This window comes from Peromyscus leucopus, chromosome X (genome assembly GCF_004664715.2).
Source record: "Peromyscus leucopus breed LL Stock chromosome X, UCI_PerLeu_2.1, whole genome shotgun sequence".
Lineage (NCBI taxonomy): Eukaryota > Metazoa > Chordata > Mammalia > Rodentia > Cricetidae > Peromyscus > Peromyscus leucopus.
Genome location: NC_051083.1, coordinates 103,376,027 through 103,448,115, shown reverse-complemented (window position 1 = coordinate 103,448,115; position 72,089 = coordinate 103,376,027). Strand labels below are relative to the sequence as shown.

The following is a 72,089-nucleotide window of genomic DNA, read 5'->3' as shown; positions in this document are numbered from 1 at the left end:
ATTATATTATATAATTATTACAATATAATAATATAATATTATTGTTTTGTTTTTCCAGACAGAGTTTCTCTGCATAGTCCTGGCTGTCCTAGAATTCACTCTGTAGACTAGGCTGGCCTTGAACTCACAGAGATTCACTTGCTTCTGCCTCCTGAGTACCTGGATTAAATGTGTGCACCACCACTACCCAACTATAAAATATTATTTTTTTTAAAAAACAATAAATTCACTTTACAAACATCTTTGAAATATTGGCTTTTATGTTCCAAGAATGTAGTATTCCTCTCCATGTCTTCATTCCTCTCCATGATCTCACATATATTTCTGACAGCTTTTGTGGTTTTGATATTTTTGTACATTTATTTCTAGTATGAATAAAATCTTAATTTTATAGTTTTTAAAGTTGGAGTTGAAAAACAGAGTTTTGCAAATCCGACTTTATCTCAAAGTATGTGTTAAAACATAAATTAAGGCCTATTTGAATTCCCATACAAATTATTTGTCACTCAATAATTAAATTGGTGATTAGTTTTTCTGTACTTTTAAAAATATTACATAATATTTTTATTAATTATTTGGGAAGTTCATACAGCATATCTTGATCATACTCATCCCACACTCCCCTCCCTACTCTTCCCAGCCACCCCTAATCCCTACCCCCACCCTACTTTCATCCTTTTTTTTTAAGACTGTCTTGGTCATGAGTCTTACAACATTTGTGTCCATCTCCCCTTTTGCTGTGGAATATTCCTTTATACTGTGTGAATATATATCACTGTGATTAGCTTAATAAAGAAACTGATGACTGGCCAATAGCTGAACAGGATAAGGTTAAGCCAGAGAGCCAAACTGAAAATGTGGGGAGGAAGAAGGGCAGAGTCTGAAGAGTCACCAGGAGATGCAGAGAGAGCAAGACATTCTGGAGGACAGGTAAAGCCATGAGCCATGTGGCAGCACATAGATGAATAGAAATGGGTTAATTTAAGTTGTAAGAGCTAGTTAGTAACAAGCCTGAGCTACTCACCAAACATTTACAATTAATAGTCTCTGTCAGTTATTTGGGTATAGGAGGGCAGGAATGGAAAACTCCAACTACACCCTTCTTAGATACTCCCTGAGCCTTAAGTGTAGGGGCTGTGTTGTAAATGTATTCATTGGGAGCAGACACTCCATGGTCAGTTGCTCTCTGCATTTTTACTGGTTGTGACTTTACATAATGATCGCCATCTGCTGAAAAACAAGAAAGCTTTTTTGGATGGGGGAATGAAAGCTACATTTATCTGTGGACATGAGGATGAGTACTTGTATCCAGTTGCAGATTACACTGGTTTAGGAAAATGACAGTAGTAGGTTCTCCTCTCAGTTTCATGGCCTCACCAGATAACTAATATTGAGTGCCAGACATGAATTCCTTCCCATTGAGTGGGTCTGAAGTCTAATTAGGTAGGATATAAGTGCCACTATTGCACCTTTCAGAATATCTTGCCATGCTGTTTATTTTTGTAGTTCATAGACAATACAGATGAATAGGACTATTGATAGCTTTTTGCCCTTAGCAGCTTGCACGGATCTATATTGATTCTTTCAAATCCTGTATTCAAAATGTGTTGTATTTTCAGCAACAGGGCCTTGTCTTCTTTTTTTTGAAGACATTAAGGGCAAGGGCAATAGCCTATATTTTAGGAGTCTCTTGGACTGCACTGACCAGCAACTCTAAAGGAGGTTTGCCATGCATGGCACTGAGATTTTTGTTGGATAATTTAGGGATTTTTGAGGAGAGATTGTCACCCCAACTGGTGTAACTTCAATTAAACTACATATATATGATATTGATGATATATATGTATAAGTGTCGTATAAACTACATATATGCATATATTATATATAATTTTAACTAAAAATAAAATACCTCCTTATGGTATTTGTACATCCTTAATTATTTTTTTTTTCAATTTTTATTAGCTCTTTGAGAATTTCAAGTTTCATACAATATGTTTTGATCATATTCACCCTCCCCCAATACATTCAAATCTACCCCCTTTTCTTGCCCACCTACCTTGGTGTCCTGTAGCTGGAGAATTCTCTCCAGCTCCTGCCAAGTTCCACCAGTCCTGAAGCCCACTTATAAAATAAACACACAGATGTTTATATTATTTAAACTGTTTGGCCTAATGGCTCAGGCTTCTATCTATCTAGTTCTTACATCTTAAATTAATCCATTTTTATAAATCTATACCTTGCCACATGGCTCATGGCTTACTGGCATCTTCACATGCTGCTTGTCATGCGGTGGCTTGCAGTGTCTCCTTCCGCCTTCCTGTTCTCTCAATTCTCCTCTCTGTTAGTCCTGCCTATACTTCCTGCCTGGCCACTGGCCGATCAGTGTTTTATTTATTGACCAATCAGAGCAACAGATTTGACATACAGACCATCCCACACCAGTGTCCTTTTATTTTTTTAAACCCTTCAAGACCCACTTGTGTTGCCCAAATGTTCTTGGATGTGTGATCTTCCACTGGTCGGCTTACCAGGGTCTACATATATTGTTAGAGAAAACTGTCTCTTCCTTACCCAGCAGCTAGCCATTTCCAAACTCTCCATGACTAATGGTAGAACTGTTTGCTCAATTTCACTCTTGTGCTGGAAATTGGTCTGGCCTGGGTTTGAGTAGGTTCTGTGCACATTGTCACAACCACTGTGAGTTTTGTATGCAGCTGCCCTGCTGTATCCAGGAGATGATTCCTTTCACTGAATGTGTTGTTTTACATGGTCCTCTGTTAAAGGACACACAATTATTTATTATATCTAAAGAATACTCCCGCTGGGCGGCGGTGGCGCACGCCTTTAATCCCAGCACTCGGGAGGCAGAGCCAGGCGGATCTCTGTGAGTTCGAGGCCAGCCTGGGCTACCAAGTGAGTTCCAGGAAAGGCACAAAGCTACACAGAGAAACCCTGTCTCGAAAAACCAAAAAAAAAAAAAAAAAAAAAAAAAAAAGAATACTCCCTTCAGTCAGGCAGTGGTGGTGCATGCTTTTAATCTTAACATTAGCTCTCGGGAGGCAGAGTCAGGTGATCTCCATGAGTTTGTGACCAGCCTAGGCTACAAAACAAGTTCTAATCCAGCCAGGACCATTACACAGAGAAAGCCTATCTAAGAGAGAGAGAGAGAGAGAGAGAGAGAGAGAGAGAGAGAGAGAGAGAGGAGAGAGAGAGAGAGAGAGAGAGAGAGAGAGAGAGAGAGAGTAAATACTCCCTTCAGACCATTCTGTACTTCTGTTCCTCATCCCCTCCCTGCTGTCAATCCTCTTTGCTCCCCTACACAGTTTCATTTCTACTCTCATGCCGCATGTTTGTCATACATACAGTTTTACACCTCTGTATAAAAATCAAAGAAATGAATATATTGTGAGTGACTGCCCTTGAAGCCAAGTAACTGTCATCTTGGGGCATTTATCTGTGTCCCTCCTGGGAAGTATTATCCTAGCTGGGCTTGTTGACATTATACAACCCCCAACTGCTCCCTACCAACAGGCCTACTCATGGCCTAAGAGAGGGACATGTGGGTGCATGCGCTCATGCCTGCATGTGTGTGTGTGCCCACACATGCATATTGTGCATGGTGGAGAGGGCTAAAGTGGGGGATTCCATCCATGTGGTTACTGGGAAGTCCTTATCCCGTCTGGGTAGGGCTTTTCATCTAGGCTCTGTGAGGAAGCTTAATCATCTCACTGGTTCCCTAGAATAAACTTTGAATTATGGTTTGTATCTATAGGGTTTGTAGCATAGTGCCCAGGCCATGGAAAGTGCAGAGAGCAGTGAGGCATGTGAGTAAGTTGCACCCACTAGGGCAGGAGCTGTCAGTGGGGGAAATCCCAGGAAGGCATCTTCCTTCAGATATTATGAAATGATATGCCGCTTGACAGGTGTGGTCTGCTCTGGGAGTATGGCGATATTTTGAGAACTGCCAAAGGTCTACAGTAGACATTGTAAGTCCTGGGTATAACACATCATGGGTGGAGGTGTCAGCAAGCAGCTACAGAGGTACCCTGGCCGCTAATATGGCAAAGAAGAGATCTCTCCTCTATCCAAGGTGGAAGAGACAGCCTTGAGGAAGACTGCAGGAGTAAGAGGGGGATTGTAGTCAGAAAGAGATGTGAGGCTGGGGACTTTTGCATTGGCTTCTTAATTAGTGGGTAAATTGGATAAAAGAGATGGAGAAATGGAGGTACTGGCCTGCTATTTTTTATGGCTAGGTGGCCAAAATGGGAAAAGGGCCCATATTAAACCAGTAATACAAAGCCCCTCCTGGAACCCCAAACCTAGAACCCATGGTGGGGGGGGCTGGGTAGCAAAGAGGGACTTACCTCCAAGCAACAAAAGATACCCCTCAAGTCTGACCTTTGATACAGAGAAAGGGAAAACCCAGGAGGCAAGCAGGGGTCTTAACAATGGTCCTGCGTGAGGGACCACAGTCATCAAATCATACTCAACACAAACTTCTGGAATTATGGGAAAGTTTTAAACAAACAATGCAATAATCTCTCATAGCCTGTTTGTGAAGCTATGGGGTACAGAACAGATGCAATCAGGGTGAGTATTGTGACAGCAGAGAAACTGAGCAATATAACTACACATCCCTCCTTGAGACACAATCTGCAGAGCCTGAGGCAGTACAAGGGGATCAGCCCTTGATGCACTAGCTCATACAAGCCATCAGAAATGGATTCAAGGAGAAAGATTTATACGATCTGAAGAGAAACCAAAGGCTGAGGGGCCCCCAACTGGATCAGGCCCTCTGAATAGGTGAGACAGTCGATTGGCTTGATCTGTTTGGGAGGCATCTAGGCAGTGGTACCAGGTCCTGGGCTCGTTGCATGAGTTGGATGTTTGAAACCTGGGACTTATGCAGGGACGCTTGGCTCAGTCTGGGAGGAGGGGACTGGACCTGCCTGGACTGAGTCTATCAGGTCGATCCCAGTCCTCGGGGGAGACCTTGATCTGGAGGAGGTGGGAATGGGGGTAGGCTGGAGGGAAGGGGAGGGGGGCAGGAAGGGAGAGAACAAGGGAATCTGTGGCTATTATGTAGAACTGAATAGTATTGTAAAATTAAAAAAAAAAGAAATGGATTCAAAGAGAACCCAGACATGCCATAGAGCTTTAGCAGTTTTGCTGAGCCCTATGGTGGGGCAGGATCTTTACGAACAGCTCTGGAGGATCTAAATGGCTTAGACCAGCAAGCAAAAGTATCCATAATGTGGAAGAGCAGCCGAGAGTAAGAAAAAGTTAAATTTGATAAAGAGATCTGTCTGGGTTACTGGAAGGCAAATGTGGCAAGATTTGTGTTGGGCCCAAATTCCTAAGGAGAGGGAGATGACAGTAAGCCAAATTTGGAGCTAAAGAACTTCTAATCAATTGGATTCCCAGAGCTCAGCCTGGTGCCTGGCCATGGATCTCTGCATCTGCCTCCATCAGTCACTGGACAAAGGCTCTATGATGACAGTTAGGGTATTTTCTAGACCAGTCATCAGAGTAGACCAGTCCAGGTACCCTCCGGACCACCGCCAGCAGACCAAGGTGGGGTCATCCTTGTGGATTCCTGAGAGCCTCCCCAGCACCCTGCCTCTTCCTATTCCCATGATGTCCTCATCTATCATGGTATCTCCCTCCCTGCCCTCCCACTCTGTCCCTGTTCCAGCTTGACCCTCCCATTTCCCTATGTTCTCATTCCCCACTCCTCGCCCTCTGCCACACCCCCACACCCAGTCCACTCATATAGATCTCATCCACTTCTCCTTCACAGGATCATCCATGTGTCCCTCCTAGGGTCTTTTCCTGTTAGGTATAGCCTCTCTGGAGCTGTGGGTTGCAGTCTGACCATCCCTTCCCCTCACATCTAGTATCCACTTATGAGTGAATGGGGGGTGGGAGGAGGGGGGATCTGTGGGTGGTATGTGGAGTGAGTAGAAAATTTATTGATAAAGAAAAATGAAGAAAAAAAAAGAACTTCTGGAAGGCTTTAAAGCCCTAGAAGCAGTTTTCAGAAGGCCTTCATGATTAGAAAGAAGAAGAAAAAGAACTAACATAGGTGTCGAAGGTCAAGCTTGTACAGGGGGTGGGCAGTTATTCCTCCAGACTAAGTGGAGTATCTTACCCTCTTGAATGTTGCCCAAGTGTATACTAGGGGTGGACACGGTTTGCCCAGCATAGGCCTCTCCCAGAAGCCAGGTGTGGTGGCTGGAGAGGCTGAAGCTGCAGCTACAGCCACAGTGTTAGCCCAGAGCCTTTCCGACCCAGGGAACCAGCCTGAGCAGTACAAGCAGCAGTGGGAGAACAGGACCTCACTCATCACTAGCCCCGAGCAAGCCTGAGCCACGTGAGGCAGCCTCAGCAAGCCCATCAGGACTGGGGAGATGCAGGGAGGCTCCATGGAAGATCTCCAGGGTATGGATGGAGTGGCTCAGGATGACTGACGGTTGTGAAGAGCTAACTCAGTGCCTCTTATGCTCCTGTACCCAACGTGGCTCTGTGGAGGGAACAATTGATACTAATGGCTCGACTCTTCTCTTGTTGTGTTAGACCTTGCTTATGTTTGACTTCAGTATCTCCTGAGTTGTGGCCTTCTGTGACTACGGACTTTCAAAGTGCTTTACCAAGGTTATCTCTACAACTCCACCACTCATTGTGGGATGGTGGCTCAGGGTTTTGCATCGCTATTTTTGCATCACTATACAGAGAATTCGTCTATTCTCTGTATAAAGGCATTGTTACATATGCATACCATAACTCTAACCCCGAGTGTTTTGCAGTTTTAGAGACTCATTTAAGATACTCGAGAGTGTACCTAAAGAAGCAAGCACAGGGGAATAGCTCACAAAGGTGCAAAGGGCAGGTGTTGCCCTGGAATTTCTGCAAGTGTTACGACTGAGTAAGACTCAAGTGATAACCAACCACAAAGCGATTGGGGAAAGTTTACAATAGCCCGGGCCTGTAAATGTTGAAGTGTAGCTACAAGGTATGCACGGCTGCTCCTAGAAGCTGTGGGTGCTTAATTGGAAATCTCAGCCCTCAAAGTGGGTTACTTCCTTAGCAATTGTTGGCCCCAGAGGCCCCAGTAACAATAAAGGCTATTGCCACTGTTGTTGGTTGGGGGTTCAGAACCAAATGGTAAGACCCTATTGCTGAAGAGGCTGCGTGCTTTGGCTGCTGTACACTTTAAGAAATAAAGCTAGAACTGAGCCTGAAGTGCCCTGTCCCTGTGAGCACTAAGGGAAGTTGCTACTAAGGATGCTGGAGAGAATTAAGCCTCAGAATCCCACTAACCATTGATCCTTCATGCTTCTTTTTCTTTTTCAGACAAGGTCTCTCTATGTAGTCCTAGAACTTACTCTGTAGACTAGGCTGGCCTTGAACTCACAGAGATCCCCCTGGTGCTGCTTTCGGAGTGCTGGGATTAAAAGAGCATGTGCCACCACATCTGCATGACATCTGCATGTGATACCTACATGATCTGTGATAGAAGAACCGGGAAAGAGGCACCAACTCATACAATAGTGGCTCCAACCACTATGTCTTGGAGACAGAGGAATGACTAGAAAGGAATGGAGGGAGACACAGTTCCCCTTGGAGCACAAGAAATATAATCACACATCAAATATAGCCACACATTCCCTCCATGGCTCAGGGACCCTTGGAAAAGAAGGAAATGGAAAGAATGTAAGAGCTGGAAGAAGAGATAGAGTGTGTTGTGAGTGAGTGATTGTCCTCTGAGCCAAGCAACTGCTTTCTTGGAACATTCAGCTATGCCCTTCTTGTGAAAGGTTATCCCAGCTAGCCTTGTTGACAGTTTACAACCACTCCTGGAGTATCCAACTGCCCTTTACCAAATGGCAACTCTGTACATGGCCTAGGGGAGGGACTAGGTTGCATTTGTAGTCTATAGAATATATATGTATACATACATGTATGTATGTATGTATGTATGTATGTATGTATGTATGTATATCCCTCATTCCTGCTGGGTTAGCCTTTCAAGGCAGTGTCAGATAGGGATGACATGCCCACATCCTTGTAAGTAACCCCTTAACTATGCTCTGTAGGGAACCCCGATAAACTCATTGATTCTCCAGAGAGAATTTTGTTGGAATCACACTTCAGTTTGTGGTCGAGACACTAGGAGAAGGAATAAACCTTACTCACACCTCCCTTTGGGAAGGAATTTTAGCAACAATATATGATAGAAAATATGTATTTGTCTTTCTGAGACTGACTTAATTAACTTAACATGACTATCTCCAGTTGCATCCATTTTCCTGTAAATGGCACTACTTATCTTCTTTATGGATAAAAAAATCTTTCTATAGGCAAACCACATTTTCTTTCAAATTTCCTCTGTCATGGGGCCCTTAGGTTGGTCCCACAACTCAACTATTGTTAAAGGTGCTGAAATAAACATTAGTGTGTATCTCTCTAATATGTTGACTCAGAGCCTTTGGGTAAATACCCAAGAATGGGATAGCTGGGTCAAACAATAGATCTGTATTGTTTTTAGAAACCGTGATACTGATTTCCATAGTTTCTGGACTAGTTTACATCCTCAAAACAGTGTACACAGATTCTCTTTTGTCTCCATCCTTAGCAACATTCGTTATTTGTTTTCTTAATGACTGCTATTCTGACAGGTGTGACATGGGACCTCGGAGTAGTTTTCATTTACATTTTCTTGAAGGATAAGGACATTGATCAGTTAAAAAAATGGCCATATATATTCTTCATTTCACTGTTATTTTAATTTATATTTTTATTTTTGAAATTCAAACATAATTTTATCATTCTTCCCTTCCCTTTCCTCCCTTAAAATCCCTCCATGTGTCCCCTTGTTCTCTCTCTCAAATTCATGACCTCTTTTTAATTGTTATTTTACACACACACATACACTACTAGACATATACATTTTAGTGATTGGAGTCCTATTTCAAAACTCCATGCCAATGCCTTTATCTTGGACATTTTTCTTTTTCCTCTAGCAGTTTCAAAGTTTTGGGTCTTTTATACTAAAGTGCATTTAGATTTCAGTTTCGTACAGGGTAAGGGATACAGATCTGGTTTCATTCTTGTACATGGAGATATCCGGATTTCACAACATCACTTGTTTAAAAGGCTTTTCTTCCTCCCACATATACTTCTTACATCTTTGTTTGTCAAAAAGCAAATGACTAGGGTTGCATGGGATTATGTCTGGGTCCTCTGCTCTGTCTGATTTTCCATCAGTGCCACGTTGTTTTGTTACTATGGCTCTGTAGTATACCTTGAAATCAAGTATTGTGATACCTGTAGTGAGAATCATTTTTGCTTATGATTGCCTTTGGATAATTGTGTTTCCATATAAATTTTGAGGTCTCTTTAACATATTTTGCAAAGGATGACATTGACTATTCTTTAGTTCTCACAGGAAGGTCCATTACAACAGGACCTTGTTCATATTGTGCATCACTGTGTCCCAAGCACCTAATCTACAAACATGAAGTGATCACTGAGACAAAGAATAGCCCTCCTGAGCAAAGGTGGGTTGAAGTTCCTGACTTGTCCAGGGGCACTCTGCATTAGTGACTGGCATCACAAAGTCTCCATGTCATAGGTATTATACAAGATTATTAAACATTTTTTAATGTAGCAGCACATCAGGACCTCACTGTCCTTTAAAAAATAACATAATGCCGCTGTATTTCAAGCTTCCCATTCAGTACAGGCTGTAGCACATTCTTAGTGAACTTTCTAAAGATTGCCACTAGATGGAGCACTATGGCCCTATATCAGAATAGATAGATGTCTGGCTTTGCTTCAACAGAAAAGAAAAATGAAAGGAGTGTGAGTGTGTGTGTGTGTGTGTGTGTGTGTGTGTGTGTCTGTGTGTTGTCTGTGTCTGTGTGTGTGTCTGTGTGTGTCTGTGTGTGTGTGTGTCTGTGTGTGTCTGTGTCTGTGTGTCTGTGTGTTGTTTTTCTTGACTATGCTGACCAAATCCTCCCATTTCAAGATGGGGACCTGAGCAGCTCCTCCAGGAAAGTCTTCGTTTATTTTTCTTCTCCTGGGTTCATAACAAAAGTGCATCTGTTTTGAAATTTTCCCCGCCTCCTAACCTAACTCCACCAAGCTCCACCAGACCCTCTTAGTTCCTGCTCAATACTTCCCTGACCTTTCCCTCTTGTCTTTTACCATTCTATCCTTTCTTCTTCTGCTTTTTCTGGTAATTATACTTCCTCAGTTTTCTTACATGTAAATGAGGACAAGGGTAGCACCATTGGGAGGGTGCTGAAAAAAATGACACAGCACATTTTACTGATCTGATTTGGTATGTAGTGTCTTCTTATAGTCTCACAACATTCTACTCCAATCCACACTGAAATGGAAGCTGCTTCCTTCAAGCAAACATCGTCACAAGATTACCTATTTTCAGAAATGTGTTATATAAAGGGAACTATGCTCAGATACCATTTGGGGAAGACCCACATGCACAGACGCTCTGCCTTATGCTATGCATCACTCACAAGCCTGAGTAGAGCTGAGGGGGACGGTATAAGAGAAGCAGTACAAAGAACTAGGAAAATGAGTTTTCAAGGGCCTCCACTAGCTTGCAGTGTTTGGGAGCCAATCAGCCTGCTAAGTCTTCAGAAACTCTCAGTGCATTGGTGCCTCTCAAATCCACACAGGACCAAGAAGCAAGCAGAGAAAGACTGGAAAAGAACAAGGCAGGGCTATATATCATCAATCCCAGCTCACATAAATGAGAACAAAATTCAGGTCAGGGGAGAGAGAGAGAGAGAGAGAGAGAGAGACAGAGAGACAGAGAGAGACAGAGAGAGACAGAGAGACAGAGAGAGACAGAGAGACAGAGAGAGAGAGAGAGAGAGAGAGAGAGACAGAGAGAGAGCAATCAGATTTTCCTTCTCTCTCGTTTCCAATGACTACCAGAAGGGGCTATCTTTATTTTATTCTATTAGCTTATTTTAATTTGAATATTTATTTTCATTTTGAGACAGGATTTCCGTAGCTTGCCTAACACTCTCTATACAAACCAGGATGGCCTTCAACTCACAGAGATCTGCCTGCTTCTGCTTCCTGAGTGCCGGCATTCCAAGTTTATCTTTTTATTTTTTGAAGTCTCATTATCTAACTCAGAATTGCCTCAAACTCATCATCTTCCTGCCTCAGTCTCCCTAGCGTGGGGAGAGCAGGTATGCATCCCCAAGCCTGGCCAGGAGGGGCTCCTGACTCCCTTGAGTGGACCATTGAAAGAGTCAAATGACTCTAGCTAAAGTAAATGACTGTCACATGTCTAACTAGCTCAGGAAACCCTGTGCCAGCAATCAAACAACTTGCTTTGCTGTGCAGCCCACTGGCCAATGCTCTGGGCTAATTCACCTTCAAAAGGCCATTTGGTACTGCTTAGCCAAATACTGGCTCATCACACCACTGACCTACGAAGCCTTCTGGGATTTAAACGAGGGTGCATATATATTGTTATGAGACAGGTAGCTGGACATGAGTTTGGGAGCAAGCTAGTAAGCAGTGTTCCTCCATAGACTCTGCTTCAGTTCCTGCCCCCATGTTCCTGCCTTGACCTTCCGCTCAGGCTTCCCTTGATGATGGGCTGTAATCTGTAAACCGAAATGTACCCTTTCCCCAAGTGACTTGGGTCGTGGTGTGTATTACAGCAACAGGAACATGAACCAGGATAGGGTGTTAGCTCAGAAATTTCCAGAGGCTGGGTAGATGGTGATACATCGATTTGGTCAGGACAAGAGAACAAAGGCTTGGAGGTAGACATACCTATGTGGTGAGAGCAACCAGGAACCTACTTAAACAGCACACTTAAAGTCCCCTGCACATGGCCTTCTGGGAAAATGGTGACCTGAGTAAGAGAAAAGCAATTTTTTTTTTTTACCATTCAGGAGTGGAAGCAGAGCTATCAGCGAGGCCATGGGGTTGCTAGGAGCTGGTCTGGCAATGGTTGCAACACTAAAGTAGGTCTTGGTGTTCTGCTGAACATAATGACACAGGATGCCAGCACCAGACAAGGCAGCTCTGTGGCTATGATGGATCCAGACAAAAGCAAGATCACTCTGTAATGTCTGAATTCAGACAGACTGTGAACACAGCCCAAACCACAGCAGTGACAAAAAAAAAAAAAATCCCTCACCCAGCTACCGTGAGTGCCTGCTGGGTCTTGTCCAACTAGACCTTTAGCCCCAATCCAGTCTCCCAGATACTCCACTGCAGAACGGCTGTGCCTTCTGACAGGGCCAATCTAGAGCAAACCTCAGCCCCTTCCTCCAAAGCACCCAACCAAAGTCCAGATCCCACGGTATCCTGGGGTGGAGCTGCCTCACCGTTCATGTTGTTTGTCCTCCCTCACTGCAATCAGCAAGAAACTCACTCTGATGGAATACACCACATGACCGAGGGCTACAGAGACAATCCTCTTGCACAGGTTCATTTGAAAAATTCCCAGAAATGACAGAGGCAATCACAGGGCACTGTAGGGACAGAAGAAGGATTTCTTTGCACACTTTTTTTTTTTAAAGAACAGTTATTGTCTGTGAGAAACAGGGAATGAAACAAAGACAGACAGGCACAGAGACAGAGAGTCCCTGCGCTCTTCTGAGAGGTTGTCTAGTCTGGGAGTTGAGAACACAGCTTGTAGAGCCAGCTGCCTGGGTTCTTATTCCAGCTCTGCCACTCACCAGCTGCCAACAAAGCACAATCCCACAATCCACTGTGCATAGTAATTTCCTACTTTCCTGGTCACCCTCCAGTGAGGGAGATGACTCAGCTGTCCTCCACTGCTGTTCCCACACCAACACTAGGGACGCGTCTTTCCACCTCCCAGCAGACATTCATCCAAGGCTGGGTTTTCTCTGTGACTATGGCAAAGGGCCCAGGAGAAAATGTCCAGATTGTAGTCTGGTTAAATATGGAGCTCAGGGTAATTTACTTATGGTCTTAGCGCCTGCAGAAAAATCACAGCTGACGTTCATGAAAGGAACTCCCTTCTGGCTGATTCGTTATTTCTTTTTTCATCTGTCAGGTTTAACATCTCTTTCTTTCTTTCTGTAAATGTTTGTGGGTATATGCTACAGTGCCTGTGCGGAGGTCATAGGACAATCTGCAGAGCTGGTTCTCTCTTTCCACTGTATGGGTGCCAGGGATCAAGCTCCAGTCCTCAGTATTGGCAGCAATCCCCTATAGCCACTTATCTGTTTTGCCACCCCTTACTCCTGGCAGTTTCTTAAATGCTTGATAAGGATGTGGATTTTATGTCATCTTTCTTCAGCCCATTCTCAGCTGTATGTTGGAACACTCATTTAGGTGCAGAAAGCCTTATTGTCAAGAAGTGACTGCCCTGATAGAGAAGCAGCAGATTGCTAACGCATAGAGCAAGAACCCAACCCCAGAAGAACAGGCTAAATTCCATGGTCCTTTGACAGGCCACCTGACCCCTAAATCCAGGAGGTGGAGGCGTTCTCACAGGAAGAGTTCCCTGTTGACCAGGTGAGACCAGGAAAGCTTTGTGGAGAAAGAAGGGTAGAATTAAATAAAATTTAGGGCAAAGATGTTTCCTCTGCCCTAACAGCATTTCAGAGTGTAATTTGTCTTTCATTAGAAGTGAATTAGGATTGTTAATTTCGAGACCTCTAGAGCCACACAAGGGTGTTTCCCCCAAATGGTGCTTCAGCCAGTCACGTTTGACTGCAACCTCAGCTCCCCTGATGAAAATATTGCCAAGCAGCCAACTGCAGTGGCTTCATTATAAATTTTCCTATGCTGAGAAGCACATAGAACCAACACACGTGTGTGAAGACCTGCTAACTCTGATTTGAAGAGTATGCGGGGCATGATTCCTATGCTTCTCCCACTCTCAAGCGCTCACTCTGCCCTGAACTTCTATGAGACTAGAGGTTTTTGTCTATTACTATTTTAGTCTCCAGTTCCTGTAAAGCCATTCTTTATTCCGACCTATACACATTCATTACCGCTCCTAAACATAGTGGCAAATATCGATGAGAGCATTCAGAAACTGGAAGAGTCTCCCAGAAATAGACCTGTAAGTGCTAATGCAATTATCTTTTCGGGACAAAAATAAACAAATGTACATTCTGGTGTTCGGCTTTGTACACTCTGCTGTATATAAATATCTCACTTAGTCTAAACAGTTTTCCTCCTGGATCGAATTAGTTAGATCAACTAAATCTGAATGAGTTCTGTGGCGCAATGTATGACCTTGGTTCAGTTACTTGACCAAGTTCAGTTCCACCTCATCATGTCTAAGCAGAGAAAATAAAATTTGCTACCACGTAGCCTTGTCTTGGGGAGCAGGTATGGTAATGTGTTTAATTGCTCAGTGTAGAGGAAGTGATCACTAAGCATTATAAGATGTCATTATTTAAGATAAAATAAATGTCATTACAGTGGAAAGTAGCATGCTGTCCTTGAAGATGCCAGGAAATTGGTGTCGGGACTCTTAGATTCTACTTCAGGTTTGGGGCACTAAATAGACAACAGAATCTCTCTGAGCCTGTTTATTCTTGTATGTAAAATGAAAATATTGGACTGAGGAGTTTCTAGAGCCCTTCCAAGTTTAAATATTACCCCCAAACCATTCTGTAAATCCCTTATTGCAGAAAAGTCTACTTTTAAGGCAAGGAAAAAAAATGTGTTCACTGGATTTCACGAATTCAATAACTTAGGTGATAGAACAGGCAGACTTCTCAACTGTAATGCACATCTGTAATCTGTTGTTGGCATGTAGAACAGCAGAAATTCTGCACAAACCTGTGGGTAAAGATGTCACAGACCCGAGTATGTCATCAGTGAGCTCCATGGGGCCCACTGAACCCACACCCTACCCTAGATGGTGTTTACCAGCCTCTACTCGGCACCTACATGATGGCTCTTTGTCTAGAAAAATTATGACATTTGCACTGATCTTGCCTTTGGCTTTGTGCATACAAACCACTACCAAAGCTTTGATTCTACTGGTGTGTGTGTGTGTGTGTGTGTGTGTGTGTGTGTGTGTGTGCGCGTGCGAGCGCACACATTCATGCATGCATGCATACATGCACATGCTCTGGAGTCTGGCAGCCTTCTCATTTTCTCTAACTACAATCTGGAAAGGAATGACTGTGGCAAAGCGGCCCTTATCAACTTCCAGAGATATTGAAAGCACACGCCGTGCTAAAGGCAGTTCTCTGAGTCTATTGTGGGAAACTTTGGAACACGGCATAGAAGCTCACTAGAGACGTTGCTTTCTTAGGAGGAAAAAGAAAGAAATTAATCATAAAGCAATAGAGAAAACTTGATGAATGTGCTGTTCCTAGAGAAAAAGAAGATAGCAAATTAGTCTTTATTTTGAGAGCTACAGGATAAAGTATGTCAGGCACCCAGGAGACATTCAGTGTCCAAAGGTCAGGTTCTACTGGCAATGAGAAGCAACTTCATCTTTTTACATCGGCTGAACAAGCCATTCCACCAGCAGTAATACAGGAAGCCCAAAATCCCTCCAGCCCCTAACAGAAGCCCAGCAAGCTGAAACGTTCATGGATCCATCATCTAGGTTCTACCCACCACCAGCAAGGGATCTTGAGAAGTCCATCTACTGTCTCCCACAGAGCCTGTGAGGACATGTACTTCCATAGGTGCTGAGTCCTTTGCCTTTACCTTTGAGAATTCAGAAACTAGCTCAAGATCTGCCTCTTCCTGTAGGGTGATGAGGTCTGGGAATAAAGATCCTCATTAACCAAACTTCTGGTAAATGAATTTTTAAGTCCTGAAGTCTAAGTTAGTAATTTATAATGGAGGATAATCTTCCACTGATTTCTATACAGTAATTATTTCTAGATGTTGAGATTTCACCAACCAATTAAATTTCTGTAATAATTTAGTAATGATTCATATTCTCTGAGTTTTTCTTATATGATAGCAACTCAGATATTCTTTCCTTTGCACTTGTATGTAAGTGTGTGGAGTACATATGCATGTTCATGTGTGTGGGCACACATTATGAGTATGTGTAAAAGTGTGTGTGTGTGTGTGTGTGTGTGTGTGTGTGTGTGTGTGTGTGTACGAGCGCATGTGCCAAAGATTGATGTTGCATGTCTTTCTCAGTTGTTCTCCACTTTATATATTGAGTCAGGGTCTCTCACTTTGACCCAGAGCTCACTGAATTGGATGGTCTGTCTAGGAATCTTGTCCCAGGACTGCCTAGTCTCTGCCTACAGAGCACTTGATTTACAGGTGGGACACCACATCAACCTGGCATTTGTGCAGGTGATGGAGATCTGAACTCAGATCTTCAAACTTACACAAGCAAGTGCTTGCCCACTGAACCATCTTCCAGCCTGCACAAAATGTTTATATGACTTATTCCATTCAAATGCCACAATGCTTTTTGTGATGTACTGTGCAGTATTATTTTACCTCATTTGTAGGTGAGGAATTAAGCCTTAGACAGAAGCAATCTACATATGGTAAATGGCAAAGCCGTGACTCTAAATCCATAGAAGGCACTAATAATAATAGAAATCTAGTTCCTTCCTCAATTAACTAGGAAGAATATGGGAAGGAGTCCCACGAGTAGAAAACAGCCTCTTCTACTGCCTGTGACTCAGCTGAAGCTGTGACTCATGGAGCACTGAAGGTCACCCAGCGAGACAGAATCACTCTGAACTTTCGTATTAGAGCTAGTGAATGAGCACTGCAGCTTGGCTGCTGCCCCCAGCTGACCCCTTCCTCACCAGTCCCCGAAAGCCACAGTCTTCAGTCCTTCACGCCTACTCCCTCTCCCATATGTGATCAAAGGTGGCAAGCAAGGTGGGCTGTTTGGAGAGGGGGGAGGAAAGACAGCAAAGAGTTTACCAAATGCGTCATTTCCAGCATCCAAGAATTGAGCATCATCCTAGACCTGCCTCACAGCATTTGCGTAATTTATGGGGGTAGGGATTCTAGTCTCTGTGACAGGGTTGAAGACTGACTTCCCTCCCATTCGATTCTGAGAAAACAGACTACATCTCTGTCTCTCCTCTACTGTATGATCCATCCCGAAAACAAAGTTTCCTGAGTCAAATGCTGCTCTCCTCAGAAGGCACAAAATAAAATAGTTGCTTTATATCATGCTCTGAAATTCCCATAGTGGGGGCAACTGGACTGATTAATCTATTTGCATTTGGTTGGCAGAGGTACTGGCAAAGTAAAGCCACCAATTTTCTACTTGTAGGCATAATGAGAATGTCTAGTTGCTGCAATGGGTTACAGGATGGGAAGAATGAGGACCCAAAGGGATGTATCTCCTGATCGCAGAGGGTTAGTCTCTTAATCTGGGTAAACCTTCAGTTCCCTAAACTGTGTTAATAACTTTCCTCGTCACTTAGGCAGAATACCCAACACAAACAACTTAAGGGAAGGAGGATTTCCTTTGAACCATAGAGTCAGGAATATTTCATCCAGGCCAGGAAACAGCTGGGTGTGGCTCCAGGGAAACAGGATTTGTTTTTGTTTTGGTTTGTTGAGTCGAGGTCTCACTATGTAGCCCTGTCTGGACTGGAACTCAAACTCACAGAGATCTGCCTGCCTCTGCCTCCCAAGTGCTGGGATTAAAGACGTGAGCCACCATACCTAGCACAACGTGAATTTTGGACTCAGCTTGTTTATGTCTTGGTAGAGCAAGAAGCAGAGAAACCTGGACAGAAGTGGGACTGGGCCACAACCCTCGAAGACCTGTCTTTGGTGATCCACCTCCACCCTCCATGACCCCTCCTCAGAGGTCCCACTGTCTCCCTAAACAGCACCCCCAGCTCGAGACCAGACAGTCAAACACATGAGCTTGTGGGGACATTCTACCTTTAGACTGTAACACAAGCATGGCATTTTTGTCTCAGCTACTATGCCTCTCTTGGTTTACCTGCAGGTTTGTTTTATTCTCATATATCACTTACTCCCCAAATGTAGTTGGGTTTGAAAGAACAAGAATGGACTCCTCCATTCCCCAACAAAGAGGCTTATGTCTTACCAAGGTAGCAGATCAGCAGGGGGGTCACTGGGTCTGGGTAGCACCACCATTTTCTAGCTCAAATATGCAAATATTCCTTTCTGTTTTCTCCTGTTGTTTCCTTTGACTTCTTGGGGCATCCCACTGGCCCTCATCCTGGGAACACTGAGGTGAAGGTCCTCCTGACAGTAGGGCAACATGATGCAGCCTTGGCCCTTTGCCAATCCTACTTGCTTCTTCCTGGAGGAGTGGGCTGTGTGACCTTCACTTGGCTTGATTACGTAACCGTTGGTCAGCCAGCTCCCATCAAGCTCTTCTCTGACCTAGTTGTGCCTCTCAACTTCAATGATTTCATAGGTTACAAGAGGTGTGGCTGGTAGGTTGCTATGGAACCCTTTGCTCTACTGACCCTTTTACCCCCGTAATGAAAAGTTTTACACACACACACACACACACACACACACACACACACACACTATATATCATACATATATATATATATATATATATATATAAAACTTAACCAGCAATTCAACAAGGAATTGGACATATTTTAAGTGTAATGTTCTTTTTCACTCTGGGGAGTGCTTGAAAGCCTATACTTCCAATTCAGTTTGTTTCCTTGGGCTTTTTGTTATGTTTTGTATTTTTACACTTCCAGCCAAATATTCTAATTGAGTTCTCCAAAAGGAAAAATAAAAAACCTGGGAATTCTCCCATTTGTATATGTCACCACTAAAAGGCTATCTCCATTGTCATGCCTACATTTTACAACCTACAAAAAAGCCAACAAAAACAATTGACAGTAGTACATGCAGAGGAGAGCTGGAACTTGGCAGGTCTGAAGTCACATTTTAACAAGAATAACTGCTGGGTATGGAGCATGCCTGTAATCCCAGCCCTCTGTAGGTTGAGAGGCCGTACAATCACAAGTCCAATGCCTGCAAGTGCTACAAGAGGAGACCTTACCTAAAAACAGAGAAGCAAACAAAACCAAAATACAAACATACATGCATACATACATGCATAGAAACAAATCAGTTAAGAGCTAGCTAGAGTCCAGGCCCAAGAGATGAGGACTCAAAAAGCCTGCACAAGGTTGCTAGGCAACTGAAAGTAAGACCCAAGCAAGTAACTGAGGAACAGCATAAATCTCTTCTGAGATGAGATTGGGAAACAACCCCAGGTGTGGTAGTATTGAGAAGTTGTTTGGGGGAATACATAGACATTTTTATTTCCCTAAGTCTCTGAACATAATCTGTAAATAAAAAACAATAAAGATTTTTTTTTTTTTGGCCAGGTTTAATGGCACAGATGTTTAATGCCAGCAGTTCAGGAAGTTAAGATAAGATCACAAGTTCAAAGCCTGTCTAGGCTACAAAGTCAGTTCAATGCTACTCTGGATTACTTAGTGAGTCCTTGTGTCAAAACAACAAAATGAAGTAAAAAAGAGGGCTAGGCACATAACTTAGTGGTAGAAATGCTTGCCCAGCATGCAGGAGACCCTAGGTTCAATCTCCAGTCCCTCTCCCAACACACAGCTTCTTCACGAGGACAGCATGTGTTTTATCAGGTAAAGGGCAAACAAATGATGTAGCACAGATTTTTATTTCTGTTCCTCTATTACATATCATCTAAAAAGAAATAATGTATTCATTGTGCAAACTCAGCTTCAAGATAGTCCCCTGACCACATCAGTGCCCCCTCTTCAACAATCTCTCCACTTCTCACTGATAATCATGCACCCCTTTACTACTCTCAATATTTTTCCTGTATATTCTAGAGCTTTCACTGTGTCTCAAGCTGGCCTTTCAGTTCAAGTAATGGAAAATCATAGTTTACAAAGAAATAAAGTGGAGTTATTATCTTCTGTTCTTTGTGGCTAAATGTGAGACTAAGGTGGCTGAGATGGGTCAAGAGGGACCCGTTTTGGACTCATTTTAAATAGCTTTCATTCCCAAAAGAGTTCACACCAAGCACGGATCACAGCTTTCTTAGTTCTAAGGGCCCCATGTAAATCCAAATAATACGTCACCTTTGGCCTAGTCAAAACATTAGCCAAGGGGGAGGAAAAAAGAGAACAAAAGGAAGGTGGGAAGTAAAAATTAAAAAAAAAAAATACATCAGCCTGGTTCAGCTGTCAACACTGCCAGCATCTCCGATGCATGTAGCACTGCTCAGAGTACCTTGAGTACTGGGAACCCTGAGGTCATCATCCACCCCTACTCTGGATGCCCCGACTTGTGTTTTTAATGTGATGACTGCCAAGATGTGGATGTAGATCTGCAGCAAAGCAGTTGAGGCTGGACCCCATCACTCATGGAGTTAGGGAGAAAAGGAATCCATTTCAAGGTTCTCAGTAGCTCACAGAGTCCCTAGGAGAACTTGGAAACCAAGATGAAACTCATGCAAGAAAAATGACCAACCCACTACAAAAAAAAAGCTGCCTGTGTCCCCTGTCTTCATCGCCAGCTTGCCTCATTTTACAATCACCTGGGAGACTAAGGAACCACTATGTATGTTTTTAAGGTTGCCATCAAGGATTAAGTGAGGAGGTTTAGTACACTGTGAATATGGCTGGTGGCACTATCCTATGGCCTGGGGACCTGGATGGCATAAAGGCCTAAAAGGGGAAGGGCATTCCTATTTATTTGCCTCCTGACTCACCATGATACAAACTGAAGTGCTTGTCCATGCCTTCCCCAGTCGGATGGACTGACCCCTCTGAAACCATGAGGCAGAATACACCCTTCCTTCAATAAGCTCTTTCTGTGAGCCCCTTTGCCAGCAAGGTGAAAAGGTAACTGAACCCTAATCCATTCATGACACTACTGCAGTGTCCACCACTGGGCGTCACCCATGGGAGCCCCTGTCATGACTCTCGGTGTTGAGCCGGAAACTGCCTCTTGACATATCTGCTGCTGCTGCTGCTGCTGCTGCTAGAGAGTCTCTGCTTTCCACAATTATGCATCTGTGGAGACTTCCCCAAACTCTGAAAGAGGCTTCAGGTTCAGGGAAGTATATCATTATGCTAGCTTTGTCATAACAAAATGCTGCAGACTGAATGGGCTTAACAACAAAAACTTATTTATTTTCTCACAGTTCTGAAAGTTAGAAGTACAAGATAAAGATGCCAGGTTTGGGTTCTCCTTGGAGTCTCTCTCTCTGTCTGTCTCTGTCTCTGTCTCTGTCTCTCTCTCTCTGTCTCTCTCTGTCTCTCTCTCTCTCTCTCTCTCTCTCTCTCTCTCGTTCACTGTGTACTTATGTTTCCCCCTAGGTTCACATAGGGACACCAGTTGGATTGAATTAAGACCCACCCTAATGGCTTCGTTTAAACCTAATATCTTCTAAGGATTTATCTTCAAACAGTCACCTTCTAAGGTCCTAGGAGTTATTGACTTCAACACTGGATCTGAGGTTGGTGACACAATTCAGCCTATAACAAGGACCAAAATTTAGTTCCTTGTGATTGCTGCCCTGCCTTGGGCACTACCAGTTTGAAATGGCTCACTGCTTCATTCTCTCCATATCTGCCAAAGGCAAACCAGGCTACCCACTCTCCTACATCTTATCCATTGCCAGTTACATTTACCTAGACTACTATGTGGCAGTATTTAACCAGATTAAAACATCTAGAGTTCTTAAACATCTAGATGTGACAACTTTTGTGATGATCTTCTGGACTTCAAATTGATCCATCAAATGACATTTCTTTCCTGCATAAGTGTCAACTCAAGACCCAAGAACCAGCTGACTATCATGTTTCTCAGGATAAGCTTTGGATGAAATGATCCAGAATGCGGTCCCATTGAACTGCCTTTGAGAAGTTCACAGTGGGTATGCGGCACTGTTGTTCTAAAAAGGCCAAGCTACATGTAGGAGCCATGTTTTAATGATCAGAAATGCATTTTTCAATATCCTTCTAGGTCAGTGAGGAGTGTTAACCAAACAGTTCTTATTTTGCAAATTTCCTAAACCTTTTTTGGTAATTGATATTAATTTTTTTCAATAGATGGCCATTGGTAGAAGTGGGCCTCTCTTAACAATCTATTGAGATGGTTTTGTGTATATATATATATCCGTATTCATTCTTTTCCTTAGCTAAATAGATTATTCTCCAATTAGCCCTGCAGCTAAGGGACTGAGGAGTAGGGAAGAGATACAGTCCTACTTTTGAAGAAGGGAGCCACTGGAGGATAGCAGACATTACAACTAGATTTGTAACACATATTTTTTTCTGAGTTTGTGGGAGTGTTTTTTAGAGTTTCTTTTATTTGGAGTGGTTTTACAGAGCATAAATCTTCAAGGATCAGGTAGGTAATGCAAATGTACACTGTGATATCATAGGAAACCTTAGGATTAGATGACAAAGCCCATTCAAGGGCGATGTAAGGAGCCATCAGCGGGGACAGTCAGGGAGTACATGGGCATGTGTAACACTCAGAGATTGTCTGTGGGTGAATGAACTGAAGACAGAGGCAAAGCAGTGTGATGTGGAAGAAGGAAGTGGGCAAAAGTAGTCTTATGACTGGACCCAAATGGGTGAGTCCAACTGTGGAGAGCCCAAAACAGTAAACTCTAGACAAAAAAAAAGTGATAGGGAGGGAATATCCAATCACTTTATTCTAGGTTCTAGAGAAGGAGAGAAAGACTTCCCCAAGGGGCACAGATCAGAAGCCAGAGAGCAAATGAAGCAGGTTGCTGAGTGAAATGTATGGCAGGGACTAGAAGGACATTCCAATATAGCTGCTCATGTCTATGGCTTTGTTTCTCTAAGGCAGAACAACCTACATCGATGTTGTTTATACAGAATGGCCCCTGAAAGAGTCAATGAATATTTTATATTTGATTGTTGCTAGGATTCTACCATGTCACCAAATAGCCAGCATACTTGGTAGACTAAACCAGAAAAGTGGGGTCAGTCCTCAAACTCGTCAGACTAGAATAGGCAATCATTTAAAGACACACCCAGATGTAGTGTGCAATCTTGATATGCTGGACCTCCAGAAAATCTCTGAAATATTATAGTGATCTCAGGTTAATACAACCTGAACTGTCTCAAACAATTGACTATAGACTTTAGTGTGCAGAGAGGCTTAAATAGAGTATATAAATGGGATCATTGATAAACTGCAGGTAAGGTACACGTGAAGTCTCATGTGTGAGCGTATGAGTGTGTGTGTGTGTGTGTGTGTGTGTGTGTGTGTGTGTGTGTTTAATAGAAAAGATACATGTGTTCCACATGTGTGGTAATATCTTCTTAGGTACAAATAGTACAGGATGATGGGAGAAAGTCAAACCATTTGCTAAGATAACAAAAAAAAAAAAGCCCTTAAAAACACACTGCCATCTCCTGGAAGGATTTTGGATTGGGGCCGGGGTCTTGTTTGTTTTATTTTGTTTTGTTTTGTACAGTAGAAATGGAACCCAGGATTTTGCACACGCTAGGCAAGTGATCTGCCTCTGGGATTCAACTTTAAGTAGTCCAGGTGGTTCGACTCCTAGGAACCTCCATTCAGATAAGGCGGGGACCTTGGTTGATGTGGCAGAAAAAAATCAGGATGAGTCAGTGTGAAGAAAGTCAGGGTCCACTGAGTAAAGATGAGTTAGTACATACCCATGCAGGCTTCTTAGCAGAGCCAGATGGTCATGCCTAACTGGCTTTAACAATAGCTATACAGGGTTTAGGTTTTGGTTGTTGAAGTTACATTGGTCAAAGGATGCAATTATAACCAGGCTCAAAGACTAAAAGAAAGCTTAAACATTAGGCAAATTTTTAAAATTAAATAAAAAGTATTAGCTTGTTTATTTCATCTATAAAAATTTCCTTTTGTAGATGAAATCATGAGTTGGTTTATGAGGTACAGTTACATTATTAAGATTTATAGAGGATAGAGGAGTGCTGATAAGGTCGAAACTCAAAGGTCACATTTGTTTTGCTTCGGAATGGCTTACTCAATGTTTCGATACTCTTGTTTGTGATAAGGTCCAGAAAAAAGAGTATCGTGTCTGCAGGCAGTCTTTTCAGGAGTCTTAATTTGGTCAGTTGTGTTGAAACTCAGCAAGAAACACAACCTAGATTCCAAAGGGGAGGGGTGTCTCCTTAAGCCTCCTCCTTTTTTCCCTTTTTACATTTTAAATTGATTTTTGTGATTAACACTTTAATAGTGGACTTTATTAATATATTATCAGATGTACTATTGTTCCTAGCTCATATTCACTCATTACCATCTCTAGCCATTCTACCCCCACCCACCAGTCCCCTTGGCTCCCCCAAATAGTCTTCTTTTGTGCCAAAGATTGATTCCACATATCAGTAAAATGTGATATTTATTTCTCCCCTACTATCTCAGTGATGAAACACCATGGCCAACCTGGGGAGAAAGGGGTTTATTTCACTCACAGTTTCACATCACCATCATCATCAAAATCAGCAAAGACAGGAACTCAAGCAGGGCAGGAACCTGGAGGCAGGAGCTGATGCAGAGGCCATGGAGGAGTGCTGCTTACTGGCTTGCTTCCCCTGGTTTGTTCAGCCTACCTTTTCTTATAAAACCCATAATAGTCTGGGACCCTCTACATCAAGCACTAATTAAGAAAATGCCCTACAGGCCTGCCTGCAGCCTGATCTTATGGAGGTATTTTCTCAATTGAGGCTCCTTCCTCTCTGATGACTCTAGTTTGTGTCAAGTTGACATAAAACTAACTAGCCAACACATCTACCATTACACTCTCTCATTCACCACCCCCTTTTATACCTCTTCTTCCCTTCTCATAGTTTTCCTACTTTCATGTCATATAGGTATATCTGTATATATACATAAATATTAAATATTAAATCTAGATTATCTTCTCTGTCTATCCTGCCTCACATACTCAAGGTGTCAATAGACATCCCGGTAGCCCAAAGGGGCAGTTATCCTACCTCTTCCTGTGATTATTAACTAGAACTATACTAAACCTTTAGCATCCCTAAGAAGCCAGATATTTGTAGAATCATTGGATTTAGAGCAAATGAGCTATTTTGAGGACTTAATTTTGCTGAACGTTAAGCATTTAGACATTGTTGATACTTACTCCCAAGAAGGTGGGTAGTATTTGCAATGAGGTACGATTTTGGTGGCACTGCGCTTCAATAGATGTAGGAAAAAATTTTCAGTGCTTGTCAATGCACCAGTGGTATGTGCTAGTACATATATGTGTAAAAGTGGAAAGGAAACAAAGGTGGCCAGTCAGTGTGACTGTAGGTCAGAGCGGGGAAAAATGGTAAGTAAGCAAAAATCTGGAGAGTGGTAGGAGGTGTGGAGATGCTAAGGCTTCTTGACTAGGCTACATATCCACCTTGAGATGACCGCAGATGAGTCTCCTCCTTTCCCACCCTCCCTCAACCTTTCCTGGGGATGAAGAAATCAAACTGTTAGAAGGTGGTCTTGTGGCTTTGGGGAGCCCATGAGCTTAAGGCACTTTCCTCCATGTCCTGGACCTTCATTTTGTCACTGGGAGAACTTTCTAGGGAACCATATTTGGCCCTGGAAAACTCAAAGGAGCCAGAATGGATCCCAGAGGGGAGGCAGCAGAAACTGACAGCTTTGGATATACTTGAAGCTTCTGGAACAACAACAAATAGGACTGGCTTTCTTTACAGATGGCCCAATCCAGTTCTTTAGAGAGAAAGCTACGCGGCCATTCTCTCCCTTAGAAAGGGAGCTTGCGCCTTTGGCTTAAGTGTAGTGTGTCTCCTGTGAATAGAGACAGTCAGACTGGACACAAGCAACCATCCCCGCTGGGCCTTAATTGGTCAAGAATTCTGATTTTTCTCGATTACTCTTTAAGTCATGTTAGAACAAACAGGATTGGGCCCAAGTTGACAGAGTTTTCCCATCATTTTATTTTGTTGTTTTTAAGACTGAATCCATGTTTCCCAGGCTATCCTTGAACTCATGATCTCCATACTTCAGTCATCCTGAGTAACCAATATCATAGGTGGGTAACAACATGCTTGGTTTTTTATTTTATGCTATTCTCTACTTCCCTTTTATTGTTTTGAAAGAGGGGTTCTCATTATATTGTCCAAAGTGGTCTTGAACTCAAAATAATCCTTTCTGGACCTCTCTAGTGGGCATTACAGCTGTGTGACAGTGAACCTGGACTATCAGTTCTTTTTTCTTTACTGGGAATTGAACCCATGGCCTTGCATACACTAAGCAAACAATCTATCACTGAGCTATATCCCAGTCTTTCAATTCAATTTTTCGTTCCTTCCTTCCTTTTCTTTTTTTTCTTTTTAAAAAAAAGTCTCAAGAATCCCAGGCTACTCTTGAACCTGTTATGTAATGGAAATGACCCTAAACTTCTGATCCCCTCCAACTCCCAGGTGCACCATGCCAACTTTATGTAGTTTTGATGACCAAACCCAGGGCGTCTTGTATGTTAGGCAAGCACTCTACCAAGTGTGTTACATCCCCAGCTTCAGCTTATTTTTTTCATCGTTTCATTCTTGTGTCCTTTTTTCAGTGGTAGAAAAAAAGTTGTATAACCGCCATTAATTGCACACCACAAAAATCAGCACTGCAGAGAAGATGGGACACGTTACTGAAGCGCTCTTGCTGGGGCCAGTTTGGTTAATATAACACATTGGCCCAGTGACTTTTTATCCGTTTTCCCATCATTCAGTTCGTGCTGGGCTGAGGATGTAGCTCAGCGGTAGAGTACTTGTGGGACTTGTGAGATCCTAGGTCCTATCCTCAGTGCCATAACACTGGTTCATGATTTGGCTTCACCTTTAAGCCAAGCTGGATCTCGCTCTGTAGACCAGGCCGGCCTCAAACTCACAGAGATGCGCCTGCCTCTGCCTCCCGAGTGCTGGGATTAAAGGTGGGTAAGGTGGGTACCTCTACTTCCTGGCTTAAGCTATTCTTTTTTAAAAATCATTTTGTTTATATCTGTTTAGTTAGTTAGTTAGTGTGTGTGTGTGTGTGTGTGTGTGTGTGTGTGTGTGTGTGTTTTGCGTGTGTGTTCCAGGGACTGAACTCAGGTCATCCAGCTTGGCAGCAAGTGCTTTTGCCCCCTCAGCCATCTCCTCAGCTCCCTTTAAGCTCTTCTTGATAAACCATTCAATGAAAATAAAAATGTTTACATTTAAAAAAAATGAAGAAGATAAAAAAGTTCATCAAAAACGTTAGCCACGGCATGAGAAGGTAACAGCAAGTCTAGCTTTCTTTCGTGACAACGACAGTGATGAAACAGCGGCAGGTGATCTGCTTGAGTCAGCCACAACACAAGACTGTTGTGTTTACAGAGAAATTAGACTGATAATTGGAAAAACGCTTCAACCCTGAGCTGAGAGGCTACTGACTACTGGAGGAGGAAGAATCATCTTCCTTTGGGGGTGTGGCCTCTGGTAGGTTTCCCATCCCTCAGTGGATGGCCCCACATCCACACACACACAGGCAGTCCGAATTGCACTCAGTGGGTTAGAGAGAGAGGAAAAAGAGGTAAGGTTTGACATTGGAAAGGAAACGTACCAGGGGTGGCCCGGGAAGAGTTGGAGGAGGGATAGGGTGTAGGGGACGGAGAGGGTCAAAACACAGTGGATTCGTCTATGGACTTACTGAAGAGTAAAAGAAATGCTTAAAACAAAAGCCACGGTAAATGCACAAGTGGATAGCTGGAAAAGAAGAAAGAAAAATGCTTAAAAATAAGTCCTTAAATATAAGTAAACCTTTCCAGTGGGTTTTGGTTGTTGTTGTTATTTTGTTTTGTTTAAAAAAAAAAACACTCAATTTATAGCCAATGTGTCAGAACGTATTAGTCATGTTAATCCATTCACACCTGCCTCATTGCCATACATGTTTGCTACTGGGGTGCAGACCTGGTTCCATAAAGAGTTGTTTGACTTTGCATTGACTTTATAGGGATGTGGGTTGAATTACGGACCTGACTCATGCTAGGCAAGTGTTCTACTGCTGAGGCGCATACTCAGTTCTTTAGAGGGTCTGTCATCATGATATGCTACAGTGCTGCTGAAACCAGCTGGTTACTTCTTTTTCTTTGATCTTTCTGTGTAATTTGAATGGAAGCCAGGGCCTTATGTATGCTAGGCAAGTGTTCTGCCTGAGCTGTATCACCAACCCTTTTTAATGGTGTTTATTTATTTACTTACTTATTTATTTTTGAAACAAGATCTCACAGCATTGTCAAGGTTGGCCTTGAACTCACTCTGAAACCCACACAGGCCTTGAACTTGCAACCCTTCTGCTCCAGCCTCCAAAGTAGCTGGGATTACAGGCCTGCGCAACTAAGCCCAGCTTTTAGGTTTTGAGACAGGGTCTATATTCCCTAGGTTGGTGATGAACTTGTGATCCCCGGGCCTCAGCTTCCCATGTAGCTGTGACTGTAGCCCTGTACCACCAGGCTCATCCTGGCCAGTTAATTACTTTTCTAGGATAGAATACACTTTGGTAGATACAGAGACAACAGGAAACCTTTGTTTAATGAACAAACAATTTTCACAGAGACTGTCTATATCACATTGCGATTACAACGTAGATGAGCTGAAACTATTTTGTGCAGATTTAGAAGAAGGGAACCCCTACAAAGAAACCAGGCATATAGAGGTAGTTGAGTAGCATTGGTGGGGAGGGAGCGGCATCTTAATTTCCCTTCAACTCATGACTGTGCAAAAGTAAAATGGCTGCTTAACAAACAAATGGAAAGCCAACACATATACACACCGGCCACTGTTTAAGTGGCTGCTTGATGTTTTAATCCTGGCGTTACAGAGAACTGCATACAATAATGAGAGTCATTTATCTAACATCAGCCAATGGTGCCACGATGAACTATTTGCTCTTCTTTTTATCTCATCAGTTGTCCTCGTCACCTGAACAGTAGATGAATGCCAGTGGACTTTTAAGATAATGCACAAGGTACAGCGTTGCTTTGTAAACTTCTGTTAATCACATTTGTGGCTGCAAAAGGTTTTTAAATGCTACAAAGTCATGAAGCCAAAGCTTTAAAGTGACACCAGGAACAGTGGTTCCAGGCACTTCTCTCTGGAGGCTAACTTAACATGTTTGGAAACACCCACTTCTAGGTGAAAAGTTCTTCATTTCACCTGTGGATGTGTAAACCCCAGAGTATTAAGTAGTTAAGCAGTGGAGTGGGTGGGGTCTGCCATTCTAAAAGGAATTGGATGTGTACACTGTGCATGGCTCCTTTCCCTTCCTGCTCTCTGTATATTAGAAATGCCAGAAAGCAAAGCTTTTAAGAGCTGTCTTCCATCCAGAATCAAAACCTCATTCTTTAGGCCTAAGAATGAACTTAGAGCCTGCCCGTTTCTACCTGGATGAGTAGAAATGGACACACAGTCAACACGCGGGGAACCCAAGGAATGAATCTAGGGCTAAAATGCTGGGAATGGAGTTGGCACAGGGCATTCAGGCCCCAGTGGGTTGCAGTCCATCAACAGGACACAACCTGTTGGCAGTAAGAGACCTCTGGGTTCAGTGGCCCAGCCATGGGAGTTCTGAGGCTTCTGTGGCTAATCACAGGGGGTTATCTGAACCCAAGTCAACTCCACAGGCAGAGATGGCAGCACCACACGTGCCAGAACTCAACTCTGCTACTGAGGCAGTACTGAACTTGAAGCAGTTGGCCTCCAGAAAGGCAAGCTATTGGAATAGTTCTCTGCTCCTCAAAGTGAGGAGCAAACACCCTTTTCTCAAATTATCCGCTGAAAAGTAGTTTCTTCATTTTTCACTTTCTACATTTTGCTGGTTTTTAGCTAGCAGCAGTAGACGGTACAAAGCAGAAAGGCATAAGGTCTGCTTGCTACCTAGTGCATGTATGTGTGCACGCACACACACACACACACACACCACACACACACACACACATAGACACATACACACAGAGAAAATAATCTACAAGGAAAGGACTGGGTCAGCTATGAAGTCACGGTAGAAAGGAAGACTAACCCAAGAAAGTGGCACTGTCTACAAGGGGGAATCTTGTCCTTCCAGTTGAGACTTAGCTTTCTTCTCTATACTCATCCTCACTGTGCTTGGAAGCAGAACCAATCAATTTGCAAGTGCTAAAATGGTCAAGTTCAACTGATTATCCCACTCATGTACATCCTGAAGAAAGTTAACGCCTACTTTCCCACTTCTTGTCATCACTGAAACAAAAGCCGGCTGAAGAACAACCCCAACATGGATTCAGGCTGCTCAGAGGAACACACTATTTAGGCCAGCCAAGATTTCCATGTGATCAGATTGGGTACCCTCTTATCAATGAGATTTTATTAAGAAGCCGAACTTCCTCTTTCTCTTAGATTAAAGGGAGATGTTTTAGGCAGCTTCACTTGGAACTTCTCATTTTGAGTTCTTAGGGTATTTTGTGATTTGGCTGCCATATCTGTTGAATAAAACATGTATAACAAACTATTCAAAATGTTGAAAGATCTGCTACATGAAAGGTAAAGAACCAAGCTTGGCCACTCATTGGATGAAAAATGTTACATAGGCATATTCTTTAAAATTGCTGAACCTCTGTTTTCTTTTTCTTTTTTCTTTTTTTCTTTTTCTTTTTTTTGTTTTTTCGAGACAGGGTTTCTCTGTGTAGCTTTGCGCCTTTCCTGGATCTCTCTCTGTAGACCAGGCTGGCCTCAAACTCACAAAGATCCGCCTGGCTCTGCCTCCCGAGTGCTGGGATTAAAGGCGTGCGCCACCACCGCCCGGCTAGCCTCTGTTTTCTTATCCATATGTGGGGTTAGCAATGCTGTCTAAAAGGTTATTTCATTTGTTCAGGTAAATGATATCACTCAGTTTAGTACCTGGTACATGGTATGTTCTCAACACATCATTGTAGAGCCTGTTATTTGGGGCAGCATAAAGAAATAACATTAGCTATGTGCAAAACTCATAGATGGTGAGATCTAATTATTCTGGTATAGTTGAAATTTTCAACACATTTTGAAGAATAGGGAGGGATGGTTTGGTTATGCTCATGGAAGCTAAAACTTAAGGCTTCCATTCTTTCAGGAATTCTAGATGCCCCCAAATACAGCATTACTTTTTAGCCCCTATTAAAATGGAAATTATTTTCTTGGCATAGGAATCAGTCCCTACTTCTAACATTCATTTGCTCTCCCGTCCTTTCATTTTCTCATATTCTTACAGTCCTGGAGCTAGAACCCAGTGACCCATGCATGGGAGGCAAACATTAGCAACTGAGCTGTATCCCCAGGCCTGCTTTCCTAGTTTTAACCACAATAGGAGTTACTTGCAAACCATCAAGTTGTGATCCAAGAATCAGTGGTTTCGATTTTCCCAACCAAGCTTAAAGTGGCTACAAATGAGTATTGTAAGTAAAGGCAGCGCTTCATGTAACTGTAGGCCATGGATAATGTTCTACAACGTGGCTGATAATAGTTACAGTTTATATCTCCCATCATCAAGGTACTGCACTAAGTAATTTCTGACATGTCCCATTTAACATTCCTAGGAAGCCTATATGCTATTAATACCACCACTATTCCATCTTTTAATAAAAATCTAGAATGCTATCCAAATTTGCATCCCATCCTTGCAAAGAGGCTGTGCTAATCTTCTCTGTGTCATTCCAGTTTTAGTATATGAGCACCACTACCATTTCATACATGAAGAAACTGGACCTCAACGCAAGTTCAATTAATGCCAAAGTAAGACATGTAATAAGTGGAGAAGCTTTCGACTCTTTTCTCTGTTGGGTTTGTACTATAGAATTAGGAAACAATCATAGTCGAACACTTTGCCATGATCGTATGGTCGGGTGTCAGGTGTGAGAGGAAAGCATCTTCATTTCCTGCTCTCTGAGCCCTCTAGACTTAACTCAGATAGCACTCCATCCTGTATTTCCATTCCATACACTTGCATTCTTCACCTGCCCAGATTATTCCAAACTTCAAAGCTGGTAATGCTCTGACAACACAGCCTACATAAGCAAGTGCAGATGATCATTTACTTTCTGCTTACATGAGTCTCTTTTACAGCATCTGGAGACCACCTCTGTCTAACACAAAAACCCCACCTCCTTCATGTTTCTTGTGGTTACAGAAGAACCCAGACTAAACCTTGAATCAATCTCTCTCTCTCTCTCTCTCTCTCTCTCTCTCTCTCTCTCTCTCTCTCTCTCTCTCTCTCTCTCTCTCTCTCTCGTTAACAGAGTGGAGAGGCTACACGTGACTAACACACCTTAGCTGTCCAAAACCACCTGGGAGTAGTTTGAGTAAGAGACAAATGCGACCATTCACTTTTCCCGGCTCTAATTTTCCTCTGCCATTATAACACTCCCACGATCTATTTTTCAGCTTTCTCTGATGCCAAAGGCCTCAGACAAGTGCTAAGCAAGCTAAGCAGCCACTGCTGCCCCCCCTTCTCTTTCCTTTCTCCCCCTGCACTGGAATCTTTGGCCCATTGTTAGCAGGAGGGAAGGTAGTGTTTACATGAAATCATGGATGCAGTCTCTGGTTCTTTTATAGAGATTTAAAGGGATTCTAACCTTTCTGATTTCTTTACACTTTTAAGAAGGAATAGTCCCTCAAGTATTTCAGCAGATGCTGGTACAGGTCTTGATGCCATTCTCTCTGAAAAACCAGATAACTATTAATCTTATCCTTAACTGCACTAGAGAGAAATTAATACACTTCTAACTAGATTGCCTGAAACAAATACCTCTAATAGATTGTAATAAAAGACACTTCTAATTCATCTCTCCATTCCTAAAGAATTTGTTCAGCCTTATTCTGTATTACACACAGAAAATGGATTAGTTCACTTTACTCTTGCACACACCACAACTTATGCCAAATCAATTAAGTATTTTCTATCACTTAAGTCAAACTGAAAGAGTGGAATCTGTGAAGACAAATTACCTTAGAAGCCTTCCAAAATTCCTTGAAACTTAGTCCACTAGGATAGACATGAACTATATAAGAATGGCCCAAGAATTGGGATCAATTCAGAAAAAAAAAAAGTAAAGAACATTGCACATGTTTAGTACTGTTATTCCCCCTACATACATAGTCAACCACATCAATAAATAAAGCAACGGACTTTTCAGTAATGTACACTTAAATAGTTACAAACGTACATGTAGAAAAAGGATACAGTAGTGCAAAAAATAAATTATTAAAACAGAAAGAAGTATGAACATTATTTTACACAATTCTCTATAAAACCTGAACCATTTGAAACGAGACCTCAAGTCAGTGAAAGAATGCAGTGATGTTAGCATCTCTGCTTCACATTTCAACCACACAGTCACTCAGTTATGAAAGACAGGTCACATTCGACTTTCAGAAAAATTGGTGCTAAACAACTTTTTCTGGGCTCTTCCACACCTCTGGTTGTTTGTGTCAAAAAGCATCTGAAGACAGAAAGTCAAACAGGTGACATTCTTTCGGTCTTCCTACTCAATTTCTGTGTGGTCAAAAAGCAGAGTAACATCTCTCTAGGATACTCTCTTCTGTTAAGGTGTTATTGCAATTAGATATATTTACAAGAACATCGCCCCAGGGCAGTAGAGAGGGTGGAAATGCCTCTTCTGCAATCTGCTTCCCACTAATTTTGGTTTCTGGATATGAAGGCCAGGATTCTCCGAATACCGTTGAGTCTATCCTTTAAGGACCTCATTGCTAGGAAGGGGAGCTGAGCTCTGCTTTCCAGGGGAAGAACCGCTAATGTCCACCAGCACCAGGCTGGACCATTTGGATTAACCTGCAACAGAGAAACACAGGTCATCAATCCTATTCCCATGCGGTCCATGTACAGATGTTCACATGCATCGAATAAACACCCCATGTGGAACAGCTTCTGTGTGTGGCAGAGACTGCTGAGAGTCTCCATCATTTTTTCTCCTCTTTTGTTTCAGCTGAGCATACAGCCACATGGTGGTAGGGGGTAGGGGACATTATTATTTCCCAGTGTCCCTTGCAGCTAGGTGAGGCCATAGACAAAATGTTGGCTAAAAAGACATAAAGAGAAGTGATATGTGTAAGTTCTGGGAAAAGAGTATGCAGCCTCTGCCTTCCTTTTTCCACCCATTTCTTTTCTTTTGTAGTTTTTATTATTTTATGTGTATGGTGTTTTTGTCTGCATGTATGTCTGTGTGCCACAGAGGCCAGAAGTGAGTATCTAATTCCCTTGAACTGGTGGTTATGAGTCCCCACGTGGGTGCTAGGAATTGAACTCAGGACTCCTGGAAGAGCAGCCAGTGCTCTTAACCTCTGAGCCATCTCTCCAGCCTCTCCTCCTTTCTCTAACAAGATTGAAGTCATGGTGAGGCTCAGTCTTCTTCAGTCAAGAAAAACGAACTCTCTAAAGACGGCTGAGCTCTGTGATGGAAGAACCTGGGTTGCTGGATGCTCTCTTGGAAGAGAACTGCCTTAGTCCTCCAGGCCTGGGGTCTTCTCTCTGTTGACTCGCAATCATCTTTACTACTTGTTAAACCAAGCAAACCAACATCTTAACACAAACACTGTGCTCCCTAGGCAGTGTGCTTTTACAAGCTGGAGTATTCACTCTTTTGTCTCTTCTACTTCTAAGGTTCTGGTCAGGTTCTTTGGACTGATCCATTTCAAATCCAGGCCTTAAATCCTATGACTCTTTGGGCTTGGCATGCCTTTTCACGCCCACCATTTTCTTACTTTGGTGGAAGGCTGTAGTCTAAATATACCATGTCACAAACAGAGCCATAGTTATCATCTCCTCTGAAGCCAAGAGCTATGATTTCCTGTTTCAAAGAACAGCAACCAAACATTCCAATTAGAAAACACATTCCTGTTAACCCTCAGGTTTTCTTTTTGACACTTCTCATCCCTTACCAGTCCTTCACTGAAATTCTCTTTGTCATCAGCTTCCTGAGCACACATTTTAGACATGTATTACTAATCCTCAAATGAGTTTTCTTCCCACAACTTTCAAAAGGAGTCAGCTTTCCACTTGTAGAGAAGCCCATGCTGGTCTGAGATTATTTGACTCGAAACTGATTTGTGTGTTTCTCCCTGAATGTTCCTGAATGACGCTTGGTTTTTCTGTGCCTCTGGCTTCATCTGGACACCCCTGCCCACCCCCCTCTCTCTCCCTCACTGTAGTGTGCAAGGTATTTTCTCTTACAATCACTTCTGGATACCAGGTTGCTATTCTGAACTTTCTTTCCCAAGATCGCCAGCAGATACTTAAACTGATGATGTTAATACTGTGGCTGTTTCTAAGAAACCTCCCACCCAAGTTATGATACTCTTATTCGTGGAACTACTACTTGGGGCTGCAAAATTAGACACAGCAAACTGGATGAGTTTTTGCTGCTGCTGCCATGACCAAGGCAACATGATAACAAAACTAATAAGAAGGGAAATGATTTGGGCTTGCTATGTCATTAAGGCCCTATGAATCACACTGAGCCACCTGGGTTTTCTCCTGTGGAAGATGTGGTTAGCACTGTTGATCTCTGTCTGTTTGCCTGACTGGAAGAGAATGTTCCCCGGCATGTGAAGGGGAACATTAAGCTTGAACATGACCTTGTTCTGAGTTATGCTGTCTTCTTGAATCACCATAGCCAAGAGCTGGGTCACCAGGAAGCACTTGCTGGCTTTGCCTTCCTTAGAACATGTGAGTCCTGCCTTTGTATGGAGGGAGAAGAGCCACTCTGTGGGCTGGAGGAAGCAAGACTCTTCAGCCCATTTGGAAACTGAAAGGTGTTTTGAAACCTCAGAATGGAGGAGGAGGAGGAACTTTAGACTCCTAATGATCCTGTCTGATTTTAGAGAAAAATTGAGAGGGGGAAGGGATTTACCCAAGGTCACACTGCCGTCTTTAGGCAGATAGGTCAGAATATGTATATGTATATGTATATATATATATATATATATATATATATATATATTCAGATTTTTCTATTGTGATAAAATCAGGAAGCAGAAACTAAAAAAGAAATCAAAGAAGTTCCAGGAGTGATTCTGTGGGACAGCCAGCTTAGAATATGGGGAAAGGTAGCATTAAGAGAATAGAGCTGCCCCGGCCTTCTGTTCTCCAAACTGGAATTCCCCACGAACACTGCCTGATTGAAACAAGGCAGGCAAAGTGTGGTGAAAGCAAACTCTCCCCACTGCCTAGTGGACTCTGGATCTGCAGCCTGAGCTCACAGAGACCTGTTCCTCAAGGGAGAAGAACAATCCAGTAGGACCTAATGAACCATGTCCTGGGGGCCAGTTTTCTCGGGACCTGCTCAAGCTAGGAACAATGGTGAGGGTCTAGACTTGCAGGGCTATGCGTAGATGGGCTGGATTTGAAGGTTTCTGCAGCTGGACTCTTGTCGTGTAGGTGATCCTACCTCCCAGCTCCTGCAGGACTGGAGAAGGGGACATGAAGCTGGCCGGAAGTAGCAGCCTTAGTTAGCGTGTCTCTTACTCCCTGGCCTTTGTATGTTTCCTGTCGCCCTAGCATTACCACGGCGCAGGTCTGGGCTCCCCCTGGAGGTTCTTCGGTCGCTGCTGTTGCTGTCTTCCTCGCACCTCACTTATTTCTCAGTATTTGTCTTAGTTCCAAGTCCCTGCTTGGACTACAGTTAACCCAATTCTGACTTGGGATCCTGTTGGTCTTACTCATGCCGCTCACTGGCTAGCTACACAATCCTGTATTGGATCTGTCCTCTTCTCTGCACTGACTTGATGGATGACAGCCACACACCCACCTAATCACAAAGCCTGGACACTCGCACCTGCTGGGGCCAACTATTCTGCACGGATATTCTTGCATACCTGGGGATCTTCATCTTTCTCTGGCATTGGACCGAAATGATTTAGTATCCGATTCTTCAGAGATATTTTGAGCGAATGAAACCATGAGGATGCTTGCTCATACACACAGTTATGTAAGCCCATGAGTTCAGCACAATCTTCTCCCTGAACCTGAAAATGTCAAAATGAAAGTGAAGCACTCTCTACCTTCTCCATCCACATCAGAGTTGTTTTTGACACCTGACCTTCTTTTGAGAATCTGACCTGCCTTTCCTTCACCCATCTGGCTTTCTCCCGTGTAAGATATGGAATACCCAGCAGCCAGGTGCTGGGTGGAGTACAAATGTGGCAGAGAGAGCAGGAAGACAAAAGGTTTAACTGAGAAAAATGCCTGAAACAGCAAGCAGAGAGACAGCCAGAAGCTTGAGCTAGCTCAGGTGAAGGCATATGAGTAAAGTGCATTGTGCTGGCTTATGCCTCTTCTCTTTTTATCTTTACATCTTTTTCTTTCCTACTCACTGGGAAGGTAGGTGTGAATATATCTGTGCCTCAGTGCATCTTCAAGGTCAAATTGTTTTATCCATTAATCATGTATTAATCTACTACATAAATAATATAAATGAGCATGGGATTACTGACCTCTTCATCTCCCCATTAGCTCAGAAACACCAAGGATTAATTGGACATGTGACATTTTTTTTAACTTTTGGGGATGGTGAATGACTCTGATTTAGGAATAGTGTTCTGGGGCAAGTTGCACATTTTTAAAATGCAAATTTATATTTAAACCTACCATAATCTCAAGAGAAATGCATTGGAAAATATAAATCAATCCATAGTTAAAATACTTATATGTACACCCCATTCTAAATCAAGCCCCCTTGGGAGGGGGAGAGGGAAGGGGCAGCAGTCCCAATAGCATTCATCCAGTAGCAATTGGGTGAGAAATGCCAAGGCCCCAAGACAAATCTGAGAAACCCCTTTGCAATCATCTTTGTATATCAAACTACCGTGATAATTTGGCTGTTAGGTTTGTTGGCACTGGCCACCCTCACCTTTTGATCTTCGATATATTCAATATCAGCTGTGTTGTAGCCATCCCGCTGGCCCTGATGGAGCACCTTGAAGCGCCTCTTGCCTATGCTGTCAACCACCGATCGGCCATCAGCAAAGAATTGGACATTTCTGATCTCTAAGATGCAGCCATATTCTGCAAACCTGTTTGTTGAGAATCAAGTCAAGAGAGTAGATTGGTGATGAGTTCTATTGTTCACAGCCTAGACCCCAGCCATTCCTAGCACCTTGTGCTGTTTGCTAGAGGACTTTTGTGCCCTGATCTACAACTGCAGCTATACAACAGGCAGCATCTATGAAAACAAAAAAAGAGATCTGAACATAATGGTACACCTGCTACCATTTGTTGAGCACATATTATGTGCAGTGCTATAGTTTAAATGTTTGTCCCTCTCAAAGCGTGTGTTGAAATTTATTGTCATTTTAACACTGTTAGGAGGCAGGACCTTTAAGAAGTGATCAAGCCATGAAGAACTGATTACTACATGAGTGTGTTCATTATTAAGAGGAAGGTGGGACTTCCCTTCTCTCACTTCCTCTTTGCCTTTCCACCATGTTATAACACAACAAGGCCTTATCACATCCTGAACATGATAGCATACAATGATAGTCCTAGCTATAAAGGAGGCTGTTAACAGGTGAATCACAAATTTGAGGCTTGCTTGGGTAACTTAGTCCCACCTGGTCTCAAAATAAAACAAAACAGGCTTAGGATATAGTTCAATGGTAGAATACCTTCTGTGGTAGTTTGAAAGTGTTGGCCCCTATAAGTTCATAGGGAGGGGCACTATTGGGAGGTGTGGCTTTGCTGGAGAAGGTATGGCCCTTTTAGAGGAAGTGTGTCACTGTGGAGGTGGCCTTTGAGGTCTCATATATGCTCAAGCCACACCCAGTATCTCAGTCCACTTCCTGTTGCCTTATGATCAAGATGTCTGCCTGTATGCTGCCATGTCCTGCCATGACCATGATGAACTAAACCCCCCGAAACTGTAAGCGAGTGACCCCAATTAAATGTTTTCCTTTATAAATGTTGCCTTGGTCATAGTGTCTCTTCATAGCAATAGAAACCCCAACTAAAATACCTGCCTAGCATATACAGGCTCTGGATTCAGAAAAAAAGCCAAAAAATGACTATTATGGCACATTGGCTGTAGACTTCACAGTAGGCATAAATTGCTAGTGCCTGTGGTAGTTCACACCTGTAATTCTAATACTGGGGAGGTTGAAGCAGGACTGCCATGAGTTTGAGGTCAGTATGGGCTATACAGTGAGTTCTAGGTCAACTTAGGCTACAGAATGAAGCACTGTCTCAAATACAAATCTATTGCTTATAAATTACTTACTATACAGCATTATGTTACAGTATCCCAAATGGATGCATTTAGACAGGGACTGTGTTTAGTGCTTGGAGTACACCAATAACTCATAAGTTCTCCCAATAAGGAAGACCAGTGAGGTAGGCATACCATCATGTCTACTTAACAGACGAAGAAATTGGGGACAAAAAGGCTATATGATTTGCCCAACATCAAAGGTGCTCCAAGGTCAGCACTCAAATATAAAAGTGGGTAGTTTAGCTCTAGGGCTAACACACTTAACAAAACAATTTTGTTTGTTTGTTTCTGACTTTTGTTTTTAAGACAGGCTCTCACGTTTTTCAGGCTGTCCTTGGACTTCATATGTAGTCAAGGATGACCTTACACTTTATATTCTCTGGCCTTCAACTCTCCACTTTTGGGATTGTAGGTGTGCAACACCACTCCAGGTTTATATAGTGCTGAGGATCGATTCCAAGGCTTTGTGACTGGTAGGCAGGCTGAGCTGCAACCCTAGCCCACAAGACAAGTTTTATAATGTATGCCCCCTGCTTAATGAAATATTGCTTCCAGGGTTATTTTAAATAGGGAGGAGCCTTTCCCACTGTAAATCAGGCCCCAGAAGGACTGTGATCTTCACAGATGTTTTGGTGTTCTGAGCTGGCTAACCTCATGAACTATGTTGAACGCACCTCTAGAACCCCTCCAAAGTAAAAAAGAAATCCCTCTCTGCCTAACTTCCCTATTCCCTACATCTCCTCACTTACCCTTTGACAGGATCTCCAAGGCACATGCCAAACTGTTTCGTGCCTGTCTCAATACATCTCCGAATCATCAGTCGGTAACAAGGCTCAAAGATGTGCAGGGGACAAGGAACGGTGGGATAGGCCATGGTACACACAAAAATAGGCACGTTCTTATTTAAGCTGTTGGGAAGAGAATACGAGGTGGATCTCAAACCAATGGGGTAGAGCACAGATCGGTTGATCAAATGTCACAATATGATGTCCCTTGGAGTCATCAAAGTTTAATGGATGATAGAAAAACACTGAGGTGCACTTGATGCTGTAGGCCAAGTTCCATGAGCCAATGTGGAGACTAGCCAAGTCTGAAAGCCTAAACTGGCATTGCACACATTCTAAGTTTATTGATTAGATCTCTATTACCATGAACAGTGGGTGACAGCCATGCTGCTCCTTCCTTTCTTCCCTCCCTTCCTCCCTTTCTTCCTCCCTTTCTCTGCCCAAATGGACCACTTTGGGTACTTTTCTTGAGGCATGAAGAGTGGCACTGATGGTATAAATGCACCCAGCTTTCCAGAGGGGCAGTAAAAACCTGCCTGCAATGTCCTTACATGCATTTCAAATTTGCCAAGCCTCTCAGAGACTATTCAGAGTAGACCCAGCTAGGAGGAGCAGTCAGCAAGAGGCCAACAAGACAAATGTGTCCCAGTGATATTCAAATGCTCATGGACATGAGAATAATGGGGGACCCTCAAATCTAGAGACTCAGCCAATACACCTTCAGAGATACTGATGCATTCACTCTGGAGTTGCAATGCAGGAATCTGCTTTTCAATGAATACCCTTGAAAACTCAGGGACATGACCCTATGGGAAACCCCCAACTGGGCCAACTCATCATAGACCCCGGTCATCTGAATCATCTAGTAAAGCCAGTGAAGGAACAAAGCACCTAAATGGGCCAAGAAATGTAAGGCCATCTGTCTAAATCTTAAAAGGGGTCAGGCCTGAGATGCCTTTAAATAGAAAGCCCCTCAGTATGTACTATTGATAAATACAATCTAAAGTGATAGTGAGAAAAGGACTCAGAGGTGCAGCCATTCTCAACACGTGGGTCATGACCCCTTTGGGGGCCAAACAACCCTTTCACAGGGGTTGCATATCAGATATCCTGCATATCAGATATTTACATTTTGATTCATAACAGTAGCAAAATTATAGTTATGAAGTAGCAATGAAAATAATTTTATGGTTGGGGGTCACCATGACAATAGGAGCTGTATCAAAGGGTCGCAGCATTAGGAAAGTTGAGGACCACTGGGTTAAAGACTAAGTGAAGAAGCAGGAAAGAGATAAAACTGTACAGAGTAATTTCGATGTAAAAGTCAATGAGAACCAAAGAATTCTAGTCTCTGAGAAAAACATGCCAAGTGAAGGCACATCCAAACCGACGGATGCGAAGTTCAGAAATGGTCTCTCCCCAGAGGGCATATAAACTGAAGCGATTTTCCCCTCAGGAAGCCTGCAGAATGCCGTGGGAACTCTTTGGGAGGGCAGGGAGGAGGGTAGCAGTCAGAGGCACAGGACTTCATTATTATGTCCTGCTTTTTCTGCTAAGTGCAGAACAGTGAGAGCCCTTGAAGATCCAATTATGTCTCCATCCTGCCCCTTCACCTCTCACACTGTGTGTGGCAGAGGAAATACACACCAAGTATAGGCACCATGGCCATTCATTAATTGCTTGCTGTGCACCAACTCATTGGGGTCTCCAGAACAAGTCCATAATGTAAGAGCTGTCATCTTCAAGTCACTGGCAAGGAAACTGACCCCCAGAAAGGTGAAATGGCATGCCCATGATCACGAAACATACTCAGTGATAGAACTGGGTCTTAACCCCAGGTATGGTTCACACCACTGTTTAAGCCACTTAAAGGCATCTTCCAGTTGTCTCTTGAGGTCTCCTAATTAAGCTATTCCTTAATCCACTCCTTCCCATAACATGCACTTACTAGTGCTGAGACACGTCACGTGGCTCTGTGGTTTGGCTGGTGTACTCTTCACAGACCTGCCGGTAAATGTTTAACAACTGCTTCTGAGAGGGATGGGAGGGGGCTTTGTTGACTTCCATGATGAAAATAACCTCACCATGGCCATTTCAAACTAGGAACATGATATCACTGAACAAGGAGCTGGTAAGAAGTGTGTCGGTTTCCGTGAGCTGAAGTGCATGAAATGGAAAACAAAAACATGCATGTACATACTTAGAGAGTTCTTCCATTTCCTCTTCGTAAAGCCTCCTTCGTTCCTTGAGTTCTTCTGGCAGGAATTTAGCTATTAGTTCTTCCATTATTACATTTTTGCTATACTTTCTTGATGGCAAGCACTAGAAAAGGAACACGGTAATGGAATATTGTACAGTCCACAGAAAAATACAGAGAATTGTATAGCCCAGAGTCTGATGTAGTCCAGATAATAGTGAAATTACTCATTTGTTGTAATTTGGACCCATAATTTGGAAGCTAATACATCCACAATATATGTATCTTTTGGATGTTAGAGTTTTGATTTTCTTTAAAAACATGCAATTGAACATTTATAATTAAAAATATTTTAACAAAGAAACATTGCATTAAACTTTTGAAAATCTTGCAGTCAACCTAAAGCTTTAGATTTGAGATGTTCATGACTGAACTAAAGAGGAGTGAATCATACTTCCTTTGCAGTTTATTGCTGTGCTTACAAGCCCTATCTGGGAAGTGCTGAAAGAATCTGGTCAAAGGATTCAGAGAATCAAAAGGCTATGTTCATGTATCCTGCCCTGCCCTACCTCCACTCCAATTGAATGTCTGGCTCCTAGATATTGCCAAGTCTCTATGTCTTAACTTTAGTTAAAATAAAAACCACACATACACTAACAGCCAAATACAGGTGACTGTCTACTTGCCAGTTTATGACACCATCTAGGTATCACTGAAATTCAGAAACAGACTTAGGTTAAAATGTCACTAGTTTGTCCTTCCCAAACATCCATACCATATGTATATGTAGAGATCTATAAGTAGTGTGTATTTAATAATATGGACCAAACAATGAATGTTAAAATATATGCTCATGAAGCAATGGAACCTAGAGGAGAACCTATTACCTCCACTTTCCTGAAGCAATATAATGTATTTGTAATTGCATTCTAAATACTTATCCTTATACTCACAGATAAGTGTAGCTTTCAGCCCTCACCAAAGAAGCTTCTCTTTGTAGCAGAGACCACTACAGAAAGCTATAACTGGTCAAAACGTACATTAACAATCCGCTGTGGGGTGCTCATCCCCAGTTGATACTACAACACAACCCCTGCATGTAAGACTCGGGACATCACAGAAGAGAGGGCAGAAAGATTGTAAGAGCCAGAGGACCAGGATGTGTGCTTCCTTCTCTATATGATAGAAAACATGTACCTCCATGAAATCTGAACAACACAGTTCTTTAAACAAGACCTGAACAAAGGACAACACCTGAAAACTTGTCAGTGTGGGAGGAGGAAATTCCATGAAGCCCTACGCCTAGATGAAGAGCTACAGGCAATTAACAGCTGCTGGGAGAGGAAGAATCAGTCTTCCCCAGGGAGAAGCCCCTAATTGGTTATCCAGTATCAGTGGCCAGCCCTAAGAGCAGATGCATATGAGCAACACTAAACGGACTTGGGAAGTAGTATTTATATATTTATATGCCCGCATATATGAAGCAATAGTTAGAGAATAGGAGATCACAAAATGGAGAGGGACTGGGGAAAACACAGGCAGGGGTGTGTGGAAAGTGAGAGGGAAAAAGCAAGTAAACACAGCACACGTATGAAATTCTCAAATAATAATAAATAAAAAAGCAGAGGGAGCTCCTGAGTATCAAACTGCTGGCTTCAGACAATTTTGTTTCTTCCCCAGGAGTCTCTATTCTGCCACGAACATGATTGGAATATGTATCACTTTGTTAAATGGTAGAAGTATGGCCTTGTATGAATACAGAGATAGATGAGAATATCTTCTAGCCTCTGAGTCTGAGATCCCACAGCTTCTGCCTACTGGATGCCTTATCAGCTACTGCCATTGCCTGGCAACAGGAAAAAAAAAACCCATAATGTCCAGTGAAGGGCTTTAGGGAAAAGCAGTGACTCAAGAGATAGACAGTCTAAGTGGGAAAGTGATCCTCTGCTGATGCTAAAACAAAACTCCAAGCAGCAGACACCCTAAAATGGTAACGGTGCTTTTCTCTAGAGGCTGAGCATATGATAGACTTTCTTCCTTCTGTTGGTGTGAACTCTGTAGTTAACACAGCATGGATGTCTTGTTTAAATAGAAGGACCACGGAAATCTTATCAACAATCAGGTTGCAAATCCCACCTCTTTATCTAAGGGAAGCCATTACTTTAGCACTTTCCCATTCTCATTCTCAAGGCTACTCTGGATGATGGGTTCACTCTAGCTCCTTATTGTCAAAGTCAGAGTTAAGGGAGGCTCGGCATACACTTCTCTGGACCTACAGGAGCATATAAATAGTCCCTTTTATTCCTGAGAGACAAGATCTTACTGTCTCAGGTAGACATTGAACTCACAATGCTCCTGTCTCAGCTTCCCAAATCCTGGAACTACCAGCATGCATTACCATTCTCTAGAGATAACCCAGAACCTGAAACCTTTCTTCAAGGATGATAAGGGGGAAGCAATATTAATATTGTTTGTAAGCTGAGATACCCAAGTCTGAAGGAAGGAAAGCAAGACATATTCCTTTATTTTGCCACAGGAAAGCCCATAAGACCCACTTGAAGATGTAAGCTTAGGTAGTTAATTTTAAAGAATCTGAAGTCTTCAGAGCTTTACAAGCAGCCAAGTATCTGCTAATAGAACAGTGGCTCCTGAGGAGTTGTAGAAAGACCACATTAACAATCTGAGAGGGTTCTTTGGTGGGGTGGTGGCTGGAGCCTTAAGCAGCTGACCTTTTTAAGCACAAATAAACATCATTGTATGCAGAAATCAGAGCTATCTAGTTCAAGGATAGTGGAAACAAAATTCACTCAAGATAATTGTTTATGAGGTACCACAATGGGACCAGAACCAAGATTTGTGTTTATTATCTATTTCGTGTTTTTGCCTCTAACCTAAATGAACTTCATTACTGACAGTTATTGAAAAGCTACATGTTGCCTCATTTTCCTGAAGGACTTTGTGGAGAGAGAAAGGATGTCTAGGAGACAGCAGAAACAAACAGATGCCGGGGGCGGGGGGATATTTTGGTCAAGCACAGTACAGTGGTTTAGGACCCACTTGGGCACTGAGTTAGTACAAAATGAGTTAATGCAACCAAGGAAGAAAGAGTGGTTTACCTGTAAAAGAACGTCTTTGCACAGTGGACACTTTGCATTATGATCTAGGCATCGCTCAAGACATTTCAAGCAAAAGGTGTGCCCACAAGGTGTTGTGACTGGCTCATAGAATAATCTGAAATTTAGGAAATGAAATAGGAGAAAATTGTAAAAAGATTTTTAAAAGATAGGGGGATTCATGGTTAAGGTTTCATAGAACGGTTCGTCAAAACCTGTGGGAGGGGTACTCTTTTCATGTTTCATCACTGGTACTGTTACACCTAAGGAAAGTATTTTCTTTTCCATTTCTGAATGATATATAGAAAGATGCATAGGTTCATATTTAGGGCATAACTAAATCATTTTGTAACAGCGGTTCTAGCCTTTTCCTGTTTGGTCCAAGAAAAAAAATCAGATTAGAGCTCAGAGTGTCTGAAGAGATTCCATTATTAAAAAGTATTTAGCCAACCTGTTTACCTGAGTATATTGTAAGCACACAGATACACACAGAGAGATACACACATGCAGACACACACAAAGACCCTGTTCATCATATTACTACAGGGAAAAACTCAATTTGTTTGCTAACATTCAGTCTTTTCTTCATTTAAGTAATGTTTGGTGCCTGAAGGCTCTTACAACTGTGACAAACATGTGCCTGTCTTTTGTGTGGATAGATAATTCTCCTAGCAGTAGTAAGTAATATTGTTACTGCACTTACTCCTATTAACATATACATATAATATGTGCATATATCTATCTATATACTCACATATAAAAATATGTTCACATGTACCATATTTCCAGTAGATCTTATTTTAATTGCTTTCGGAAGGGAGGATGTTTTTAAATCAATCTGGGGACCCTTAATAAAAAGTGTTCTGTACATTCAGAGATGCATAGATTCACTTTGTGTAAAGAGAGATTCACCTGAAGCAGGACCAGGAGTTAGGGTCAGCTGGTGGTGACTATTAAGAAGTGTGGTTCACATTTAACAAGATGATGAGCACAGAAAGAAGGAAGACAAATCTTGATCAGCTTCTTTTGACTTCCCAAGAGTGTTCAATTTAGAGCAAGAGGTTGTCAGCCTCATATTATATGGTATCACACATACTTAATTAGAGGCCAATAGAAGAAGAGGTCAATGATTTGAGAAGGAGGAGGAGGGGACACAGGACAAGTTGGAGGGGGGAAGGGAGAGGTGAAAATGATGTAAATACAATACTCAGATATGACATTCTCAAAAACATTAATTAAAAAAGAACTATAAACATTTGGTGAGTCTCAATACATCCCAATGAGTTACTTTATTGGTTGATTTGTTTGAGAGAAAACTTGGCAAGTTGCTTTCTAAATGCAATAAGGAAATGGAAAGGGCTGAGAGCCAAGACACATCTGAAGAACAAGGATGTGGGAGGACTTGCTCAACCAAGCATCAGAACTTATTATAAAGCCATGGTGATTAAAACAGTGTGTACTAGCACAAGGACAAATAGACTCATGGAACAGAATAGAAAGCTCAGGAATAGACCCAGGCATGGATTCCTGACGTATGGCAAATGGAACATTTTTAAACAGGGCCACACGAGGACTTTTAATGCACAAATAGCATTCCCTATAAATGCTATAATGGCTGTCTATATGGGGAAATGAAAGTGGACTCTCTACATCATACACAAAAATCAATTCCAGGTGATCTGAAAAGGAAAACAATACAGTTTTCGGAGCATATAAAACAGGAGAACATCTTTTATGACACAGAGATTTAAAAAAATCAAGAAAATTCAGAGACACTAAATATAAACGAAAAGATTGCTAATTTTGACGGTGCTAAGATTAAGACTTTTTAGGTTCATTTAAAAGCATGACTATCGGGCAGACAAAATACATAGTAGGAGAGAGTTCTTGAAATGCACAGGTAAGAAAAAGCTTGTATCTAAATTCACCTACAGCTTGTAAGAAAAACACACCTAAAGCAGTAGGAAAAAGAAATAATCTAGTAGAAAAATGGGCAAACACTGGCACACGCAAAAACAGTGACCATTCATGATATTTCCTAACTAGAGCCAACCCGAGCATCCATCTAGAATAGAATAAAGAGACTGTGGCACACACACACAACAAGATGCTATGTGCTAATGAAAACGAACAAATTTCACTTACATGTTGATACTGAGTTCAAAAGAAGCAACCCAGTTGATGAAATACATTAGAATTTAAAGTTTTAAGATTTAGGCCAAACTAGATGATACCATTTACAGCTGCATATATATAGTAAAATTATAAGGAGAAACAGAATAGAACTCAGGATACTAGCTTGGGGGTTGGGTTAGTTACTTTTATATTGTTGTGAGAGAACACCATGACCAAGCAATCTTTAGAAAAGACAGAGTTTACATGAGGCTTATGGTTCCGGAGGTTAGGGTCTGCAAGGACAGCATGTGACAGACAAAGTGGCTGGAGCTGGAAGCTGAGAGCTCACCCCTCAAACCTCAAGCAGGCAACAGAGAGAGTAATCTGGGGATAGCAGAAGGTTTGGAAAGCTCAAAGCCTGCCCCCAGGGACGCACCTGCTCCAGCAAGTCCACACCTCTTAAGACTCTCCAAACAGTGCCACCAACTGTAGACCATTCAAATGCATGAGGCTATGGGGATCATCTCATTCAAACCACACAGGAGTTGTGCTTAAGTATGGTCCTGATTGAGAAAAGGCATATGGACATTTTCTGGGATCTTGCTGATGTCTTAATTATTAAACCAAGGGGTTACATGAGTTACAATGTTTTCTTCAGAACATATATGTTTTACAATACAAGATGGGTTTCTGAAGTATGATTTCAGGGCAGGTTCAGGAACTGCTGAGGTGAAGTCTGTGCATCTGACTGTTTTGTGGTGTGTGTGTGTGTGTGTGTGTGTGTGTGTGTGTGTGTGTGTGTGTAAATAAAACTTAAGGCCTTATATGTGTGAGGAAAGTGTTCTATCACTGAATTATATCTCCAAATCTTTGTTTGGGTTTTTTGTTTGTTTGTTTGTTTGCATTTTTTTAATTTTTTGAGACAGGATTTTTCTATGTAGCCCTGGCTGTCCTGGAACTCACTTTGTAGACCAGGCTGCCCTCAAACTCACAGAAATCCACCTGCCTCTGCCTCCTGAGTGCTAGAATTAAAGGTGTACACTACTACTACCCATTCTTTGTTTATTGTTTGTTTTTAAGATAAGGCCTTGTTATATAGTCCTGGTTTGCCTTAGACCCCTGGCAATCCTCTTGCCTCAGTTTCTCAATTGCTGGGATTAGAATTATGTGTTCCCTCCCCTAGATTCCTTGGTGTTTTTCAGGGGTAGGTTCTTACTCTGTAGCTCAGGCTGGCCTGTAACTCCTAATTTACCTACACCAAACTTCTGACTATTGGTATTACAGGTACATACCACCATACTCAGCATATCTGAATACTTTTATATATCATTTGATTATACATATGAGGATGACTGATGAATCCTATCTACTACTAATATGCACAACTTTTTTCCTGAGAACTTTATGATTGAGACTACTGCCCTTTTAAGAATATAAATATATTTTCTTGCTATATTTCTGGCTGTGTGCAACACTGTTTTTCCATTAAAATTAACTACATATTAATAAGTGGTAATTATGATTAACTCTATTTTATTGCTGAGGAAATGAAAATTCAAACAGACGGAATAACGTGCAGAAGATTATACAGCTAGCTGGTAGACAGAAAGCTTGGAATGTATAATCAAATTTGACTCCACAACTAATCTTCCTCCTTCAGTCTACAAGATAGCCAGGACTGCATGCATCAATACATTATATACATCCCAGTCAGCCAGCCAGCCAGCCAGCGATCCATCTGCATACATACACCCTTCCACAAGCACTTTTCTCCTTCGCTTTCAGTCACTCTCCCTCCTTCCTCTGCTCTCTAGAAAGAGACACAAAGATTCTTACCTAAGAAGACAGAGGTATATATGAGGATGTCTGTCCTTTTTCCATTTAACAGAAAGATTTTGAAAGTACTTCAGGGAGACAGTTTTAAATCAGAGCAGGGCCAGCTTGTCTCACAAGAAAGCATTTCACATTATCGGAGTGATGGGGTAAACAATAGTAAGAAAAAAATGCCTTCCGTTAGATGTCCGTCCAGATAAAATGTCTGGCTTATCTGGAAAGAGCTATCTTTTCCCACCAGTGACAGCCTTGCACTGTGTTCTTTTGCTATCAGATTACAGCAAAGAAAGAAAAAGAAGGGGGAGGGAGAGAGAGAAAGAAAGAAAAGTAAACTACCTTAATACTCAGTGACTTAGGGAGCTATAACTAGATTATATATAAAGCTATCCTTTTGCTTATCACCAGTGCCACTGGGTCACCGGAGAACTAGTCAGATAGCAAATATTCTCACTTCACATCTCAAAATATAGCATTATCCCTAAGGTATCGCTTTACAGCAGCCCAGAGATGAGCCCCAATGGCTAGGGTGATATGTGCCAGGTAAACCTCAAGGAGAATTTCATGCCTCTCATGATTGCAGGGCAGAGTTCTGAGGTGTTGGGGTTAGGGGGAGGCTTCCCTTAATGGAGTTCCCCCAGTTCAGCAATGGAGACTTGGAGATTGATAAAGATTTCATTTATGTACTCTCTAATTACTCTTTCATTAAAAAAAAAAAAAAAATAGGGCCTCATGTAGCCCAGGATGGCCTTGAACTCACTGTGTAGCCAAAAATGCCTTTGAACCCTTCCCCTTCCTACATGTAGGTCCCAAGTGCTGGGATTACAGTGTGTGTCTGTACCACTACACCTGGCTTCCAGTCACACTTTCTGCCCTTTCCCTGTGAAACTTAAAGCCTGAACAATTTTCTCTCTTAAATCAAAATGTATAAATTCATGGTTTGTCTAACTTTTCTCTGCCAGGGCAACACCACAGGTTTAGAATGCAGTCTAGAATCTAATTCATGACCAAGCAGCTTGAACTTATCTGTGATTTTAGACCTGTGACGATTAATGCCAATTGTCAACTTGACAGGATGTAGACTCAGCTAAGAGACAAATCTCCAGGACCCTTGTGAGAGATTATCTAGATTAGTCTGAGGTGGAAAGACCCATCTTAACTGCGGGCAGCGCCATCCCATGGGCTAGGATTTAGACTGACTCCACAGGAGCCAGTGAGTCAAGCACTACACTCATCACTGTCTGTTTCCTGTGTATTGTGAAAGCAGCAGGACTCCCGATCTTACAGCCACACTTTGCCCACCTGCTGTTAGGCCTTCCTCGCCAGGAGAGAATGATCCCTGTCAGTGGTAAGCCAGAATAAACACTTCCTCCCTCAAACTGCTTCTGGTCAAATATTTAGTCAGAGCAACAAGAACAGTAACCAAATACAAAGGCTCTCCTCCAAAGACACACGAGGGCCCAAACAAAAGCCAACAACAATCGTGACAAAAATAGCAATGGCTACACGTGGGAAAAGGAACTTTTCATGACTAGAAAAATACAGGCAAAGACATCCACACAAAACCAATTCGGTCAGCATCTGATGTGCAACTTACAGACAAATCCTGTTGGAAGGGAATCTACATGTTTCTTTCCAAGGGCTGAAGTGTTAAGGGCTTCAGATCAAAAAGCCCTTTAGGCTAGCCAGGTTCCTTACACCGCAAGGCAGTGAGAGGCTAGCTATAATTTAGTAGCCTACATAACAGCTACTCTGGGCAAAGATGGAACAAGGGGTCAGGAAGAGGGACACAATGGCTTTTAAGCTCAGGGGGTGTGAACTAGAGGGGGTGCTTATCCTCTGTGTGTTTATTTCTTGGACCAAATTCCTAACTCTTCTACAAAGTCCCTTGTGATTAGGGACAAAGAAGATGAAAGAGGAAAAGAAAAGGAAGAGGAACAAAGGAATTTCAACCTCAGGATTTTTATTCCGCAGGGAAAACACAAACAGGATGAGTTTGTATGTTTGATTTTGGGTCGCCTGGATTTTGGCAGGAGTGTTAAGGAGGGTTAAGCAGAACAAAGAGCTGCTCTTTCTGAGTAAGCTAAATTAAATAGACTTCACAGTGCCTATCACGGGCTTTCGGGCCACAGCACTGCTGTGGCGGCAATGGGGCCCAGTCTCTGCGTGAAAGCAGGTGTTTGCTATCTCACATCTTGGCTTTAGCGTGCTGCACTTGGCCCTCTGTTGGGAGGGGCTGGATGAAGTGGTGCAAAGGATCTGTTTCTACAGTTCATCCCACTCTGGTCCACACCACTTAAACAGACTCCTGACAGTGTGTTCGAAGCTTGGTTTGACGACATCTGTGCTGTATCTACTGAGCTGGCTGACACCTGCTTATGCTACTACAGATTTTTGTGTATTATTATGTTACTGTTATTGTTATTATTGTTGTTATTATTATTATTGTGATACTGATTATTGAATCCAGGACCTCATGAATGGTAGCCAAGTGCTCTGCCACTGAGTCATTGCCCTAGACCCAAGTATATTTTCTCTAAGAAAAGTTCATATTTCAGGTAATAGTTGCCTTATTCTTATTCAGATGATTAAAAAGTCACTCAGAACATAAACTCACATGACCAATAGGAGAGAAATAAGAGCTTGCAAAAGACAGGCCAACATTTGTTCAAGTGTCTCAGTTCCATCTTAGTACTTTTGAAGAAAGTCACCACATTTGAGAATCTAATGAAAGCTGTATGCTTCTATCTTAGAAACACACACACACACACACACACACACACACACACACACACACACACACACACTTTTACATATTACTTCAGTGAATTCATGGATCTATTTGAATGCATACATAGAGATTCCCCAGAAGACTGTGGATCTAACATTAAAGACTTCTGGGTAAGAAGTAAAAAGAGAATTAATTTTTTGGAGTACTTACTGTTTTCCAGGCATTACTCTAGGCATTAAATGGTTTTTCTTAATTAATCATCACAACCCATGGAGTACGCACCACTGGTTTCTACTTTACTAAAGAAAAAATAGTGGTGGCAAATGTCACTTGCTCTAGGACAGGGTCTGTGGGCGGAAAGAGCTAGGGTTCAAACACTGTCTTCAGAGCCCCTTCTCTCAGCCACTAAATCACAGCGACGAAATGAAATAATGAAACTTCAATTTCAGACCACAATCACGGAATCTGTCTATTTGTTCTTGAAGAAGGAGAGACAACATACACAACCCAATTTAGGCTACTATTTGGCATTGATATTAACCCTTGAGCCTTGAGTTCTTAAAGTAGTAGTTTAGATTCAGGGTCACAAGTTCAAATAGCTCTAAGGCTCAAGCAATAATGTGAGACAGGCTGATACAAGTCAATAGGATCATGACAGGCTGGAAAGCATATATCCTGTTTCAGCGCAGTCATATATAACGAAATCAAATCTAATGAGGACCAAATAGACATGTTCAACTTGTGGTCCATCAGTTTTTTACCTTTGTTGCCTTGTCACTCCCTAGGTCTTTCTAAGTCAGGATTTAAGGATGTGAAGAACATCATTTGTAAGCTGGGGACACCAGAGGTCTCATGCCAATGTGGTTTCCATTTCATCTGTGCCATGATTTTACACACTAACTAATTCAGTAGTTACTAGAAGAAAGGCCCAGATACCAAAGAGAAGGAAGTACCAGGCAGTAAGTGATGGCCCATATCACATACCTCATACACAGTGAGCATTCAAGGTCAGAGGCATCAAAAGATGCAAGCGGAATACTGAGATCTGGTTTGGCCACTTGATGAGCTGGAAGATCTGTGATTTAGAAAACAGTTAAGTCAGAGCTGGATCAACTTGGTTTTATAGTCAGTACTTCTGAGGGAAAAAAGTTTTTCAGATTTTCAATTTCAAACTTCCCCCAGAGTTTAGTTTAGTGGCTGCCTGAGCAATTGCCAATGGGATTCCCTAAGTAGGCTCCCAGGGCTGTTTTAGCAGCCCCCATAGACAGAGCAGTCCAAGGCTAGAGCTCCTGGGGGACGTTCAAATTCGGAAGGCACCTCACTCAGCAGTAGCGGCAGTGGCAACTCCAAGGACTGAGCCAGGCCTTCAGAGCTGACACTGAATCTTGGTGCTGCCAATCTCTCTTGGAAAGATAGGAGGCCATAGCTACTGCTTCTCTGAATACAACTGGGTGAGACCTGACCGTACCTCTCCCATGCTACATTCCCAGAACAGGGATGAAGGCAGGAAATAGTTGGTCTGGAAGAAAGTGACATGATGAAAAGCATGGGATGCCTGCCCCAATGTCTTGACTATGAATGCTAATTATCATATGTGATGGGTACCCTGTACACTCTCATGAAAACCTCATAGCAACCCCTGGGGTTTCACAGCTGGAAAGTGCCAGAGCTAGGTCATAAACTCAGAGCCAGAAGAGCCCCCAGACAGAGAGTAAGTATATATGTCAGTGAGCCCAGTCATCTGCATTAAGCTACTTTCTCCCTGGGTAGAATTAGTACCTTGTTTGGAGACTTTATTGGGCGCGTCTGTATCTTCTTGGTTTTCATCAATTTGGCAATGGTTCCTTTTTTTCCCCTGGCATTTGCCAGACCTGATGGAGGCCGCATCCTGCTCGTCTTCTTCCTGATCTTTCACACTGTCTTCTTGACCACCCACCTTTACTTGAGCTGAATTCTCCATGTTGCTGCTGTCTCCCCCAGCTGCTGCTTCCTCCTGACTAGAACAATGTGGAAGCTCTGGATTTTCCTAGATGAAGCAAAAGCCAGACATCAAAATCTACTTGAGACCAATATTGTCCTTCAGTAGTCTTACCCTGAGGGGACAAAGAGAAAGTAACATAGCCCGGATCTTCACTCCTGAACACTCAATGGATACACAACTCAATGGAGGGGCAGTCATGAGGCTTATTGCTCACATCTAATTTATGTCAAAGACATGCTTAGATTAAGTAGAGTTAGGGGACTTCCCTAAGCAAGGACAAAGGGCACATGGGAGGAAAAGCTCCCTGGGCAGGGGGGAAGGAGGGACTGCAGGGGAAGCATCACTCTGCCCCCCTATCCAAACCATTCCACAGTGGTCTGTGAGGAAATCAAAGCAGTCTGGGAGGGGATATCCTGTTACTGGATACTTCCTCCCTCCCCACCCCCCTGTCATTCATAGCCACTTTTCAAAGGGCGTTAGGTAAGGCTTTGGGCCAGCTCTGTACAGGCCTGCCAAGGCAACCTATGCTTCACAGCTACATGCTATTTCCATCAGAGGGACAGGAGACAATCCATTCCTTTTCCTCAATTTTGAGTGAAAAGTCTGAAAAGGAGACAAAAATAATTTGGCTTAATAGCTTGTCTTTAGCCTTTTAGAGAATTTCATCCAGGAGAAGGATATTGGAAAGTGGCACTAGAAATAATTCCGAAGGTGGGCTTATATATTTGACAGCAAAATGGTCACCATTATTGTTTCCCTCTCCACCTGCCAGAACTTCTAGTGGACACAGGCGAGAGGACACAATGAACTGGAGAGGAGAAGGGAGGATGTGGGTTTTCGCAGTCCATATCCCAGGATGTTCAGGGGGGTTCAAGGACTAAATAAAACAGTCCTACAGCCTTGCCTTGTCATGAGCCCAGAGCACTGTCCACATAAGAACACAAGGCCTTGCAAAACAAAGTGTGGGTGGAAATGCACTCGTGGATCCCCAGTCGGCTTACATCGGATCGCCAGAGTTTCTGTTTCCTTCATTTCAGACTGAATTTCAAGTAGAAGTCCTCATTCCTAGTGTTAGCTGTCTTAATCATGTACTAATAACCACTAGGGGCTCTCTGATTTCAGGAGATACTCCAAGTTCTGCCTTTACCAAGAAAAATCACCCGCCTTGCTTTTCCTTATTCCTTCTCTAGAACAGGGACAAAAACTGGGAAGATGTGAGCATTCAGGGCTTATATGCAAGTGAGTAACTTCAGGTAGAAATGGAGAAGAAACTGCTTCCCAAAGGTGCCCAGGAATTCAGTGTTAAACCTCGCTTTAAATCTAGTCCTTTTGAGCCCCAACTTCTGCCCACTTACTCTGTGGCAAAAAGACCAGCTCCTGAAACCCATCCCTCTGTGTTCTGTTCCCTTGTTTTCAAAGAAAACCACAAATACTTGTTTTCATTCTCAACTTAACTCTCGTACCCCTACTTTGCTATAAATGTACACGAGAAGCCTACTTATGTGGAAGGTATAAACAAGAACAAGAAATCCCCTCCATTTGCTTCCCAAGTGGAGTTACCCTTGCACAAAGTTCTCACTGATGCTCAAAGGCCATCAGCTTGAATCTGCCCCAAAGCTGAAGCCAGTAAGCACACCCCAATTACAGGGCTTCAGGGGAAGTGGGTCAATCTCTTTCTACTTCTATCAAATCTCTCAGTTTTCTGGATCTGACCAAGAGTACAAACACATTAATAACTAAATAAACTTTTGACCATGCCTGAAATTCCCAGTTGTAGCTTTAAGCAAAGGACACAGCCATTATCAACTCCATCTTTCTTTTTCCCTCAGGAACCAAAGTAGGAAAGGTCGGGCTCTCTTCTCGTGTGCCCACGAAAGAGCCAAACGAAGCATCATGAGCGAGCTGGGTGAGTTGAGTTTTACCTGTGACAACTTTGGTAGATTATGGCTGGTGCCTTCAGTAGCCATTGACTCTACGTGTTCCTTTAATCTAGGGTGAGGTGCCAACAACTTCAGGATATCAGGAGAATGTTCCTGAGAATCCCCCGGGACTGATGGTGTAAAGAAACTAAAGAGAAGCTGTGACATAAAACAGAAGACTTCACTACTCAAGTTTCTACAGGTGCTAGACTAAGGTGAAGGGGGTGGGGGGGACCAGAGAGCACACAGCTTGCAAGGCACAACTCCAATGAGGAAGCCTTGGAGCAGTGTCCCTAGACACACTAAGGAGAAGCTGTTGCATCAACACACATTAGAACCATCTAGGAGTGGGGGGGGGCAGAAAGATTGCTTAGTTATTAAGAGCACATACTGTCCAATTCCCAGCACACATGTAAGGTGGCTCACAACCCCTTGTAACTTCAGCTCCAGGGATAGCTGGCCCCTCTAACCTCCAGAGGCACTCATGTGCGAACACCCCCACACAGATTCAAACACACACACATATTAAAAAAATAAAATACATCTTTTTTTTTTTAAAAAAAAAAAAAAGAGTCACCTAGGAGCTTATGAAAATGTCAGTTCCTCGGTCCCACTCCAATCTCCCCAGGTCTGAAAGTATGACCCAGGAATCCAAGTTTTGAGAAGACATGACAGATGCCTTTGTTCCTTAGCCAAGGTTAAGAGCCACCTCTACGGTGTCATCACTCTGCAGAAATACCTGCAACGGGGCTTTAAAATCCATGTGAACCAAAGGCATCTCAGAAGAGATGCGTCCTGCACTGCTTAGTTTTTTTGTCAAGTTGATACAAACTAGGTCATCCTGAGAAGAGGGTGCTCAAACTGAGGCAATGCCTCTATCAGATTGGCCTGTGGGCAAGTTTGTGTGGGTATTTTCTTGATTAATGATTGATGCAGGAGGGACCAGCACACTGTGGGTGGGGCCACCCCAGGCAGGTGCTCCCAAGTCTGTATGAGAAAAGTAGCTGACTGTGACCCTCAGACTCAAGTTAGTAAGCCTCTGCCTGAGTTCCTATCTCCAAGTCCCTGCCTTGAGTTCCTGCCCTGACTTCCCTCACTGATAAGACTGTGCCCTGGGGTGTGTAAGGAAAACAAACCCTCCCTTTCCTAAGCTGCTTTTGGTCATGGTGTTCATCACAGCAACAGAGAGGCAAACTAGGACACTTCCGTTGAAGAATGCAGAGTCAAATCTGCAACAACTCAATGGCCAGAGAAGCTCACAAATCTCCACTGAGTTCCTTGCTGCTGCTTTTCTCTGCCTATCTGTTTTGCTCCCCCCCCTCCACACACCATCATCACCCCTGTATTTTAATCCCTTTGGAGCTGGGGACCTGAGTACTTATATGTTAAGAAAGCAGAGCTTAGACTTCCTCTCCCCTTCCAGCCTCTTCTTCTTCTTCCTGGTCATCAATACAGAAAACGTCAGGTTAAGTTCAAGTACCTAGGGGCAGGTAGGTTCACTTCCAATCGGATAAATGGAGAAGGGAGAAGGGAGTAGAAGAAAATGCTCTAGGAGTCAAAGACAAGCACCTGAGTGCAGGCTGCACCGTTAGCTGTCCACGTTCTTGTTTCAGCTCTCCTCTATGCCATCAGGGGTTAGGGACTGTACGTAAGTATGCATCTACCTAGCCATCTGCGTGCGTGCATGTGCATATGTGCGTGCGTGCATACGTGTGTGAGGCACCAAGAGAGAGGGCATCATCAATCAGCTTCTAAAACACAGTGAAATGTTTGGAGCCCACTATAGAATGTCCGACAGTGTTGTTCAGTCTACATAGTCGGGAGTGTTAATTTGTCAAGAGAATTTGAAAGAACGCTAAACTCAAAATTAGGTTTGTTCTCTTGCTTGTCCTCCGAAGTTTCTTCATGATGTCCCTTCCTGCGTCAGCACTTTCCCTGCACAGAAGCCCTACTCAGCCTTTAAAGTTCGGCTCAAGTGCTGCCTCACCTCCAAACTCCCATTTCCCTGACCTCACCTGTCCCTTCACGTTCTCTACAGACCATGATACTGAGCCTTAAACGACACCATCTTACTGTGCACTGTGTCACAAAATAAGTCTTCCTCTCCAGACAGAGATAAATGCCTAATAAATATACATCATACTCATGGAAATGCTGAAGGCATTTATATATCGAGGGGATCAAGAAGAAATCTAGCACTCAGGTGTCTCAAATCCTCAGAGAGCTGTTTAGGTTTCCTAGCATTGCTAAAGCCCCTGCTTTCCAGGTTTCAGTTGGCAAAGGTGGGAAAGGCACACAATGCCCAGGGTCATAATTATCATCTTTCAGAGCTCACTCATCCCCGGGAGTCAATGTTGGTTCTCAGAAATGCTACTCAGGGACCCCAGAGGGGATATCCACTTCTGCGACAGTCTCCCTGGAGGGACCATATAGGAGCCAGGTACAAGGTTGGAAAGACAGAAGGTAGCATGAGGAAAAGGAGGCCAGGGTTAGAATCAAAAGAAACAAGGCAGGGATAATAATTAGTCCATCCTTAAAAGCAAACTGGAGAAAGAGGTTAGTTCAACTGATGATACCAGAACTTCTTGGGCCACCTGAGGAATGAAAGAAAGGTAAAGAAGCATGTGGCCTCAAGAAAGTCACTGAGCCTTAGATGCCTCGTCTATTCATCTCATCTATAACATGGCAAGAAATTAAGTGAGGTTATGGGGACTAAATGGAACCTTCTACAGAAAGTACTAAGCAACTGACTGGCACATAGGCAATGCTCAGGTAATGTTATACCATGGGCTGACTACACTTAAGTTTTAGAAAAGGTCCATAGATTGCTAATAATTCTGCCTGAGTCATGCCCCTTTCAATAGAATCTTATCCACATACACAAACCAGGTCAAATGTTTTTCCAGACAGGAAATTCCATGCCAGAGTCAGAAAATCCAGAGTCCAGCCTTTGCCAGTTTTATCAGTTTTGCTAAATATTCCATTCTAGAGTCTTCAGGGACCAGTTCTGTCTCGCTTTCTTCCTCCATGTCCCTGTCAAACCATTACACATGGATAGGAGGGCTTGTGGCCTGGTGTTAAATGGTTGCTTGGGAACAGGAAACCAAGTACAATCACTGAGTGTCAGCATCCAACTTCCAGACACCAGAAGAATATATTAGAGTAAATGACAAAGCTCATCAAATCAGGATGTTTGAGCCTTCAGTCAAGATCTTGGTATTTCTCATATTTGTTTTACAACCACAATCTCCTGGCACCCAAGAGTTGGAAGGACTAATTAGATTGTTTCATAATGAACTCCGACTTCGCATTTGGGAGATACTGGGTTTAGTTTTCTAGCAGAAGAGGTAAAGATTTGAGTTCTGTATGTGGCAAGCAATATGGAGACCATCAGTATCCTTTCCCAGGAGCTAGCCTCCATGTGTGACTGGTGAAATGTGCGATTCAGCCAAAGAAAAGTTATACAGTGGTAAGCAGTCCCCACCCCTGGCCCCTGATCTCTCATCAACAAGCAGACTGTCCTCAGTGAGCCTTCATGCCCAGGTTAGCTTACTTGGTTTAGTTTGGTTTATCTCCCACTGATTCCAAGTCAAAGCATTCATCATTGGTTCCTACAAAAAAAAGTAGGACCTGCCAATTTGATAGTACATACCAGAACAGCGGGGCTTCTGGGCAATTAGTTGGCATCTCTCTCATGTCCCTTAAACCCAGAGAACCACCCATTCAGCATCACAAATATTGAGGAGGGTCACATCTTCATCCTTCTCCCTAGAGAAGACAGAGTGGTGGGGGTCCACTAGGTAGCTGACCCTGCGACACTCAACTCACCCTTTGAGCTTCCGCTCTGGCTTTCTTGTTTTTTCCGTCAAGGGATACACAGTAGAGAAATTCTCTGAGCGCTTCCTCCACCTTGCCTAGGGTGGCTAACGCTTGTGCTTTTCTGAAGTGTGCCTGGAAGAAAACATTAACAGTCAGTCACATCTTCTTCATCTTCTTAATGTAGCCACTACTAACAGTGATTGCTGAGTGCTTCCTGAGCAGTCACTCTCGGGTGGAGTGTTGTCCAAAGATTTGGATTTTCATCCCAGTAACAATGGCTAACTAGTCTGAATCCCATTTTAAAGACAACAAAAGCGGGATCCAGAGAAATAACTTGATCAAAGTACAACAGCCGGAAAGCTGTGGAGTCCAAGTTTAAACCTGGGACTGACTATATACAAAGCCCATACTCTTAGCTTCTATGCTTACTACCTCCTCTCCACCCCACAGCTGAGGATCACAAACACGTCAGAGCCTCCATTTAACCACAGACTACAACAGTTCAGTTTCCACTGCTCATCCAGAGATGACTTGCCTCTCTTTGAACTGGTCTGCAAGACACTCAATCACTTTTACAGAGGCCTCAGAGGAAGACCGAGGCTCCTCCAACATCTCAAAGGTCCCTAGCAGCAATCTAGAACTGGAACTGTGCCCTCAGGACTTCCAGAGCACTCTTCCCCTCAAAGGAAGACCACCTTCCACAAGTCTGACCAGTGAGTGAGCCAATGCTTTTGCTTCTAGAAACTTGGCTGTCTTTTTCTCTGTTGCTGCACATTTTACAGTTACAAGGAAGATTTATGGCCCAGGATTCAACCCCAAGTGCTCTGGACTAAATTCTGTAGAAGGGCCTGAGCAGTATCCTGAAATGGGCAAGAAAGGGGGAAAAAAGTAAAGGGCTGCTTTCTCTTTGTACCTAGTATGAATGGAAAGGCCCAGATGTCACTTGTCAGGCATTCCCCCTGCTTCCTCTTCTAACACGTGTCTGCACGCTGTCAGGGCCTGGCTAGGAGCTGCTTTCTGGAGCAGTGGCCACAGCCACAAACCTCTTGGGGACCTCTATCCACACCCTCACTTCTTTCTGGATCCTGAGCTTGGCTGCCACATTCCCTTGTTGCTCCTGCCAAGAGCAGCCTTCTGGAGAAAGGCTAGCAGGACAGCGCAGAGCAGCTTTAGGGCGATAAGTGCTGGAAAACTGGAGAGGCCTCTGGCTTCCTAATAATCAACTCAGTAGCAACTCACACAGCCCACTTTCTCACGGTGGCCAGCTTACCCCACTGACAGCTGTGCTACCAGCAAGCTGCGATGAGTGACATTAAGCCCGGGATAGATGGATGAAGTTTGGCTGCCTACTGGACTCGCTCTCTTATGGCATTTCACCCAGAAATAGTGGGAAATACAAGAATCAGAATGTAGAGGTATATGCATTAGATCCTTTCGAACCCCAAGACAACAGAGTTCTCTGAACTTTCCCTTTTGTCCCAACTGTGTGGAAATGAGACCCCTGCCAAGTACTCACACCAATTCTTCCTTCGCTGTAGAGACCCCTTTTCTCATCTAGAACCTGTTTCTCAGTCCTCCTCCCACCACAGTATCTAGAGTCAGTTTTACTTTTAGTGGAAAAGGCTGCAAGAGAAACCCCTCTTACCCCAAGGCAGCTCCCTGGCTTGCATGTTAGACAGCATGTCCCCATGGCAACTTAAGGCATTGGTGACTGGTATTAAGCTGTAAATGTGTTCCTTGGGAAAGAGAATACACTGATCCATCACCGTCCATGAAAACTCTCTCATAAAAGACCACTAAGATTTACTTGAATATTATAAGCTTACTGTAATACTCCAGGCTGGCCTCAAACTCATGATCCTGCTTCGATTACAGATACATGCCACCATGCCCAGCTTCACAAGATCTTATCTGAAGTTTCTAGATCTGTGAAAACTTCTGATTATCCAATGTTTTCATAGGATTAACATCAAAATTCATTAGGCAGCAACATCTGAACTAAACTGATGTAAACTGTTTTGTAGTATTTATCCTATTCAGTGTTATTTTGCATGTAAATTGCTGCAGAGAGTGTGTTTAATTAGACCGACTGGGAGGCTGTCTAGAGATTACTGAAGGTACTGCCCAATCCAAGGTCTTTCTACCACCAGGAACATTCTGGATTCAGAGGACGCCTGTTCCCATGAGATTCAGATAGGCACAGTGACCGTAGTCTTGGAGACACTGCTTTTCCCACCCTCAGGCTGAACACAGAGGACCTTAAACCAAGATCTTGTAACATTTATAGCCATTCTCACCCATGAAACGACCATGGCAGATAGCAATAATGCCATTTAACAAAGAAGAGCACTCGAGTGTCAGAGTGTAGCTACTTTCCTATGGTCACACTTTGCAAACATTGAGCTCCAGACCCAGTTCTAATCTTCTAAACAAAATACAAACATGTGGAGGAGGCTGGTCCTGAAGTCAGGCAAGGTTGCCGAAAGTGGTCCTTTGTATTCAGGTATCCTCTAGCTTGATGTCTACCCTGTCTTCCTTCTCACCTCTCCTTTGTGACCTAGATTTTTTGAGGGTATACATACTGACATGTCAAATGACTGTACTAATGATTCAAAAATGGCACAACCATTGTGCGAATAGGAAGATCTCTTTAAAGAAACTGTTTAAGCTCTCAAGAAGCCTGGCTATCAGTAGACATTCTTAAGGACCAGGGCAGCAATATCTTTCTCAGATTCCTCTGCCTATTGTCCCTAGAAAATTATGAGTGATGGTGATGGCAGCAGTGATAGCAAACACATAATGCTACACACATTGCTCCAAGCATCTTCCCTACATGATCTTGTAGGATCCCCACAAACAACCCTATTCAGTAGTTGCGTCGAATATAAGAATGTTATAGATGAGGACATCAGACACAGAGAAATTAAGTAATTTTCCCAAGACCGTACAGTTAAGAAAAGTTACAGAGCTGAGACATGAAGTCAGGCTGTCTGGCTACTGATTCCATATTTTGAAAAAAAAAAAATGAAGACCAGGCTATCCTGAAGGTCACCAATTGAAGGTAGATTTATTGAGACCCCTTGCAGACTTAGACCTCCCTTGACCAAGGGATGCCCTGCACTGTCCAATCATTTAGAAAAGCTTTTCCCTGTTCTGTCCAAGTTCTAGCATCTCCTGCCCCATAGGGACAGCCCTTCCTGCCAATCCCTGTCTGCAGTATAGCCCCTTCCCATCCCTCCTGTCCCACACTCACCTTAAAACCCATTGGCCGAAGTTTACATGCTATTTCTGCATCATGCAGTGCATCCTCATGAGACTCCAAGGTGAAATAAATTTGAGACCGATTGCTATAAAGCAAATGATCATTTGGAGCTGCCAAAATGAGAAAAAAAAAAGCCCTCATTAATGGCCCCCAGCACAAGCATGTGAGAAGTCCTGTATGAGGATGGATCTTGAGGAAAGAAAAGTTTCCTAAGCTCTTTCTACTGGATCCAAAGGGTTAAGTGTCATTTCCAGTCTTAATATTGTCCCGACTTTAACACCCTAGCTTCTCCGTGCAAAGGAGTAATGCTGCCCTCCTTTTTCAAGTGGGTCCTAGGGGGTGTGCTGTCCATAATGCATTAGAAACTTTCACTTAGAGGAAATCCCGGCACTGCCAGATGGATGATGCACATTGCTAGTGTCCAGCAACCTGGTGTCTGAATGAGCCACTATCAAAAAAGAATGAAGCCAGGGAACAGAGAGGCAGCCAGATGTGACCCCTATTTGGACCCCCCAACAAGACAAGTCCATGTTAGCATTCTAGGCAGGATTATCTGTGGTATTAATACCACCTCTCCCTCTTCCCAATGGCCAGTGAATATGAAGCTTTCCTGGAAGAAGCAGCTATGCATTTACAAGGTCCATCCTCCTATCGATGGCCAAATGAGAAAGTACCTTGACAAGGCTTTTAGGAGTCTTACTCTCACCACCCACTCTTTAGATATGGAAAACAAGGCCAAGGAGATGAAGTGATAGGGCTAGAAGTCACATGGCTGGTTAGGGCCAATGCTAGTGGATGTTAACATTTTGAGTCTTAGGTAGAGGGAAGTTCCTTCTTCTGAGTGTGGGCACAACATTTAGAATAAGAAACCACTGAGCCGGGCGGTGGTGGCACACGCCTTTAATCCCATCACTTGGGAGGCAGAGGCAGGCGGATCTCTGTGAGTTCGAGGCCAGCCTGGGCTACCAAGTGAGTTCCAGGAAAGGCACAAAGCTACGCAGAGAAACCCTGTCTCGAAACGCCCCCTCCCCCCCAAAAAAAAGAAAGAAATAAAGAAACCACTAGCCATTCCCAGGATAAATACAGTCTGTTGAAGAGGCCTCTTTTCCTCTTAGGAAGGTGAAGGTGGTATTGACAGTTTTGCCTGCTCTGAGGAGATTAACAAAGGCATAGGGAAGATCCTCCTGGGTAAAGTGGTAGCAGTGATAGAAGGGGAATGCATGGGAAGGGGCTTTCCTGCCCAGCACTTGGGGAATGGATGAAAAGAATACAGCCTCCCTTAGAATTCCATGCATAAGTGGCCAGAAACTATTTCATTCATATTGCTGCATTCTTCCTCAGGTTCTGGGCTACAGCTTCTATTGCTTGAAACAGGCTTTGGCGTCTGCCTCTAATCCATCCCTCAGACGTAGGCTCAGGGATGATCTGGGTGCCCATTATTTGCTCTTGCCTTTAGCATAGAGTTTACAGTCTTCTCTGCCACGTTGCTGAAACACACAGCAGCAGCTCACAGTCTGTCTTGTATAGGCACGACAGTTTACGTGTTGTGAGTAGGTTTGTGTCCCTCAGTCCTCACTTCCTGTCAACCCTGGTTTTCTTCCCTCCAGCATTACCTGTTGCTGGCTTGAGTGGGATTCAACATGTGGAGACTCCATCCCATCCCTCCTCCATCCATCAGAGATTGCCTAGGAGACCCTGGGATCCCACAGTCCTGTCTGCTTAGCTTCACTGCCTCCTCCCCAGCAAGCTTCTCTGGACACTGCGCCCTGCCTGCCTGCAGAGGTCCTGGCACCAGCTTGTGGTTCCAAGGCCACTTCCTGGGTCTGAGTGGGAGGAGGCGGATGAAGCAAACAGGTCCCTGGGAGAACTCCTGTGCTCCAGTCCAGGAGAGATGTGGGACTGCCCGGGTTGCCCTTGAAGCTACAAAGCCCACCCTACCTCTTCAGGCAACTCTTGGAGAAGGTAGACAGAGGCATACCCGGCTTGTAGACCGGCCCTTGTTTCCTCGGGAATCCCGAGAAGTTACCTGGTCCTGCCGCCCATTGGGTTAGAGGGGTCAAAGGGTTCGATGTCAGGGCACAGGCTGTCTGACTCCGGCGGCGGGTGGAGGGGGGTGGGGTGGGCAAGTGCATCTATTTCAGCCAAGGATCGTGTGATAGGAAGCAGTGACAATGAGTCACAGGGCAGCGGGGAGCGAGCCCCCCCTTCCGCCCCCCGCACACGCTCGCGGGATGGTTTCCGAGGCGAGCGTGGCCCACTTCGGTTACCTCAGCGTTACACAATCCCCGCCTGCCCGCCTGCCCGCCTGCCCGCCCGCCCGCCCTCCCGCGCGGAGGAGGGGCCGCCGGCCCGGGCGGCTCGAGGTCCTTATGCAACCAGTGCTCTCCTGACCTAATTCCAGGCCGGACCCACCCCACAGGGAGCCGCGGCCCCGGAAGGGGCAACTCCCAGAGACGGGAGCCGCAGACGCCGGCGGGCGCCGGCGGCGGGCCACCTCGGGCTGGCAAAAGCCAGGAGGAGCGCGCGGGAGTTTGAGAAATAGTGCCAAGTTCCTCTCCCGGCAGCAAAGGTGCCGGCAGGTGGACGAGGGAAGCTCTGGAGTGTCCAGGAAAAATAGAGAAATAGAGACGCCGACACCCAGCAAGACAGAAACAGTGACAAAGATGAGAAGAAACGCGCAAAAAAGAGGGGAACAGAACGAAACTGGGACCGGGGGGCGTAGAAGCACAAACGCAAGCAGGAGAGACGGGAAAGACCAAAAAAAAGCAACAGAACCGGAGAGACTGAGGCACAGCTAAAGTAGAGAAGACAAACTCCTCGAAATGTCCCTCCTCCTCCTCCTCCACCTCGTGGGCCACGGGCCATTCCCTTCCCCCGCCCCTCCCCCGTGCGCACCCAACTCTGCCCTGGTCCATCCCCCATCTCGCAGCCCGGCTCATTCTCCCGCCCCCTCGCGTCGTGACCGAGCCCTCGCGGCCCGGTAGCGGCTGGCGGACTCACCCAGCCGAACTGCCTCGTTGTATTTGAGCAGAGCTGCCTCCACCTGGCGCTCGCGATACAGCCGGTTGCCCTCGTGCCGGAGTTGCGACGCCCGCGCCGGGCCCGGGAACAACTTGCCCAGGAGGCCGCTGAGTACCACGTTGACTCGCAGTTGCAGTGGCGCCGGCTGCTCGGCCCGCCGCGTCCCGCGTGCCCTCCCACTGGCCATCATGAGAGCCGAGAGCTTGACCCCGCACAGCGCACAGCGCCGATCGGCGGCCCGCCCACGTTCCAGGCACAGTTTACAAAAGGTGTGGCCGCACCACAAGGACACCGGGTCTGAGAGAAATCCGTGACACTTCCGGCACTTAAAGCCATCCCATACCTCGGGGGCCACGGCTGCAGCCTCCCCTGCCTCTTGCACGGCCACCTTGCAGCAGCTCGAGGTGCCGCTCTGGTCCGAGGGAGCTGGCGCCACCGGCTCCTTTTGCGGGACGCTCTCAGCCAGACAGCGCACCAGCTGCTCCAGCTGCTCAGCCACGAGCTGCTGCCTCTCGGAGAGCTGTCGGTACACCTCGAGGGCTTCCCGAAGGCGCCCCCCGGATGCCAAGGCATCTGCCTGCGTGAGCAGGACTTTGCACTCTGACGGCGTCGAGGTCCCCGGAGGCGGCTGTGTTTGCTCCAGCTCTTGGGTCCGGGGAGCTTCGGAGCTCTCGGGAGACTCGTCTGGGTGGCCTCCGAGTCTCCTCCGGACACCGATGCCGCCCGCTCTTCCGGCTCCGCCAGCTCCGCCAGTTCTAAGTTGTTGCTGCCGAGCTCGGCGGCGGGCAAGCTCAACATCTGTGCAGTCTGAAATGAATCCATAGAGAGAGGGACCTGCGGAGGTTGGGGCGGGGGAGGAGGCGTCTAGGAACAGGAAACTAAGAGGAAGGAGCGACGGCTGGAAGCGAGCTGCGCTGCCATGAACGCGGGATCGCAGTGCGCCCGGCTCTGCCTCGCCTCCTGGAGCTCCATGCCCGCTGCCCCGCGCCGCCTAATAACTGTCTTGTCTCAGCAAAGTGTTATATAAAACGTCACCACGTGACGCCCCACCACGCTGCTCATTGGCCGGCAGCGGGGAAATTGTTACAAAACCAGACAGTTTTGTAACAGCGTTGTGCTTGCTTCTTTTGGCTTAGGGTTTCTTGGCTTCTTTTTTGAGGTTGTTTGTGTTTACTCTTTATTTCCCACTCGCGACTTGGATCATTTATGAACCGGGGAGAGGAACGCAACCTCTTCTTCCACGCTTTTCCATCTCTAAACTCTATCCCATCCCACCTCCAAAGTAGCCAGCAAACAGGTCCGCTCTGCCTGCCGCTTGCTAGAGTCCCCTGCCCCGGAGAAGCCAGTCCCAATGGGCTCTAAGAACAGGATCTGCTGGAATGCCAGGCTCGCTCTCGTCCGGGGGGGGAGTGATGGCTGCTGTATGCAAATGGAGTGGGTAGCTGAGGGGCACCCAAGAAGTCCTCACCCTTTGTTCCCTAGAAGAGCCCTAAGTGCCTCCACTGAAGCTCCTGAGTTTCCTGGGGGAATCCCCTCAAAGAGACTTAGGGCAGTTTCGGGAGAGCTCTTTGTTTCCCACTTAGACTGCAAATCCCAAGCAGCGGGTCTAACGGATGAAAAAAGTTGGGCAGCCGGTGCTGGGCAGCAAGGGAAGCACGAAGATCGGGTTGCTGACTCGGACCCCAGAGAGGTGCCCTCTGGCCCTCCTCTTTTTCTCTCCTAATTCCGGAACCAGTGCTGGAGCGAGCAGTGGGCACCCAGCTGGAGATTCACGGGCTTCAGGACCCAGAGACCAGATGGGCACACCCTGGAGAGCTGAGTTTATTGAGTTTGGTGGACACTGGGGGCGTGAGAGAGTAGCGGGCGGAGGATACCAGCCCAAGGCACAGCAAATCCAGAGGAAAGTCCGAGGGTGCAGACACAGCCCAGCTACCTAACAGCCTCCAGGTTCACAAGAGCTGACTTCTGGCAGTGGTGCCTCACCATAGGGGTTGCCCCCTTGGGCTAGGTTGGACTCCAGTAGTAGTGCCTGGCTTGGGCAGACAGGGGTAGGATCTCGACCAGGCAAAGTTTTAAAAAATGCCAGACTGGTTACAGACCGCACAGAGGTTTACTGCCAGCCCCTGCATTTCAGACAAGAGCCATGAACAAAATGAACAGACAGGTTTCCATGCATAAAGGAATGCTATACTTCAGGGACAGTTGTGCTGCTCCAAGAAGGAAGACAGAGTTCAGGCTTGCTCTCAGTTGGCCTACCCCTCCAGCGCCTAGAGCTCCTGGACAGTGCTCAAAGTAAGAGTCCCAGCAGAGTGCCACCAAGTTGACTCCTGCTGTGGCCACTTAACTGGGGGACTTTGGGCAATATCATCTAAAACTGTTATTTTCACTTCTAAACAAACCAATGTCTGGGGTGGTTTTAGCTGGGGTGAAATCTTGTTTCAGAGCTGGGATGTCTGACTCTCTCCCAGCACTGAGGTCCTTAATCCAGCCCTAAGCCAACAAACGCCAAGGTCCTAGAGAATAAGTACAGATACTGGGCAGCACACTCCAGAGCCCCTCTCTCTGCTCAGACAGGACAGTAAGCATGGGACAGAGAAGAGAAGGAAGGCAATTTATAGACTAAAATGGGGCAAGAAATCAAAGTAGGCTCAGGATCCAACCAGGAAGGCAGCATGTAGGAAAACTTGGTCTAGTCTTAGCTGTCATAATTTGCTGTCAGACAGACCCTGAATAAATCCTTGGGGTCCTAAGGTTTCCTCCAGCCCTAATCTTGAGTGTTCTTGATCCTAAAACCAGATTTCAGCTGTTAACTACTGAATCCAAAATAACTATTTCATATGCTATGGCGGCAGAGGGCAGGGGATGCTTGGAACTTCAACAGTAGCAAATGCTTGTCCTCTATCAGAGTCCAGCCTGAGCTGGATATTGAAGATAGGTAGCCCATCAGGAGATGGAGAAGATGGAGATAAATCAGAAGGGAAGAAGCTGTAGCTTCTGGTGGCTTGCTCTCTGGGACTGGGACATCCCTTTCATCCCTTAGTTTACTGTCAAATGGAATTCCCAGAACTAGTTATATGCCTACCGATTCTGGCATATAAGAAAGTTATATGTATAACTGTTTTTCTTATAAGGAAGGACAATCTGTAGGGCATGAAGAGATTCATATGAAAGGGCCATGACACCAGTAACAATGAAACCTCTTAATTTAAAAGCATTATCTGTTTGACATCTCCAAAACATTACACCAGATTGTTTTCCAAAGATGAAGGGGGTGGGGAGGTGTGCTTTGCTTCTCAGACCACTCTGTCAAGTAAGCTCCTTAACATTATCTCTCCTTAACCTGTTGGTGATGGGGAAACAAGGATGTTGGACAGGCTGGGTAGAGGGTTACAGTCCTACAAACATGGAGAAAGATGTGCTCTCTAGGAAGACTTGGACACATGCATGTACACAACGCTGACCGTGAATTTGGTTAGGAATATTTCTGATTGTCAGGGTAATGTAGGGTGCTCTGATGTAAAAGGCAGCTGCACCTAGTTGGCTGCTGACCATAGCAGACTCCACAGGGGAGCTTTTTACACTGTGATCCACTGTAGTTGACTATACCCAACAAGCATTCTACTGCATGCTGGAGAAACTACCACACTATTTTCCTTTCCTTCTTATTTAAGTTAAACAAACACTAATCTCATATACATTTGTGGATTAAGGTGGAAATCTCCTACTGAAAACAACCTCTTTCCATGCTCTTAGTAATAACTGGGGGATCCCTGGAGTGAGGGTGGGTGGAGGGAGTTGGCAGCATTTTCTTTTCAGATACACATGTCCCCACTGAAAGATCATATTCTATTTATTTTGTTAAGATTGTACATGGCCAGCCGGGCGGTGGTGGCACACGCCTTTAATCCCAGCACTCGGGAGGCAGAGGCAGGCGAATCTCTGTGAGTTCGAGGCCAGCCTGGGCTACCAAGTGAGTTCCAGGAAAAGGCGCAAAGCTACACAGAGAAACCCTGTCTCGAAAAACCAAAAAAAAAAAAAAAAAAGATTGTACGTGGCCAAAAGGAATTGGGAAAAGAGCAAGAATTGAAACATTTCTCATTTCTCCTGGATACAAGAAAAGTTTTCCAGTTAGGCTCCAAGGAACCTTCCTGGGACCTCGAGGGGAGAGCAAATAGGACTGTTCCCTAGCTTTCCTCAATCAAGACAGTATCATATCCAACTCATTCATGTAGTGAACAAACAGGACTGGTCCCTAGCTTTCCTCAATCAAGACAGTATCATACCCAACTCATTCATGTAGTGAGCTTAAGACACGATTGCCTTAAAGATGTCTCTTTAAAACAAAAGGTTTGAGAGGCATGGACATTTTCATTCACTTTCAGATATGTATAGTGAGTATCACCTGTGTAGTAGCAGACTCTGTTCTATGTACTGGAGCTTTCTGTAAGCAACCCTTAATTCCCAGGTAGTTCTTTATGGACAATAGCACATCCCCATGTCTGTGTACCAACTTTCTGAGTAAATCAGATGCTCCATGAAAGAAAAGAATACTGGTGTCTTGTGTCATCCTTGTCCTCCTTAGAACACATTACTTGAACAGGTTTTATCAAATATAATAACAAACATTTTAGTCCAGACTAGAAATATGCAGAGGGACAAGCAGAAATCCAGCTGGAATGAACCTCTGCACCAGCTCATTCATAAAAAGACTGAACAAGCATGAAGATAGTGAACATTTCACATTCCTAGGATGGAAGTGTCCAGTCAAAGCCAAGAACATGGATGAGAAGTGAGCGACATTCTCCTCTCCACACACACAAAATGCATAGAACCGAGGGCAAATCACATACTTTGATCTCTACCCAAGTTTCTCATTTCGGAACCTGGAATCGATTTACACTTTTAAAAGACATTCACACCTTCACATGAGAAAAAGACTGCCCATTGCTATGAAGAATAGCCCAAGCCCAGCGCTAACATGAAGCTTACTTATCAGCCCTGGCTTCACATATGAGGAAATTAAATGCCAGAGAAAGCTAGTGACTTACTACAAGTCACAATGGGAGTTTAGGACACAGCCAGGATTGGAAGCCAGGGCTTCTGTCTATGAGAATTTTCCCATGTGATCATTTTGCTTCCAAAGGACATGGAGCTTCTGTCCAAATAAGTAAGAAATTATGTCAGCTTTCCCATCTACAAGACTTCCATCATTTCAACTCATGTGCACCAAACATGCGCTGTGTGCTAATGACACTGGCATTTTGGAGCAATAATAATAGGATATAGTGTACATACTCCTTACTTTCCAGTAGCTTTTTGAGGATATGAAAAGCAGAGATGTGAAGCAGTTAAGTAAAGACAACAGGCAGTATGTAATACGTGCCAAGACTGGAGGAACAATGAGTTTATGGGAATGCTCAAACACAACAGACCGTGGCACTTCCCATCTCACAAAGAAGGTGCCTGTCAGCTAAGTGACAGGGGCTTTCAACAGCTGATTCTAAACTCAAGGGGGCTCCATATTGGGGCTGGGCTCCCTGGGGAGAGCAGGGGGTAGGTAACATTCCAAGCTGAGCTGGCCAAGCCCCAGGGTATCTTTTTGTGATGCTGGGGCCTGAACCCAGAGCCTTACACATGCTCAGCAGGTGCTCTCCCATTGCGCTGCACTCCTAGCCCAAGCATTCTAGTTTTAAAAGTTCTCCAGGAGACTGTGATGCTCCAGTTGGCCTGATATTCACTTGTGGAAAGGATGAAGCAGATCCTTCTTTCCCTACTTCGTCCTCAGTATGCCCAAAGGATCCCAGGGATATCAAGAGTTCTTTGCTACATTTGAGTGGAGGGTAACCTGAAGATCTAGTGATTTTCAATGGTGAGGCCTCCTGCCAAGCAGGAAACAAAGCGAGATCATAAAATACCAAACTGAGGAAGGTTTCCTTTACTTATCACCAAGACAATTTAGACCTGCTTCCATAGCCAGTGAATCTGTTGTACAAAGTACAAAAAAAAAGAGAACAAGGTTGTGGAGCTGGCAGCCACATCGGAAAGCCAGGGTGAGGTTTGTTACAGGGAGCATGCTGTTTCAACTTCACTGTG

General features: G+C 44.0%; 1 protein-coding gene and 1 non-coding gene across 2 annotated transcripts; both read right to left on the bottom strand.

Annotated features, from left to right (window-relative positions):
* Window positions 1–31,451: 31,451 nt before the first annotated feature.
* Window positions 31,452–67,016, bottom strand: Lonrf3 (LON peptidase N-terminal domain and ring finger 3). Its single transcript, XM_028887298.2, is given in 12 exon segments — window positions 31,452–33,795; window positions 36,837–36,986; window positions 37,871–38,033; window positions 39,973–40,131; window positions 42,209–42,330; window positions 45,322–45,436; window positions 52,979–53,069; window positions 53,774–54,020; window positions 59,723–59,845; window positions 62,967–63,085; window positions 65,976–66,692; window positions 66,695–67,016. Coding segments are annotated over 12 exon segments (2,286 nt in total). The 5' UTR covers window positions 66,819–67,016; the 3' UTR covers window positions 31,452–33,639.
* On the bottom strand, window positions 31,588–31,689 carry LOC114705449. Its single transcript, XR_003736392.1, has one exon. It is a non-coding gene; the product is annotated as a U6 spliceosomal RNA (small nuclear RNA).
* Window positions 67,017–72,089: the final 5,073 nt, after the last annotated feature.